Genomic DNA, 72,089 nt, shown 5'->3' on the forward strand with positions numbered 1-72,089 from the left:
CAAACGTCACCCTTAAAGTAGAAAGGGGATAACACCCGCTAAAAGGACAAAGGTAAAGCCCGACGACAACAACAATTGAAGGTGACAACGGAGACAACTACGTCAGTGGTTGTTACTGCAGTGAAGCGAAAAGAGAAATCTGATATCGCTGTAAAAGAAGAACAGACAACGTGGATAAAAATGAAACCGAAAAAGCAGACCAACAAAACTCGACCCAAACCAGATGCGTTGATCATATATGCAACAACAAATATTTCATATGCAGACATACTAAAGAAAATAAAAGGTTACGAAGCACTGAAACCACTCGGTGAAAATGTAAAGGCGATACGTAGAATGGCAAAAAATAAGTTGATACTTGAATTCAAAAGTACACCCTAGAACAATGCTGCCCAGTACGCAATACACAATACAAGGTATACTACTGGAAACAGCTAAAGTGGCAACAAACACATACATGACCACAACACAAATTCGGGACATCGGAGAGGTCACAACCGCAATTCAAGTTTGCGAAGCCATACGAGCACAATGCGGTAACCAATGTCCTGCAAAAATAGCAAAATGTATGATCAAAGCTTACCAATGCACGCAAACTGCACACGCAAGCGTACCAGTAGCGGACGTTAACAAAATCTTTATCGTACGTAGGCTAAGAATAGGATGGGTGTCCTGCAGAATTCTGCATTGCATTTTACCAATACTATATTTCAAGTGCTGGGACTACAATCACTTAGTCAATAACTGCAAAGAACAAATTGATCGCAGAAATCTTTGTAGAAAATGCGGGCAGGAGGGGCATATTGCGCCAAACTGCATTAATAATCACTGCAGCGCCGCACAAGACATATTACAGCAAACGGTGATGGAACAGAATTTCGAACTTGCAATAATAAGTGAGTAATATAGCAATCTAAATAGAAATGAATAGATTTCTGACACAAATGGTAAAATTGATATCTGGAGCATATGTGGTAATAGTCTACAACGGAGACTCATGACGGTAAAATACAGTTTCACCTGGGCCAAGAAATATAGAATGTACACTTTTTCTTGCTATGCACCCCCTAGCTTGGAGCTAAGAGAATTCGAAGCCATAATTTCAGAAATTGAAACAGAACTATGTGATAAAACTTCCGCAATTGTGGCAGGAGACTTAAACGCATGGAACACTGCATGGGGAAGCAAAAGAACAAATCAAAGAGAAATCATCCTACAACAATGCTTTGATATGTTAAGCCTCGTATTGCGGAATATTGGGAATACGATATGGACAAAATCGGAAAAAGGGAGATGGTCATTAACACTGATAAATGACATCGATCTTTGGGTGTACCGTAAACACGGAGTTGACTATTTCATTACCCAAATACTTAGTGGTCACGGTTGCTTTAAGTATTACCTTCATCGTTTTAAAAATGAGAATGATTCCAATGTCCAAACGACATAGGAGATGCTGCAGAAATGTTTTTCAAATGCCCGCGTTTTAATGAAGAACAACAAAGCATACAGACTGTTTTTGAAGAAACTGATGGGAAATCTCATCAGACAAATGTACAGTTCAAGTCAAAAATAGGAGATAGTAAAAACTGCGACAGTGAGCATAATGACACCACTGTGATGTAGTGAACGCATAAAAGTAGCAGAAAGAGCAAATTTACATAACGCAAACGAGTTAAGACGCACTGACACGAAGAGAAACGACCAAGTAATGGTGTAAGCAGAAATGCTTAGAGGTAAGACGGACTGGCACGAACAGAAACAACCAAGTAACGGTGTGAGCAGAAATACTTAGACGAAATACTTTACGGTAGCGCCAGGAGGACCTTTTCGTTCGGACGAAGCGAGTTTTTAGGGCGGTTAAAATCCTCCACTGACTAGGCTTTTGAGCTTTTCTCGCAAGTAAAAAAAAACCCGTGCAACTCTAATATGGGCCCTGTAACTCTGCCAGACGCAATGGACTAAAATCGAATGTCGCATATTGACCACCAAAATCGAAAATGCTGCATGCTCTTGTAAAAGAGCGTAATCAACTGCTGTCCAAGCAATACCTCCTTGTGTGGCATATAGATGGTCATCTTAATGGCACTATGTCCAGTTGAGCTCCCTCCTAGATGTATTCGTTGATTCTTTTTTTCTTATCACACATATATCGACACTTATTGCAATGGAGCTAACATTAGTGCGATAGAATACAAACGTAAACTCATAGCACTCCACACAGATGCAGTATCCTCTTCAAGTCCTCGGTTGACTCACAACAAGGTTCTTAAAAGGCCTCCGCCCATCATTTTCCAAGAAATAAGGAGTCTCCTTCGTGCAGTAAGTACTGTTCTAGTTCAATTCAGGACACAGTCAAGTGCTAAATAGTTATTTATCTTTCCATTAATACATCTATTCTTAATGTGTGCCCAAACTGTAGCTCTACTCCTCATGACGACGCTTATCTTTTCTTTTGCTGCTCTTCGCACACAAACCTTCGTCCAATTGACATTTGGACGCACCCTATTGAAGTGGCCGGATTACTCCGTCTGATCCTAAATTGAGTTCATTTGATATCCCCACACACCCTATATCCACTCCTCCTACTTCATTCCTCTTCCTGCAACCACCACCCATCCACAACCCTACCCATATATTCATCTTGTGAACCTTTCATTTTATTTGCTTTGCGAGTCCCAGCGGGCTACAACCGCAGTCCCAACTACGACGTTAAAATTGTTCTCAGGGATTTTAACGCAAAGGTCGAAGGGGAAGAAATGTTTGGTCCAATAGTCGAAAAATTCAGTCTCAATAAAACCACGTCCAATAACGGTTTGAGAACGTACGTTCCCGTTTACAGAAAAATTTGACGTCGATAAGCTGCGGTCATGAGAGACAGCCGTAGTCTTCGCCGTTTATTTCTCTAACCAATTAAATAATTAACTCTTCCGTTCCGAAAATGCCAATAGACATTGGAGACATATCTTTCACTCCCTAAGCACAATTGCGGAAGATGACGTTCCTAACGACAAAATCATTAGTACGATGAGTGTCATCAAACTACTGCTGTAAACAACGCCATTGACCAAATATTCATACTGCGATAACTCTTGGAAAAAGCTCACAAACACAACATCGACTCCCACCACCTTTTTGTTGATTATAAAGCAGCTTTAGATAGCCTCTTAAGGGATCTCTTTTACTCCGTAATTTCCAGTTTTTGAGGCACCTGGAGAAATATGCTGTGTCAGACCGCTACCCGGTAACGGGTTATGGCAAAATAAGTTAATAAGTATCATCTTCAATTTCCCATAACCTCTTGCTCACAATTTTAAGACCGAATGCTTGTGGCTACTTCTAGCTTTTTGTCCCCACTTAATATTTGTAGAGTTGTTTTTTTGCTAACACGATTGATGACAGTGCTAATGAAGAAGTTTGGGCTTATATATGAAGTCGATGTCGTTTTTTTGGTAAGACACACAGTGTCACCAAGAAAAGTTGACCTTAATATCATGATCATACGAAATGAATACTACGAAATTGTGTCTATATCTTCTATATCGGAGAAGAGAGTAGGATTGCTGTAGTCGCATTTAGAGACGTCGTCAAAAAAGTTCCAATTATACGTTTTAAAACTCCTATATATTTTATTGCCAGTCCCGTTTCGAGTTCGACAGATATAGTGATGGAAATGGGACTGTGATCTGAGCTGAGTGATATATCAACACTAATTCGAAATGACGAGAAATTGAAGTTCTCTAAAATGAGAAATAAAGTTTTTTATTATAATCTGTTAACATACGTGTAGCAATAAACAAAATGTACAGTTTAATGAAATTTACAAAACATGTAGCAGTTTGGAAAGAATTGCTATGTAAGTCCTGGAATTGTAATCTTTGAGATCTTATAGGGTACGCCTATGTAAATGACTGAATCCGATTAGGTTATCCATTATTTGGCGATCTCGATGGAAAGTTTTGACTGTCTCCTTATAAGACTATATATACAATATAGTTTAATGCCCAATACTTTGCATTTTGTAAATATATTCCTAAAGCATTAACTCATCGCTCTCACAAAATATTAGAATTAATCAAGGAGCAGCTGTATAAAATGGAAGTAAATGGTTGACCATATAACATCTCAATTGAAAGGCTAAAGCCAACTGAATCAAGCAAAACCAAATTAAGCAGACCAACAGAAGAAAGAAAGTCAGTATCATTCCAAAACACCAATAGTCAGTTAGTAAGAGTTCACAGTGCAAAAACTTATCCATTCCACTCAATAATCAACTAAAAAAAAACGTGAGCGTTAGCACGGCTGGTTAGGACAGACACTGAGAAAAAGTTACAACGAAGTACAACATGCAGTACTAAAATGGAACCCACAAGGTGTTAAAGGCAAGTCGAAGGTAATTTTGCGGAGAACAGTGACCCAGGAAACAGGGAAGTCGATTGGTGAACTTCGCATAATTGCGCTCAACAGAGATAATTGGAGGAGTGAATCTACTTTGTGAATAGACAATGTTTACAACTATGTAAATTGTAAATAATAATACTTAGTAAAAGTAATGGTTATATAGAATTTGTATATCGGATTATATTACTTGAATTAACATAACTAAATAAGTTTTTGCATACATCCGTCTGTCCATCCTTCTCCTATGCACAATTGTTTAAAAATACAATTCAAATTTAAATGGTTGCAAAATATTTTACTTATTTATATAAAAAATATTCTCTATAACTCTTTACATTTTGTAAATTATTATTGATGAATATATTGTTGAGGGTACAAACCAGTTGAGTTCACAAGATTCAATGAAGCAAACCTTACATTCAAACGATATATTAATATTTGAACTAAAACTGCAACCAACTAGAAGCATTTTAAATAGAATTTGAATAATATATATCTTGAAGAGTTTCTGCAACAATCTATTTAATTAAAAAAAGAAACTAAATTATATATATGAATAAAATTTAAAAAAAATTATAATAATGTCGAATCTTAATTGTTTTTTTTCCAAACGTATTTTATTTAGTTTTTGCCATTTAAAATGTTGTTGGACTACTTGTACTTCCAAGCAAAAAATTATTAATGTAATTTACTAGTAATTTTGTGTCAAAATAGCTCATTTTTTTATAATTGGCTGCAATAAAAATAAATAAATTCGAAATATTTTAAAGTGATAATCACTTTTGCAAGTGTTAACAAAAATAAACAAAAAATGTAATGGCGAATTACATATTTTAAAGAAAATGAAATAAATAATGTTTAGATATAATTATAAAATAAATTTAATACATTTTCGAGAGCTAATTTAACTTTACGTCACATATAATATAAATTTAATCATATTTTTTCTACAAATAGTGGTGTCGAAATGAATTTATATACTTATAGTTTATAACATACGTTAGTTTTAATTAATAACAAAGGAGATTCAATAATTAAAACTCTAGATTTGAATAATACTGTATTTATTAATTACTAATTAATTACTTAAGTTTCAACAATTAAGTTTAATTTATTTCAGTTGAAAATTAACTAAATGTATGACCAAACAGACGCGATATGTAGTTCATGTAACCATTACGGCATATGGGATGAATAAAATAGATGCGATTCGGATCTTCAGTAGTTTACGACTTGTACCACCATGATATTACATCCAAAACAATAGACTGCATGGTACATGATAGATATTTGTATTAAAACGAATTGACAATAAAAAATTGAATATAAAAAAATTATTAAATATAAAAGGAATAGCTAAAATTGCCTCTAAAAAAAAAACCAAGATTTTATTTTAAATTTAATCCATAAAGTATATTATTTTAATAAATTACTATTAGGCCTTTTCTTTTGTAAGCATGTCGCAAGAGGGCAAATAAAATAAGTACTACTTTCGATGGCAACTGTGGACAAAATGGAGATTTTTTTCGGCTTATATAAGAAAAAAACACGTAATAAAATTTAATGTTGAAATTTTGATAATGAATAATAATTCTTTGTAATTATTGATGAGAATATTTTTTTTACATGATTCTAAATAAAATATAATTTTTCGTGCCTTTTAACAGTAAAATAATAAATAGAAAAAATAACATATATGTTACGAACAATGACGACACGAAATACGAATAATTAACGAAATCATTCATTGACAGATAACGTATGTACTTCCAAAAATCGTTCACAATATGTTATTTCTGAAATAAGCAGTTGTTCTTTTTTGATATATTTATAAAAGAAAAGGCCTATTAATATTTAATTATTATTAAAATATATTTTAAATGTGCGTGGATAATTAATATTTTACTAATATAACTAATTCTGTAAAAATTTTTTTAAGCATATACATTTTATATAAAAAAATTTCTAATTATTAAACAAATATAATAAAAGACATTTGTTTATTTCAACATATTTATTTTAAATAATGCTAATGCCGTATATTGTTCAGCTCTGCATTACCGACATAATTTAGTATTTCCCTCAATCTGCGTCAATTCAACCAAATTCGCTTACCTTTTGTTTTTTCTTTTTTCTAAATGACTGTAAAGTTAACACTTAATATTAACTGTATAAATACGATCAATAAGATAACGAAAAAAAATCAATGTGCGATTCCAAAATATGGTTTGTAATAGTTCCGATCACAAACAAACTTCTAAGTGGAGTTCTACAAATATGGAGGCCATGTGTAACTGAACAACCAAATATACTTTGTTGCACTACACACTAAAAACGCTTCTCATTTTATAATGGATTCACACGATAATTTTGTTTCTAATTTCAGCTGCCAAAAATGTTCATTTTACATTGAAAGCAACAACAATTAATAACTAGAATTACAAACAAAATTCTTGTGCGAATCCAGTATTACACTTAGATGAAAACTTTAACGTTTCATGAACCACAAATTATTAAAAATAATATGAAGAACGATCAGTAAAGAAACAATATATATCATATAATAAACTGAGAGAAAATGCACCCAACAGGAATATGTAGATATCTTATACTAAAAACAGATAAGCCTTTAGATACAGTATAAAAAATCTTACATCATAATTTTTTTTTTTTTTGTATTATTATTAAGGACGTGTGCGAGTTAGGCTAAGTTGATGCTAAACCAAATGGGAGATTTTTTGAGATTTTTTGCACTGCACACATTTTGCCATTCATCAACACGTATCGACACATCAATACATTATCGACACAACTTAGAATTTCCCTCATTTAGAACGCAACTTAGGTCGTGTGCGAGTTAGGCTAAGTTGCGTTCTAAATGAGGGAAATTCTAAGTTGTGCCGATAATGTAGTGATGTGTCGGTACGTGTTGATAAATGGCTAAATGTGTCCAGTGCAAAAAATCCCAAAAAATATCCCATTTGGTTTAGCATCAACTTAGCCTAACTCGCACACGACCTTAGCCTAATTCGCACACGACCTAAAATTGCACCTAGTCTACTTAATTAGCAATATTAATATGGAGGACACTCGTATATGAAAGTGTAGAACATATCAATAAAATTTGATGTTTGTAAAGCATAAGCATAAATTTATTTTTAATATTTGATAATATCATAACTATTAGTGTTAATTAACGTGATATATATCACATTGTACAATGGATATCATTGATTGCATTTTGTATATAACAAATATACACCTCCAAATATTTGAATGATTATTTGGGTCGTTTGAATTCAAGTAAATTGAGGTAAAGAATATTGAAGTTTACTAGGCATTTTTTTCACAACACTTATGTAAATATTTATTTATTTATATATTGCTCTTACTTATTATTTTTGGTTAAAAGTCTTCAAATTTATTTATTAAACATCTTATAAAATTTTAACAAAGGTAACACCTAATTTTTATCTAATTTACTTGAAATTCTGGTAAATACCAACATTTGCTGCCGTACCGACATAATTTACTAGTTCCCTCAATTTACTCGAACTCGCACACGGTCTACAACTTAATTGTGCGACTGAATTTAATGAGCTAAATATTTACAAACGATAAATATTGTTATCGGTTTGACATGGCTGCCAACACTAATTGTACTCTGTTTGTTGCCGAGAGAAGAAACAGTGCGGCAAGCAAAACTAATGTCGTTTAATATTTCATTACAGTGTTGACACATGAAAGCAAAAATTTTTGATTGATTAAATTTATTCTCTGAACATACAACGAAGTTCAAACAAAAATTAAATAACTTTATAAAAAAATTTAATAAAATTTTTTTTTTTTTTATAAAATTGTGTCATACATACAAAAATTATTTATATGTTTTTTAAACCAATCAGTTCTACAGTACATCATCCATGCAAGTAGATTGATAAATTTGTTTTTGCCGGCTTAGTGGTTAAACCGCAACTAACTTTACTCAATTAGATGCATTTTTTGTAAAGTCGCGTTTGATGTTTAATTTGTAATCGGCTGTGTATATAGTAATATAAATATTTACTTTGTTTAGGATTAAGTAAACTGTGTTTGCCGTTAGAATGGCATTTCGCGATAATAATTACCGGAATGGTGATGCACAAAATTCTAGTGCTCAGCTTGACACTAGCCTTGAAATGCAAACATTTCCAGTTATGGTGGTTCAGCCCAGGAAATTGTGCTTTGCTACTCCTGAAAAAGATCCATCAAAACATTTAAAGGAGAACGTGGAAGGACTTGCATCACCGCCATATCGTAAGGTGCGTGCATTACGTTTGTTCGACACACCTGCAACACCTAAAACAATTTTGCAAAAGTCGGCGGTTAACAACTTGAATTCTGATAATGTTAAAGTGCCTGCAAATAAAATGACTGAACGTCCACTCTGTCTGCCTGTGCATCGTCGCACAATCCAGCATGTTCGTCCAAGCGCAAACATTAATCCGTTTACTCCCGATGGCAAGTACTTTTTGTTTTTTATTGTTATATATTTAAACGTCATAATTTTTATAGGGTTAATGGCATGTAAAAAGAAACGTTGTCGAACTCAGTCTGGTTTAAATAACTCGGTAAATACGTTCCTTAATTCAGAAGCAGTATGTGATAATGATGATGAGTCAATGGACATTGTGCAAGCACCAAAGCGATTGGCGTTGCAAGACACAAATATTAGTCGCTATCAAAAGGAGTTTAATGAAATATCCGTTATTGGTATGTACAAAAAACTCGTACAAAAAACTCAAAAACAATTTTGATTTTTATTTAATTACATTGAATCCACCTGTTTGTACTCACAGACATGACGGCGACAGCCTATGCAAATCTTTGTGTGTGTTAGTGTTATATCAATATTAACGTATATGAATGTTTTGAAAAATTTATATATACAAGTGAATTTTTCTATTGATTACTTTGAGGGAATTTTGTTTTAAAAATGTGTTCGCTATTTAAAGGCTTTTTAATAAAAACAGAGTTATCGTTTTTATAAGTACATATATACGCAGTTTTGTCCTATTAAAAAATTGCCAATGTTTCGAAGATTATCGTTTGTTTATATATTTATTTTTAAGTACTGTTGTACAATAAACGGGTCCGGATTCAATAACTGTAATATTAATTATTGTGACATCCCGCTGTGATGAAAAAGTCAAAAAATTTCAGAACGATGGTGATTTTTTTTAGATATACAATAATCATAGATACAAATTTACTATTTACCAAATTTAAAACTGTTTTATAATAAAATATGTTTTAGGTGTTGGCGAGTTTGGTTTAGTTTATCAGTGCCTTAATCGTTTAGATGGATGCGTTTATGCTATTAAAAAGAGTATTAAACCCATTGCGGGCAGCTTCTTTGAGTAAGTATAGTAAAATGCCTATTCTACAATTTGTTAATAAATAATTTTCCTTAACAGAAAACGAGCATTAAATGAAGTTTGGGCTCACGCTGTGTTAGGAAAGCACGATAATGTAGTTCGTTATTATTCAGCATGGGCAGAAGATAACCATATGCTTATTCAGAATGAATACTGCAATGGTGGTAGTCTGCAATCATTGATACAAAAACGTTCACTTGTTGAATCAGAGCTCAAAATTTTACTCCTTCACGTTGCAGAAGGCTTACGTTATATACATTCACATGATTTAGTGCACATGGATTTAAAGGCTGGTAACATATTTCTTGCAAAGGAACCAGTTTTGCATAAAACGACTTTACCATTACTGACTGAAGAATGTTATGAAAATGGAATGGATGGTGTTTATGCTGAATTAAGTAATACTGAATGCATTATTACTTACAAAATAGGAGACCTCGGCCATGTCACATCAATTAAAGAGGCTAATGTTGAAGAAGGCGATTGCCGCTATTTGCCCAACGAGATTTTGCAAGAAAATTTCACCAACCTTTTTAAAGCAGATATGTTTTCGTTAGGGATAACCCTATATGAGGCTGCGGGAGGGGGTCCTCTGCCAATGAATGGACCAGAATGGCACAATTTACGTAATGGAAATGTTCCATATATATCAACAATAAGTAAAGAATTTAATGACCTCATCAAATTATTGACTCATCCTGATCCGGAGCAGCGTCCTTCGTCCACATCTATTTTTAATAACCCGTAAGTAATTACATAAAACATAAAAGAAATTACAATACGAATACATGGGTTAGGTTGTGATTCTGTGACATGGAGATAAATCAATTTCATGTATATTATAAACACAATATAAAAAGTGTTATTATTGCTTTTGACAAAAAATAAGTAGGGCTTTTAATAAGGTCATTAAGTTTCATCAAAGATGAAATTCGATTTGGGGAAGTGGAAAACATTTTCGTTTCTTAATAGTCTAGAGTTAAATGATCGGGTAGTTATTAAAAAATCAAAAATCCTCTAATGCAAAAAGTTGCGACGTGAATGGATACTTTTAGAAAGTTTTGAAAAAATAACAAACACCTAACTAGTTAGTGCACAGTACAATATAATCAATGTTTCTTAAGTGTGTGAGAAATTATTAGTTGTCTCTTATAGTGAAATTCAATCACATAAAAAAAAAATAAATTCGTCTTTTAGTTTTCTGTCTTTGAACGTATTTTAAGTAATTATTTAACAATAAAAAAAAAAATTAAGTATAGAGTAAAGCAATACGTTAAAGAAAAACGACATTGACAAAGCGGACAGTAAAAAACATTTTATAGAATAGTATGTGTCGAAAAGTAAAAAAAGCTAAGAAAGGTTTAGAACTATTGAGAGGGGCACTATTTATATCGATATATATAATATATGTATATAGTCAATTTATATTTCGGATGATGTAATTTCAACATGTATTAGTAATACACAAAAAATCTATTTATTTAACTTTCAGTCTATGCACTTTATTTTTTATTTAATAAATTTTTTCATTAAAAAACTAAGTTTAATTCCTTTTTTTTTTCTTTTATAGAATACTCAACTCATTGGAATCAAAAACAAAGGTTCAGCTTAGACAGGAACTATTCATTGAGAGGCAAAAATATGAAATCTTGCTCAGAAAACTTCGAGAAGCTAAGAAGCAACTTAAAATAACTGAGAACAAATGTAAGTTTTATTCGGAAGTATTTTAGTTAATTTTATAAAAATTTTAAATATTAATATTATTAATTCTTATAGTGAAAAGCATGAACCAAAGTTACCCTGCAGTATTAGGAGAACAACGTTGCCTACGTTCTTTTTCTCAAAAGAAGCGATCTCTTGGTTTAACCACTAGAACTGAACGTCTTCGTGATCGAAACAAAAACCTGATTAGTAATAATAACAATAACAATATTAAATGTTAAAAAAATTATTGAATATATCCTTAGTTTTCATGTTAGTTTGTTATATCTTTTATATCAATTTTTATGTCTCACGTAACACAAAAAAAAATAGTACAATAATCTATAAAATACTCAATTTATAGCATAGATAAACAAAGTTAAACAAACATATCGAATATTTTTATATTTGTATTCTACTCATATTAAAACAATTTTTAACACTGCGTTTCTATTGTATTGTTATATGTATATAAATTATTAATAAGACGTAACATAAGTTTTTATTATAAGTACCACCTGTAGCATTAAATAAAAGAAGCCTGTGAACATTTTTCTGGGTAACCATAAGAATAAGTTCGGAAGTTTCTTCAACTTTTTATACCCATTTTTTAAAAGTAAATAAAAAATACTCTACGTACTATAAACAGATTATTTTATTTTATAATAATTTGGAATGGAGTATTCGGTGTACTTTAGAATGCTTAACTATATTCCAAAACATCTAAGCAGTTTAAAATATATGCAAATGTATCTTTTTCTTTTTAACATGGATTTAAAGTTTTAAAGATTAAAATATGGCTGCTTATAAATAGTGTATATATCTGATTGTTGTCAACCAAATTTTTAAATATTTTAAAACTATAAGTTTAATATTTTTAATAAGTAATAAAGAAAAAATGTTTATTTTTATCAGTCACACGTCAGCTGCATTATATTTCTTATAACTATTGATGCATTTATAATTATTTAATTTCAAAAAAAAAAATAAGTCTCATTGTATATATTCAATATATTAGGATAGACGAACTTATAAAGCACTTCAGATAATATTGATTCTATTTTCATTTGTCTTTTAATAACCAAATACCATATGACTTTCGACAAGTTTCATAAAATAGTTATTTTTTCATCCAGTAGATATTTGTACTAAAATAACACGAGTCCTTAACACACACAGACTAGGTCCTTTATATGTGATATATTGCAATTGTAAACTTGTCTGCATGGAAGCAATTGAAATTGCGTGATTTAAGTACGTCTCATTGCCTGGTGACTGGTACACCTTAACTAGTTGAAAGATAGCCATATGTATCAGTTCTTGGAATGTCTTTTCTTAAGAAAAAAAATTGTTTTGGTAGATGTAAACAATTTACTTATTTAAAAAACTAAAAGAAGTAGAGATAAATTATAACTGTAGAGTACTGATACAAAGGGAATATAATTGGCGAAAGATGAAGGCTGAATTGAATTTGTTGTAGACGTAATAAACATAGAAAACGTTAACTTTAGGATACAGAAAAAGTGAATAATTGTAACAAAACACAACATTAGATACATATTAAATAGTTAACTTTCAACACCTTTTATTATGCCTCAACAACTCTTGGAATAGTCGGAGCTACGTCCTGAAGCCATTCGGCGAGTTCAACAAGGAAGTACCGTTCGCCACATTTAAAAGGGACTACACAAGCAGATCCATGTAACAACAACATACCTCAATGAAATTATTTTTGTTGTATTGTCAGATGCTCTGAGTTCAGATATTTTGGACTAACAGTACAGTTTTTCCAAGCCGTTTTTGATATTAGCATTAAGAGACTAAACTGTAATGATTTGAGCTAGAAGTAATTATATCTCGATAATACAGTATATGCTATTTTTACAGTACATAGAATAAGTTTAATACACTCGAAAGAAAGCACTTGTTTTTATAAAGTAAATAAATATTATTACTGATAAGTGCAACAATAAATATTGCGTTTAAAATTAAACTTATTCGGATATTATTATAATAATTTTAACTTCATATTTAGATATATGGGGCTATCAAAAATAAAATATAAAAGCTAACCATATCGGTCATGCTTCAATCGTTTTTGTTGTTAAAATTTAAGTGAGAATACAAAATCTATAGCCCGTTTTATAAATTGTATTTGATTTGTCACCGGTGCAAAGGCATTGATTTTCTCTTCAATCGGCTAGTTTAACTAATTGATCGCATACTCGCTTTAAACAGATATCAATTCTTGGTTTCAATTTTAAGGTATGATGATGTACGATATTTGGTTGCCTATACAGACGACAGTATACCATGCGTGTCCAAGTCTGTTGTCAACATATCTTCCATCCTTCCGATCAAAATTTATTATTGCAGAAGTAAAATTTTTATTCAAACTTGTGCTGCTTGTAGAACAAATACCTTTTAGAGGCTTAAGCTCTACGATAGTTGAAGTTTCTGAATTTCGTTTACAATTCCATTTTAATTTTTCATTTCAACACCTACCCACTTATTCAACTAGATAATTATAAGCCATTAATTGAAAACGAATTTTTTTAATTATATTTATTATATATACATATATATATAAATATATATATATATATATGTTCATACATATATAATTTCGTGTATATATATCCTTTTTAATCGTGTTATAGTCTTTTTACAGATTTATCATTTTTATTAAAAATAAAAAAATATAACCAGATAATTTAACATTCAAAACTCTACAAATTGGCATGATTATTTTAAACTTTTTTATGTATTTATATATATTACAAATGTAAGTGTAAAATCTATTTCGATTTTATGTTCATTTTTTGTTGCATACTTTCTTAAATTTTTTTGTTCTTTTTCATTTTTGTTCTTTTTTTGCGCTTTTTTATATATATTTTTTTCTATTTATTTGCATTAAAAACGATATTAGTCAAAATAATCTTTATCCAGATCATCATTATCTTCATAGCATAATGATTCATACTGTCAGTCAGAGTCATTTATTTTTTTACGTTTCTTTGCTTGTGGTGCCTTCTGTTTAGACCAATCTTCCTATAATTGTAATATTCCATAATAGTAAAAAAAATTTCAAAACCAAAATATAAATAAAAATTTAACTGACCTCACTCGATTCCTCATCTGTTGAGTACATTGTTTTAACAGGATCTGAATTTTTCTTATTGGCAGCGGTATGGTTATTCGTTTCTTTTTTATTAACAGGCTGTTTGCGTCCTCGCCCACCTGCACCTCGTCGACCTACTGCAGTAGTGTCATCCTCTGCAGCTAAGGCAAATAAGTCACTGTATTGCTTCTATATACAAAAAAAATTTTTAAATTATAATAAAATACAGTTATTCAATACATAACATGTAATTTTTTTACTTTTGTGCTCTCATTACTGTGGGTGTATGCTGCTTGTAGGGCACGCTGCATTGTGTCATATATATAAAGACCTGTACCAGTACCATGCCTGCAACTGCGGCGATAATGTTCCAAGTGACTTAATACCTTCAAAGACAAAACAATTAATTGAATATAATTTTTCAGTTATTCTAATTTTATAGATGCATAGATGCATTTTATAGATGTTCCATGAAAAGGTGAAAGATGATTGTGCTTGTGGTTCCAGAAGCAGCCGAGTCTATCCAAGCGCCGCTCATCACACTCAAGCGGACTACAACAGCAGCATGGAATTTAATTTTTTGGGTCTAATGTTATTTTTGATTGGTAAATCTAGACTTGCTCTTGATCTTTCATTTCTTGCTGGAAACACATTTTAATTGTCAAATAACATAAAACAGCTGTTAATTTATGTAGGTACTTTTATAAATCTGACAAAATATCTAGACTGTTATAAAATAATCTCGGGCGTTATACAATTTGCTTGAGATTAACTAATCGAAAATGAAAACTGTACTAAAAGTAATTTTCAGGTATAAAAGTTACTATAGTTCAAAGAGTAACCAAGGGGTTTGTCAATTAGGAACGGCATAAGATAAACGACATAATATTAAGATAATCACAAATTTTTTCCATTTCAAATGAAATTAAGTATGAAGAATCTTTAAAATCTTCATACTTTAAAAAGTTATAAAGTAATTAAATCAGACATTGAAAATCGCTTCATATTTCAATAAAGTATCAAATTTGATAATACCATATATAAACAGAATTAAAGATGATCAATTAATTAACGGTAAAATTCTGCATTTACACTTTTGTTGCAATTTTTCAAATTTTTGCTATGGGGACCATCGAATTAAATATTAAAAATTCATTTTTTGATAGATTAAATATTTACTAACATTCACACTTAGACATAAACACTCATATATAAACAAAACGCAAACAAAATCATAATGACAAAAACAGCAGAGAAAATGAAGAAGCAAAAAGGTTCTAGCAGATCCGTAGTCCGACATTTATTTCGAAGGGGTTATTAGGTATTTGCAGTAATTTAAAAAAAAATTTTAACTTATTAAACAGTCATGATAGATCAATAGTGACTATATATATCAGTGACGACTGCTCTAAGGTGCGAAGGTGTGCGACGCACTCCTTAACATAATTTGCAAAATGTCAAATAGAATATATATATTCATTAAAATATCTTTACATCAAGAATTAATATTATTTATTACATTTACATATATATATTTTTAATGATTAAAGTATCAGCAAAAACAATTAAATATAATGGTCTATGAAAACTCAATCAATTTGTTCTCTTAGCTGCTATAGTTGTTAGTTGTGCTGACAACTTTGCACCTCAAATCGCAGAACATTTCTATTATATTTCGTCTCTCCCCTTTAAGCATTCAAAAATTGCATTCAAAAATTTCTGTCGTTAGAATAGAAATAGAGAAATAGTTAGAAATAGAGATTTATATAGTGGGAAATGTATGAGAATAATTATTCTATTCTACTCGCATATCAACTGAATGCATATGAATCCAACATGTTGATTTTCCGAAGCACTTAGTTGTGCGCTAAAATTTGCAGCACACATCTCAGTACATTTCTATTACATTTCGTTTCTCGCCATTTAATAGTAGCACCCGCTAATTACTTTCACTAGGTGTGCGGAAAAGTTGGCCGCACATTTATACGTTGTAAGTGTGTTCGATTTTGTTTGATCACAGCATAAACATATATGGTTTTAAGTACAGATTCTTTTGTTTGAAAAAAGTTGGTTTATTCCATATTGATATATTATTAAATTTTATGTAATATAGTTGTTGTTAATAAAATATCTGATCTATTTCAATTTATTTTATGCAAAAATTATGTAAAAACAACCGCATATCCTTGCAGATAGGAATATACTTATATATATATAAGGTTCTTGATTTATTTTGGGAAGCTTCAGCTCCTTTTACCACCCCCATTCTCACGACTCCTCCTGGCTACGTGGCTAGGTTTTAGGAGAGTTACTTGTCTTTTCAGACGAACAAGTGTTGCTAATCCGTCTCAATTCGAAATAAAACTGCGGGGCGGGCATCAACCCGGCGTATTACAATTATATAGAGAAAAAACGATGAAGTTTAATTAAAGTGGTATTAAAATTGTGGTTTATAAAATTAAATATTTCCTGTTTGAATAAATAATTTTTAATATTAAAAAATAATAAAATATTCATTAAAGCTTTGTAAATATCAACGTAATAAAAAGTAAGTAAAATATTCCACATTTATTGGATCATTAGAATGCCTTATTATAGAACTGGTAATATTTAAAAGATTTTTTTCATTTATAATTATATAATAATATTAATATTATTGTTTAATATTATTTATTTTTTAATTAATATTTAATATGAATATTATTAATATTAAAAAATAAAAGAAATAAAAAATATTATTTTAAATGCTACCAGTCCCCTGACTTGTCATCCTTGCATTCTAAGGATCCAATGAATCTTACCTACAAAAAAAAAACATCGCCAATTCTTATGATACATTTTTTTGGGATGCACAATACCAAAAGTCGCTGTAATATGAGACGTCATCGCAATCATACTACTTCTAAGACTGGACTGCTAATTTATGCGAAACTGAATGTTGTGATGAAAATTTTTTTATCCTAAATATTATTACTAAAATTTGTTATTAAAATAAATTTTAATATAGTACAAATTAATTAAATTACACAAATAATGCAAACTTATATATAAAGTGATACTACTTTTACTTTCACACAACAGAAACATTCCGAATGTTTTGAAATCTTATTTTAAGTGTGATGCTTATACAGAATATATGAAATTGCACCCGCTTTTATCGAATCTAGTATTTTTTGTGTATTGGTTTTACAGTCAATAACGTACTTGTCAGGTATCAGGTAGTTGCGATGCTTAGTTTCCCGAGTTAATACGAAAATCGTTCATTAATATGTTCGAAATGCTTTTCATTTTGCCGAACTGTTGGATCAGACATGACTTATGACATAGTCCTAAGAGATTATGAATAGTAAAACACTTTCAAGAAGATCTACAAGACACAGAAGATGACGTATCCTAAAACTTCAAGCAATTATGTTATATAAACTGGATATCCACATGGAATCAGTGACAGTGAACTTCGTTTCTAAACTACATTTTCTACTATTGATGAACAATTGTTTAATGTCGTCGTTGACTGTACACCAAATTTTCGTAAACGTATAATGACTAATGATGAAAGGTAGGTATATGGTCGCGATATCAAAATATAAAACTAATCGTCAAAACTGAAAGTTCCTAAAAGGCCAAGCATGTCAACAAGTAGACAGTTTTAACCCTCTTCTTTGATTGAATTGAAATAATTGATTGAAATCATAAATTTTTTTCGGCTGGTCGTACAATTAAAAAGGAAAATGTCCCACAAGTATTGTAAAATTTTTGGAAGACAATCCGGAAAAAACGATACGAACATCACCCATCTATTTTTTTGCTTAAATACGCACACAGGTGTAAGTCTTATTGATTTATAGTTTATTTCGTTGACGTCGCAAAATTTATTCATTTGGATATAATAATAGCAATAATAATAACAAGAAGTTTGGGAATAACTTGGACATTTTACACCACGTCCACGCATACAATTTGTTAATCAAACAATTTATGGAGAAAAATAATACACTGTAATGCCACAACTATTTTATTACCTAGACAAAGCACCCTGTTAAGTTTTTCTATTTCCCCAAATTCGAAAAAACACAAAGAACAATTTTTTATTAGATCTAATGACAAAATTTACCACGTTTAAGGGCAACAAAAGGTAGAATAAACATAGAATAAACACAAGAAGTTAGAATTAATACAAGAAGAAGATATGTTAAACACAAAAAAAAGATAGAGTAATAATCTTTTTAGATTGAATAAATACTGTTTGATCACATTTATAATCTACAATTAGATACTTTATATAAAAGTAACACCGAACATGCGATGAGACACATACAGTAAAAACAATTGGTTAGGTTAGTATACAAAGCAAATCAGATATTTATGAGGTCTAAAAACAATTTTCACTACTTTATTTCTAGTATAATATTGAGTTAATAAATTATTAAAAACAATTTATTAACATTATTCTAACATTATGAAAAGTTAATTCCGACTTCATACAAATAATATTTACATAGATTTCCAACTGATGACAAACGAAAAGAATAATGTTGATGATTGTATGTTTCGAATTTGTAATACTATATCAACACTAAAACCTCTATAAATAATAATTACATGAGGACTCACTTGATCGGCGGAAGGAGCACTTGTTAAAGCTGCTGCAGTGTTTTTAAGTGGCCGTTTTCTTTTATTAGGTGATGAACTGGGATATTTTGACGTCAATAGTGATGCTATAATTTCAGACAATTTTTCCTCTCCACGTTGGCACCAAAATCTGTTACTCGTTAAAAAGTAAAATGATTTAGTTTTTATTTAGTAAATTTTGAAATTGAAAATACTTTACCTAAGGGCAGACGTTACAAATGGATCACCTCTGGATTTTGTTTCTCTGCTTAGTAACAATCTAATTAATTCAGTTGAGGGTTCTTCATTCTTCAACAGCAACAACATGTAACTTAGTGCTTCTGGGTGGCTTGAAGATTCTAATTCAGGTAAAATAGCCTGAATTGTACAAAAAGTAAGATATAAATTAAAAACAATATGTATATATATGTGTGTCTAATCGTCTTTACGCTTACCTGTAAATAGCTCAGTGGCACGTCATGAGCCTGTATCAATTGCCATAAGCAAACCTGTTCAAAAGTTTCATATGAGAGGCTATCTCGTATACAATCTATTAATCCCTCTTGCTTGAATAACGTAAGTTTACCTTGGGCAATATAATACATAAGATCGCGTAAATTCTTGGCATCAATGCATCGTAGTGTGATGAGAAGCAATTCACTATTATTAATTGCACATGATTTAAATTCCCGATATATGTCTGGCAGTAACCAAAGAAATATGTTTGTATTTTCTTTTTCTAATAGATCTAGATCACGGGTAAGGCATATTTCGATCTTTTGTCCTGTTGCATCACTCAATTGTCTGTATACGCTCGTCTTAAACTGATACGTAAGTTGAACATTTTTACGAGTTTGTAATTTCACATACACTTTCATAAAGTATAAAAGCAGGTACCCAGTTTCCGACATTCGATCACATATTTCTGCCAAAAATGTTTGAAACGGTTTTTTACTCTTTTCTTCGCTCTCATATAAAAAACGAAAAAGGCCAAAAAGTGGATAGCTTATACTTTTGGCAAGATTTTTTTCTTCGGTCTTACTTTCAGAAAAGAGATTTTGCTGCGGTAATGTATCACGTAATATAAAATGCGTATTCGAGATCACATAATTTAATTGAACTTCATCCAGCGCAGAGGCTAGTAATGGGTGAAAATCCTCTAAAAATCTCTCAAACATATAAGAGCTTTTCTTTGCGACAAATCCTTCAAATGATTCACTTATCGATGAAGGAAGTTCAACCTTTTCTGGTGCTGGTTTTTCCTTTAATCGTACCTAAAAACATATTTATAAATTATATAAAATACATATAATAACAGTTATTTATATATGAGAAAAAATTTATCAATCATATTATTTTGTGTTATAAAAGTTATATATATATTTCTCAGAAATATATAATATATATATATTAAAATAGCACAATTAAACAAAATGACTTTCAAACAAAAATGGGACATCATATTATAAATATGCTATTAATGTTTCACTTCAGTTCTCAAAAACTCGAATAGAATTCTTTGAATGTAGCAGTATTGCGGGTCTGAACTTTGTCTTTAATATGAGGTGAACTATCTCGTAAAATACACAACACTTAAGCAATGTGTACTGTCACTAACTATGCCTACGGACCTACCAGATCTATACGTCGTCTCGATCAGTCAGCACCATCTACCCACCCACCTTCCTGTAAGTCTAATTTGTAAAAGGTTATTCTAAATGTGTTATTCTAAGTCATCGATATATACTAGGGTGATCCTAAAAAAACTTTTTTTTCTGATTAAATTGCTTATATTATTCCCTAGCACCTTACTGGAAAGGAAAAAATGTGTTTTCTTTCAGATTTCAGTACCACGCCTTTTTTACGTTAGATCAACGTATTTCTATTTTTGAATATAATTTTATACTATTTTGGTATAATTGTTTGAGAATATGAAAAGATTTAAAAAAGATTAAGATTTGTAAAATTTTTTGAATAAACGTACAAAATATATAAAAAATGGTTATTTTTATATCTCTGTAAATATATCTCTCTGTAAAATAATCTCTCTGTAAATTATATCTCTGTTTCTATATCTCTGAAACTTTACAAGCCTCTGCAAATGGAAAATAAATACTCTACATTATATATTTAAGCGATTTTATCATTTTAGGTAAGTTATCAGCACGTATTTATAAAATCTTTTTATACTAAACAATGAAACCCCAGATTATTTATGTACTTCACACATAACTTACAAGAAATTTATGAGGAGCTGATACCTACATATACTATATTAGAAACTTATTATAATTCAAATTATTTTATACTAGAGATAATGATATATAGAATTGATATTTGAGGAACTTCTTCATCTACATACATAGAAAAATTTACTAGTTTAGTTATAGAAACGGACCAACATATTTTCAATCACAAATAAGTTACTTAATATGATCATTTAAATACAATAGTTTAATTGAATTGAAAAATTATACTTGAATCTATTAGAAAAAGCAAATTTTTGTATTACCTTCGATAAAGGTAAGTCATCATCTTCGTCTGTGATCTCTCCACCTTTGCCCTCTTTCGTAACTTCCTCATCATCACTGAATGCTGCTTCAATTTCCGTATCATTACATTCTGCTGGTATTGTTGAAATCTTACTGTCGTCATCAACTATTGAATTTGCACCACCCCCACTTATGCCTACAATATTATTACTACTGTTATTAATGTTATTGCTATTATTGGTGTTGTTATTATATGTAATATTATTATTGGCATTATTATTGATAGTACTGGTGCCACCACCTGCATCAACGGCTGTACTTTCGCTTTCACTTAAATTTGTATTGGACAGCACGTGGTTTTGTACGTGTACATCCGAGAATTGCTGTGGTGGTACAGTATTATTATTGTTATTATTGTTACTGTTATTATTATTATGGAACACATTGCTCTGGTGTATAAAGGCATGCACAGTGTTATCCTTTTTCAAAGGCGGCATTGTGTAAACTGACTGTTGATTAACATTCAAAGCGTTGGGAGTAACGAATTCCCGAAAGTTCTCACGAATTAAATTACGTAGTTCACGATCGATTTTTGGTGACTCAAAAAGAGGTTGAAGATTTGGAATGACCTAAAAATAGATTTTATTATTTTAAAATGCAATAAATATGATATGCAACATCATAGAACACTTCAGTGTATTATTGTATATTCAATGGCTTTATTTTATTTTATATATTTGAAACCTAATTTTGAATATAGATTTCTGTTTACGATTGAAAAAAACAAACCATTGCTATATTTACAATATACACTAAAAAGTGTTCAATATTCCGTTACAATTGTAACAATGAGTTTAACTAGTACCTGTTTTTCAAGTATTTTGTGTAGTGAGTTATATACACCTGTACGAATTTTGTCTTCATGTTTAATAAAAAAATTTTTCGTTATACGGCATAAAAAATCTAATAATGTGGTACTAACAAATGGATGATTTCGTATTGAGTGGTACATCACAAGTATGCCAGGCTCAATATTCATAATATTATCTTTAGTCGGATCGAAAAAGAGCCAATCATAAAAAAGTGATAATTTAGCATTTGCTAATGCTACTGGATTCGTACACGAAGATATAAGCCAACCGATAATAGCCCAACGTGGAATTATGTCTGAGCATAACATATCATTTGAAGGATGAATTACATTAATTATAAAGCGGATTAAATCTGAACGAAGCGTATGTGATTCAGGTGTTGAAAAGTACTTTTCTTGAAACCAATCTTGATAACGTTTTTGATTCCCAAATTTAACATTAGATGCTAGAAAATGTAATTTACGCTCGATTTCCGGTGTAAGGCGACTTTGCAAGAAGCGACGACTTGTTCGGATCTGTAATAGATGCCAAATGCCATTAAACGACGGGTGTAAACGTTTTGGATTGTGGAGTATATCGCGCCATAACTGCTCGAATTCTGGCACACGTGCTACATTTTGCAATAATCTAAAAATAATTTGTCAATAAAATAATTTATGTAGAATAACATTTTTTTTTATTAACTTTACCTTACGAAATCTCTTCCCAATGGTATCACATCCTGAAACCGTTCACGTATTATGGACACAACAAATTTAACCTCTTTTTGACGAAGAACTATTAAGGCTTTCGTGCAATGATCTTCAATCAATCGCACATAAGTGTAGGCTACTGCTTGCACAAGAAACGGTTGACTTTCTAACCATGAACGATGATCAATAAAAATATCCAACAAGCCTTCCACCCACAATAAATTCTTTGGAGAATTATCACCACCACCAGCTTGACGCAAACAGTTCCATATGATATTTTCAATATTTAGTACTTGATGTTTGACTAGTTCACGAAGTAACCAAATCATTTGCCTCCTTGCAACTTCAGTTAATTTTGAATATTTTTCCGCAATCAACATTGTTAAGTGTGTGACTAACGCGTTCATTCCATCACGGGCTATTAGTGTCATATCACGATATGTTTTCTGTGCTTTAGGTGGATCAGTTAACATTATACCCAAAAATCCTATGGATATTTCCTCATGCTGCCTTTCCTTACATACCAATTGCGAGAGAATATCGTGCATTTCTTTGTCGCTAAGGCCATTTATTTGTTGCTGAATATTTGTGTGTGCCCGATCGAAGCGCTAAAAGTTTTAAAAATTTTCTTTAGTAAAGTAGTATTTAGGACAGTCGACCAAATCATTATTATACCATACACTCTAATTTAAGTGTATCTTACTATCGCTTATTCAGCCAATTTTATTGGTTTTTTCTGAGTAAAAATAATAAATCTGTGTATTCGCTTTATTGAAAGCGTTTAAATTCTTTAGAAGTGATATGCAATTTGAAGAACTTATGGAAAAAGGCGGGAATGCGATACAAAACTCTTTCCGAGAGTTTGCTTTTTTAAAAAGCTAAAGGTTACTGGAAGTTAATATAATATCCATCAATTGCAGTGACTGCATTTATTTACAAGAATTCTTATACAGTTGTATATTTAAATATTTTTAAAAAGTGTACGTTATTTTGGAGGAGATATTAGAATGAAAGGAAACAATAACCCCAACACGTATTGGTTTAGAATTTATATTTTTGCTAAAGTTTTTGGATTAACACTTATCTACAGATTTTATACGTAGCGGCTTTTTATTCCCATTTCGTGAAATAAAACTACACTTTTTATTTGTAAAACATGTTAACATAAATTAAGAATAAGTCGTATGCACAAAACAGATTTGGTGCACTGACCCTCTTCGAAATGCTCAATATAAATGCAGTTGCTCAAATAATAATAACATAAATTTACAGAATTTTAATTATGCAACATTAAATAAGTAATATAAACAAATTATATATTTAGTAATTATACGTTGCTACAAGGAGATAACTATTTTATTTATTAAAAAACAAACAAATGCGCGACATTACCTCTTCTAAATCATCTTTACCATCGATGGCAGTACAGACGAACAACTTCGAGATGAAACAACTTTTTTGTATTTGTTCCATTTGTATTGCTTCCTGTGATTACACGATGTTTGTTTACTGTCTATATCAGCTTATATGCATAATCTCAATGTTCAAATTTAATAAAATACGTTAAGCTTAGTACTAACAATATTACATTTAATTATATGTTATAAGTTAAAAGAACGATAATCTCATACGAAACACAAATCCACGAATCCAACTCAATATCACGTCAGTGTTGCGCGACTACTACTTGCAACTAATTTCAACTACAACGCACGGTGCTAACTAAAAAAGTGTTGCCTTCACTTCCAAAATGAATTTGACAACAAACAATGTGTACTAAAAGTGTTTCTGTTTTCTGCAATTATCTCTTATTCAAATGAACTCAGAGCATATCTTTATTTTTATAGATGACATTAATTATTTCATTAATTTTGATAAATACAATTCTATATAGTTAAAGTCACATCGTAATACAAAATTCATTGTTAATACAGTGTTGCGATGATTCATTAACAGCGGCATTTGATAATGAAAATGTTTTTAAATAATTTGTGTGGTGAGTACGAGTACCACATATGAGAAAAATATTTATACACGCTAATACTTGCTTTTTGTAACTGTACTTTACGTATTAAAATTATGACTTTCCAAAATACATCAAAACAACAATAAAAAACTGCAAGTCTCTTTTAAAAGTCTCTCGGCAATTTGTACTCAAAACCACAACACTACTTTCTTACTCTGACATACTAGTTTTACAAATTTGAAAATTGTGGTAAATAAATCTCTCTATTACAAAAAAGGAATATGTACTGTCGTATAATTATGAACTCATTACCTCCACACTGCAGTGTTTTCGTGCCTTTATACATTTATTTTTATCATTGAAGAGCAAAAAATAAATAATGTGTCATCGAATCTCAAACTTTTTCAAAAACTTCAAAACTAGCACAAAATTTGATTTTTCTTCTAGAGAATGTTAAAAGTACATACTTATTGTTGAACATGAAGGAGTACGTATCAATAGGTGCATTCGGTAGCTGGCAAGTGTGGAAGAAACAGCATACTGGCCTATAGGCGCTAAGTGAAATATTGGCACCGCTGTTGCAATCTGTCAAATGTTACGTTTTCGCAAACAGCAAATCTTGCATATGTGAATATAAATCAAGCAAACTACATTTTTATAAAAATAAATAATTAATATAAAATTAATAAAATGAATAATTAATTAAAAACAAAGTTAAGAAAATTTCTTTTGAAATTTTTTTTTAAAACCAAATTAATAATAGTTTAGAATATTTATGCAACTAATAAGTTAAAAAATTTAAAGCGCTTCTTAATTATATTCACTTCATGTACCCATATAAATTTTTGTATATAGTTATGCATTAATATTTTATTTAATATTTTAAAAATATGATTTCTCACAGTTTTGCATATTTTTAAAATATTCTATTTTCAAATTTGTGAAATATTTTAATTTTGTTCGAATTTTTGTTTACAAACTTTGACATACGATTAAAATATTTGTTGAAATTTCTAATGAAGATTGACAATAGTTCGCTTATTGCGTTGGTAACACTTTTTTTTGCTGGTCAAAATCTTTGGCCACTTCAATACAAGGTGCTTAGACAGAGAAAGTAGTGTTGTTGTTTTGCGTACATTTAACCATACTTGCCATACTTGCAAATCACCAAAGCCCCCTTTTATTTTGAAAAAATACAAAATTTTTTATGAATATATAAAAAAAAATAAAAATAAAAACTACACCTAAATTTTTGAATTTGTTAGTTGCTAACAAGTTTATTCTTATTAAAGCATGAATATTTTTAACTAGTCTGTTAGAGTACTAGAGTATTTACTTTTGTAGTTTTGCGTGCAATATAGTGGCTTTAGCAGGAGAGTTATTGTTTGTTATAGCACTTCGAAGCGACAGAATACATATATAATTAATTATATTATGGAGCGGTCTTATAATTATGTTTGTTGTAAAAGAAAATTTCAGAATTTTTCACTATTGTTGTTAATTCGTAATTAATTTTGGTTTTTACAAAATTTAGTTTGCTTTGAAGTGTACGTAAATACGTAATACTGCGAAAGAGATTAAGTTAATCTGTATTTTTAATCTCCACCTCAATGTTCAAATTGACATTATACATTGAAGATTAATTTTGACGTTTCACTTGTTATGTTTTGTTTCGTGTGTTTGATAAATTTCCGTAAATAAAACATTTAATTACAATTTTATAAAAAATAAATTGTAATATAAATTTAATATGTAGTTTTATAACAATAATTTAATAAATTTTAGTTATGTATAAAACTATTATTAAATAAATTTATTAAAAATTTTATTACTTCGGAATTTTCAAATTTTCAATGTTTTTTTTGTTTCGACTAGATTTTGACATTTCTTTTCTAATTATTCTAAGATCGTAAACAATCTACGATATTAAGCCATTTGCAGAGTTAATCTCGATCAAAAGGAGATTAACTTTTGTATAGGAAATCTGAGATTAAACAACGAGGTTAGTACTTTAATCTCGATTTTTGTTTTGATCGACTTTTATTCACATAAGGTAAACGCTGTATAAGACACGATTTTTAAATACGCTTAATGTTTAATTTTGAGTACAATTTTCATTTTTTATGCAAGATTACTTTAATGTAAAACGTACATAAGTATGAAAACAGCACCATATTGTTTTATATATTAAAAATATTTCAAGAAATTGAAATAAATTACTTAAAAAATATAAATAGAAATAAAAATGAAAATAAAAAATTGATTTCACATTAATTATTTTTAAACTCATTTTTCCAATTAACGTCTGAAAATTATATTAATACTAATATCATAATAAAACATATAAATATTAGTCATCAAAACAAATTTTAAGTTTTATTAAGAAGAGAATAACGAAAATATATGAAAAATATTTAATTGGATAATAACAGTAAGTTTAAACTTTTGTTTATCTTACGCAAATCAGTAATTTTTGTTCAAGAAAAGTATATGTACTTACATCCTTCTACCAGGGTTTGAATTGCTGTGATTATTTTCAAGCAATTATTTTAAGCAACTATGAAAATAAAATAAGCAAAATGCAAATGCAACAACAAAAACGCAAATATTTTCATTAACTATGCTTACGACTCTACAGGATTTTATGCAGCTGCGTGCACATATATACGAATTGTGTGTGGTTTTGCTGTTGCATTTGCATTTTGTTTATATTATTTTCGCAGTCGATATATACGTATATAAGCAATTATATAAATATAAATAATATATTTATATATATAGTTTATTGTTTTCAAAATTTTATTATTTACTAATTTATTAAATTTTTGGGTGATCATACAGCTGTTTCTATTGCTATTGTTTGATTTTTATTTTTTCCTCATATTTACTTATTTTATTTAATTCTTGGGCTCTAAAGTTGCTGAATCTTCTGACTCCAACATCAGTAATGTGATGTCACATAAGTCCAGTTAAATTAACAGAGAAGGAAAGACTCTCATTAACCTGCTGCAATGGCGTAACGAAGAATTGATCCATTGACCAATTGTGTCTCAAAGCTTCAGCCATTCCCGGATACCACACTTAAAGTGTGGCAGGGCGGAAAAAATATGTATGCATCACAGTGTCAACGTGTGCCCTATCTGGAAGAGTGATTGACTCTTCTGCTAAAATCAAAAATGATAAATTGAAATAGATGAGATGTTTTAATATAACAATAACTATATTATATTACCATATTATAATGTTGTATTTACCATATAATACGGCATTTACACTGGCCGAAAATACCTCATTTTGGTCAAAAATCGAAAATGAGAAACGAATGGCTCATTCTTGCATACAAAATTTCAAGTGCGAATGCGATCCATTTTATCACATGAATGTATGAATGCGTCCCAAGGATTTTCGAATGCATTCCAAATATGTTCCAAATGCAAAGAAATACATTGTACATACCCTAAATAAAAGCTCTTCATAGTATTTTGACAGTTTGAGAAAGTTGTTTTTGAGATATTTACAAAAAAAGGTAAACAAATGTTTGGTGGTTGCATTTTCTTCAAAACGATGCACCCCTTTTTAGAACTTCTACTTCCCAAAAAGTAATTAATCGAAGTTAAAAATTTGTTTTAAGTTTATATTGTAAGGTTTGAAGACATATTTAACTTTCATGCAACATTTTTTTGGTACAGGTCACAAATCAAATCAGCTGTTTGAAATTAGAACAAATGAAATACAATGAAAGTAAACACTTTCAAATGGCTCATTCAAAATAAGCCATTTTCGGCCAGTGTAAACGCCATATAATATTTAACAATACATTAACAAAAAAAACTTATTAAATAAATTATATTAAATTATTAATTTATATACATATATATAAGTTTAATATTATACCAATATAAATCAAAGCATCAAAGCAACTTTTTTCGAACAAAAAAGTCTGTACTCAAAACCATAGGTAGTCATGCAGTGATAAATGTGCGATACACTATTGCGCATATAGATTTTTCAGAAACCTACTATTAAAAAGGAAGAGAAGTAATGTAATAGAAATGTAGAATTTGTGATTGCAATTGCTTAAAGAGAAAAGATGAGGTATAATAGAAATTTTAGGATTTGAGCTGCAAACATAGAAGCACATCCAACAACTATAGCAGCTAAGAGAAGCAAATTGATTGAGTTTTAATAGACCATTATATTTAATTGTTTTTGTTAAAACTTCAATCATTATATGTAAATGTAATAAATAATATTAATTTTCGATATTAAGTTATTTTAATGTTTTTATATAGTTTATTTGACGTTAATCAAATTATGTTAATGTGTGCGCCACATACCTCCACACCGTAGAGCAGTCATCACTGGTGCATCACCTTTATTCCCCCCTCCGCTGTGCTACCACTGGACATTTTGCTGCCTTGTTGGAGAAATGACATGGCACATGCATGTCATCGTGGGGGATTCTCAGAACTATGGAGGACAAGAGTGGTGGAAAAGCTATCATGCTCTCGGTAGTCAGGCAGGGAAGCCGTACCTGAATTTCACTCAAATTTACGTACGTATTAAAGGAAAGCCTAGTGCACCTAAACGACTAACGACAAAAAGGTCTCCAACGACAGAGAGTCCCAGTGACTCCAACTCATAGGTACCTTATCCCAAGAGATCGTATTCAAATGAGAGAATCTAGCACCTCGAAAGCACAGGCAGACAAGCCAAGTGACACAGTCTACACGGAATAGCATCCGGACCGATGTTGGACTCAACATGCCCAAACAGAATGGCAGTACACCGGTCTCTAGGGTGAAAGATCAGAAGCAAGGATTAAAGAAACCAGTTTCCTCGAAATTTCTTCCACAGAAAGCATCCACTTATGGGATAAAATTGTCTAAGTGGATGCGGAGTGGCAAGAAAAGGCAAAAGTAACAATGATGAGGTGCCTGCAGGTCAATCTTCAACATGCTCAAGCTGCTGCGGGAGCAGTGATGCAACACCTCATATCTGAAAAGATTGACCTAGCCCTTATATAGGAGTCATATCGTCAAATCTTTATCAAAGGCTGGGATGTTTAAGCAGATACATCCATGTCTGATCATCGTCATATATAATAAGGATATGAGAAGAGCTAAAAAGAATCATGTAAAGACCCGATGGTCTTTACACCAATGACTGCAGAGAGTCACTTTAACTTCTAACAGAAAGAGGTTTAGTAGAGGTAAATATAAGGACGCGATCTCATATTGACTCCAATCCTACCAATCCTAAAAAAACAAGTCCCGTTGTCTAAGAAAAGGAAAACTTCTCCATTTCTAAATGGAGAAGAACTATTAACCAGGCTAAGTTTCAGGGAATGATTCTAGATGAGAAATTGACGTAGAATTCTCATGCAGACAACGTTATCCGACGAGCCAGAGCAGCATTATGAACCAGCATTGATAAATACTGGGACTGGCACACTCAGCCTCTGGATGTTCACCTCTATTGCTATGTCAATTGTTACATATGGATCATCCATCTGGTATAAGAAAGTTCAGCAAAAGACTGTGATAGACTAACCTGCATAATGATAAGTAGAGCAATGAGAACCACCCCGACAGCAGTCCTTGAGGTTGCATTAGGGTTTCCACACTTTATCTACTTGTCAAAAAGAAAGCAATGACCTTTATAACTAAGCTACAGTTGACTAGTAATAGATCAACAAGATCACTCGAAGAAGGGCTAAATATCACCATATCTGACATTTGCTGACATGAATTTAACTTCTGAAAAAACTTTATTACGAAAAAAACAGCAGCACACATTCTATGTCACTATGATAGTCCTGCCGGACTTAGACTTCGGTAATTGCCAACTGTCTATCCACTTATAACGAAATTGGGCAACATCTCTTCAAGTGAAATAATAGCGTTGTTAACTGCTATTCGTCTGTGGAAAAATAATAAATCACAATAATCCTTAAAGGCTGCAGTGACATAGTACCCAACCCTTTCAAAATTTAATCAAAATTTAATTTGGGTCTTGCAGTGTATTTCACCAGGTATGTTACCTTTTTGCATCTTTTACTACACTCATGTTGACATCGTTGAGTAATAAGAGACAGTGGTCTTAAGTTATTTGGTTCAATAAAATAAAGTAAACTTCTAATTGATATTGCCTTCAGACAAGTATGATATAAGCGATACTGTTTTGAGTAATATGAGTTATCCAACTATTTTATATTGTAACTGTTTATTGCCCATTTCAAAATCTGGATTATGCTATTAGCTTTGTTTGGGCAAAAATATTGTAGTTCACAGTTTATCCGTTTCAGATAATTTAATATCGAAAGCCCCAAAAATATTCTAATTAATGCTCGAAAATTTTTGTTGACTTAGTGGAAAGAACAACTAACTGAACAGAAATAACTTTGAGAAAAATGATGTTAGATCGGGGCTAAAGTTTCACTCTATCCACAGGAAGCTGCATTAGAATCAGAGGAAACCAGTGCGTAAAAACTCACATCCTCTGATAGGGATAGATGCTTTTACAAGTATTCTCTACTTACTTTCGTACAAAAACGATTAGTTTAGGATTAGTCCTCGTCGATCTTGAACTAGATTTTGATTAATCTATAGGGTTGCCACTATTTAACCATGGTTTCGATTTTGCTTACTTTACTTTTAATATAGATTGGAACGATAGTTTCAAAAATAAATAATAGCAGGTTTAAGTTGAAAAAAATGATGTATGTGAAGCAATTGTGAACGTGATGAGTCATATGTTTCAAAAATTACATCCTTATATGCATGCTTTACCAGCCGTCTTTTAGACAGACAGATATTCTATGTAATTAGATTATAAAGAACAGAAAATTGCATAACCATAATAATTTCAGCTAATATTAAAATCCTTTGCGCCTATATACCATATATGTACACATACCATACATACTTTGAACTGCAGAGAATCACTACATTATAATTCTGATAACATCAATATTATGATAATACACTAATGCCCCGATTTGTGTTGATTCGAATTGCAAACAAAAAAAGATTTGGCTTCGATTTGCGTCTATAGTATTTCGATTTGCGTCGTTTTTTAATACATGCGTACAACGGGGATTTCCATTTTAATTGTTGTAGATCATATTTTTCAAAAGTGGGTTAACATATATTAAGTTTATAGTTAAAAGATGTTAGTTTACATTTGTGTGGTGAACTGGAATGTCAAATTTCTGCTGTATAAAGTATAAAAAGAAGTCAAAAGCGAAAACAAATTTCCTTGGAACGAAAGTTAGAAATTTTAAATCTTTCAAAATAGGAGAAAAACTTGTTGAATTTAGAATTCTGGGCTTAGCTCCAACTACTGTAGGATCAATTTGTAATCATGTTACTTGATGAAGGACTATGAAAAAATTGTTACACATTTGCAGGTCAAACAAGTTACAAAAAATAGAAGTCCATTAATTCTCTTCTATCCATTTGGAGAGAAAATCAGAATCAAAGAAAAATGCTATTGAGCCAAATGTTGATTCAGAATTAGGCTCTGTCGGTATTCAATGAGTTAAAAGGTTATTCTCCATTAACAAGTGGTCAAAAATCAGAATATTTTCGAAAATTAAATATGTGGATAAATGTGAGTCGATTTGCGGTGTTTAGATTTGCAAATCAATATTAGTGTAATATTATTATTATTATTGTGAATATATTGTAAAAATGGTTATAGTGTTTTTAATGTTTTATATATAAAACCAAATGGGGGTAGCCAGAAACTAATGGGACCGTGGCCCCTGTCAAATATCTGATCATTATTATATGTTTTTGTTTGAACAAATGTTAATATATTTGTGAATATGTAAATGTTTTATTCTTTTTTTCATTTTTGAAGTAGAGTTATTACAATCGCTAATATTATAAATAATTTTTTGGGATTTTTTAAATTTAATAAAACGGACATCAATCTTGGCATAATAATACATGAGCTGGAAGTAAAGGAAAATAGGGAAAAATAAAATGAAACAATTTGTTGTTTTTCATAGCATATATGAAAATAGTTTATAAGTTGCAAAGACGTTTTTCATAACGTCCTCATTAGTCCCACTCTTAGTAATGATCATGCTACCAAGGTAGTTGAAGGTGTTAACATATACGATGGTTAGTTGGTTTAAATTTAAATTCAAGCCCGGTGTAGGGTTGGTGCGTTAGACACCGAGCATGACTTTAGTTTTCTTTATGCTGATTTTTAGTCTCGCTTTTAAAGACTTGATGTAAATGCGTCGAACACTTTCCTGAATAAATCAGTGTTGACTTCTGTGGCCATCTTTTAAAGCCAGGTTTGGTATACCATCCACGCCGGGTGCTTTTTTTAATTTCAACCCTTTGTATACCGCTTCCAATTCTTGGTGACCTCATTTATTTTATTCTGTGGCCCACTATCTTGAACTGTATAGGCTATATCAGCACTCTGCGGAAAGAGGCCTTCAACTATTGCTTGCAGCTTAGCTGCGGCTGTTGTAACTGGTGGGCGGTAGTTATATAATTTTTTCATAACCACCTTGTAGCCTAGTCCCCAAGGATTATTCTCGACCTCATCACATATCACCTTGTAGCATCTTATCTTGCTATTCGCTACCGAATTTTTTATGTCAAATCTTGATGTTTTATAGGCTTTTTGGTGCACTCTGAAATTTTCATGACCACTTGCTCTTTGACATAGGCGTCGCGCATATTTGCATTTCTTTCTTAACTCAGAAATTTGGTCAGTCCACCAATACATATGCTGTCTACCATTCCGTCGGCCTCTCTTTGCCATAGATGCGTTATATGCATTTGTTATGCAGCGCATGAGATTTATTGCTTTATCATTCGCACTGCCGGTTAGGTGGATGTCGTCTATTGGGAGCTTAAAGACTTCTTTGTTCAAAGTTAACTCTTTCCGTAGTGGATTTGGGGTGGCTGCCACAGGAATGGCCTTTGCTGAGCGTTCATATATTTCGAAGATAATAGCTTGGTGCTCACTATGCGTGTAGATATCTGGCACTTGCCAATCCGTTGAGTTAGCTAGTGGATTCCTGATAAATATCAAGTCAATTTTAGAGCTCCTACCGTTACTTGAGAACGTGTTCTTTTGGCCGCAGTTCAGTAACACCATATCCAGTGTGGCCAATGCTCTCCCCTGGGGTTTGTCAATGTTGAGCCCCATTCAACGTCCCAGGCATTGAAGTCGCTGGCAATCACTGTCGGCTTTGTGTTTTTAGCGTCGTTAACAATATCGTCAAGTGGTTGCTTGTATTCTTCGATTGATAGCCTGGAGGGTAAATAACAGCTGAAAAACGTTATTCCGTTGATTGTAATTTTTACGTATGCTTCTCCTCTGTCGTAAACCTTCTCCAGTGGAAATTTACCACACGTCCATATCGATACCTTGTTGCACCTGCTGGTTGCCTACACTTGTAGCAGTGTTAGATCAATCTTTGAAATTTTGGCAGTTCCTTGCCACATGTCCAAAATCGAAGCATTTACATCTATTTGAGTACATCTATCGTTGGTTCTAACGTCTTTTGTTTGGCTTGATTTCTCTCTAGCAGCTTGTTGTACGCATAGCTTGTTGGATGGACCTTCTTCCCCCAGCCATCATTTCATTGAGTCCGGATATTTTATCTCCGAGTTTGTTAAATGTTTCCTTTTTCTCTTCTCTGTCACGATTAAGCTCCGGTGAAAATGAGCGGGATCTCTAGTTGCTTTGCATCTCATGTGATATCATAGGTAAGCGGGTCAGTCTTGGTGTCCTGATGAAGGGGTTTTACATAGGATTTACTATCAATAACTCCTTTACACTTTCGGTGCCGGCTGGAGTAGTAGTGTCAGTGTGTGCGGGTGTGAGTGTTTTCTTTGTCATTTTCTTTGCAATTGGGTCCCAACTTAAAGCCGTTATCTTAGTTCCGTTGTGTAGTTACACTTATTGTGGTTCTATGATTATCTTTGCAATGCAGGGAGGTCATGCGAGGGTTGACACATAGCCTTATGATCGCATGTGTTTAGAACCGAACCGGGAGCTAAGCAGAAGATATCCTTAACTGCCCATACACCCTAACTTTACAGGACGAATCCAAGATTGTTCTTTAAGGTTTGCCAGGTTTTAACGATACGGAGACAGATGACGCATTAGCCTGAAAGCTGTCTAGACCAGATTTCACTCTAGGCCATATTGGTAGCAGAATACTTCATCCACCAGCCCATGTCATTAATCGTTTGCTGTTGTCCAGCATGCCATAATCAGAATCTAACTGGTGTCGATCCTGATGCCTTTTCTTATAGGCTTCCTCCGTTATCATCTTCTGTGTGTGGTTTGTGTTGGAACAGCCGCCCCTAACGTGGGATACAGACGCTGAACATTTTCTTCTTCCTACTGAAATTTGGGGTTGTCGCTTTATACAATTTGTTATGAATAATAACATTCCTGTTTTTTAGTAATATTTGTAAAATAAGAAGTCATTAGTGAATAATTTTATTTATTTTATTAATTAAATTTAATTAATTAGAATTTAGTCGTTAAGATTTAACGAATAATTTCTCCACACTCTTTTGGTATTATCTTTATTTACATCAAAATGCCCATTGAGTTAAGTTAATTTTTATCGCTCAAATCAAAACAGCTGACTAAAGGCTGAGTTAAGTCTCAGTTAGACGATAGTTAACGTAAGAAATTAATTCTGCGTATTTGATAGAAACGAAATAAACAAAACCGGTGTACTTTGTTTATTTCGTTCCTATCAAACACACAAGTTTGGTTGGTTGTGCATTTCGTTTTGAATTAGTTTTTTACGTTACCCACCGTCTAATTGAGCCTTAACTCAGCTTTTAGTCAGCTGTTTTGATTTGAGCGATAATAATTTAAGCAAGGCACTTACGAAATTTGCTAATTGAAATTAAAACAAGTTTGAATTGCCTATATTTAAAAGGTTTCATAAATAATATTATTATGAAGTTTGGGCAAATCAAAATACAATATACATACACTAAATTTTCAATGGCGAAATACGTTCACATTTCATTTTGCACTAAGGGAATAAGCGTTTTTACTTAAGTGAAATGAAATGAAAATGAAGAACTTGGCACATATGTATGTATGTATCAAACTGCTGATAAGCAATTGTTGTTAGTTGATTTGATAAGTGATGTTTTGTAGTTTTTTAAATATATTTGAACCTGTCATTGCAAAATTAAATTTAAACTTAATTAGTTTCTCTATTTCAACATTCGCGCAGAAAATAATTTAAGTTTTTATACGATTATTATTTTCATTAACAAAAATTAAAGGAGACGTGTTACAAAACTAATTTATGTGTGTACTTTATAAGTTCATAAAATAATTAAATATAATTAAAAATTAGATAATAGGTTCATAATATATTATCGTAATAAGTATATGTAAACAATTACGTATAAATATATAAAAGAAACACGCTCAGCAAGTAGCAAAATTTCATCAAATAAGAACTAATCATTAATTGTAATTACGTACATATATTTATGTAAATATATATATTTTTGCAGTTTTGCAGTATTCTTGGAGTTCTCAATATGGCAAATGTACATTCTGATTACATTGAAAATGTTTTGTTGCCGGAGATTGTAAATAATTTAAACGAAAAATACATATCGAGTAAAATTGAACACTCCAGTGGGCTGGATGGGTTCATGTCCGCCTTATATAGTGTAAATTTACAAACAAAGTCAGATAACGGGTAAATGAAAATAAGTATTACAACCATATGTTCTAATTTTTAATTAAAAAAATTTAGTTTAAGAGATCGTCAACTAATGGTAAAGGTTATGAAAGGAGACACAGATTTTCGAGAATCAAGTAAATCTTACATACAATTCGCAAATGAGATTTATATTTACGCTAAAGTTCTACCCGAATTCAACAAAATTTTAAAAAGTGTTGATATTAATATATCTGTAGAAGATTGGGTTGCTCATGCTTATGCTGCAAAATTTGGTTTTATTGAAGGTGAAATAAAGTCAATAGATTGAATAATTTTTTATATAAACTGAAACTTTTCCATTTACATAGGTCTCAGTAGTAATACTTCAGCAAATGAATCTGTTTTAGTTCTAGAGAATCTGAAGCCTGAAGGATATGTGTTAGGACCTCGGGTTTATCTCAGCCGAAATCAGTTAATAAGTATGGCTCGGCCCTTAGGCCAGTATCATGCAATAAGCTATGCTATGAAACTAACCGAAAATGCGTTATGGAAAAAATTGGTAAACGGCATTGTTCCATTACCTTTTATAAATAAATCTGATCCGAATGATGCTAAAACTAATTTGTACCGCCCCTTGTACCGTGTTGCATTTGATAGATTTTATGAGTTTTATGACAGAAAATATAATGAATTATTTGTTCAAGACAGTAAAAGCAATGAAAAACTTTCTAAAGATTTAGAAAATTTGCGCGAAAAGTATTTTACCGAACCCACACTTCTATTAGAACGATTACGCACTCTAGCAGTTGAACGACCTGAAGATGAAATATTTGCCGCTATATTACATGGAGACTTCAATCGCAATAATGTACTTTTTCAATACGGTCATAGTGATAACGCAGATGCGCAAGATCACGCAAAACCTGTTCAAAATGTTAAATTAATAGATTTCCAGGTGAGAAATGCAATATGTTCATAAAAATTATTTTGATGAATTTTCAAATTATGGTGCAGGAGTTGCGGTATTCAACACCAGTTATCGATTTGAGTTTTTTCATGTTTATAAATACTTTAGAAGATATACGGTATGAGGTGTGGTTTGATATTCTGATTGAGTATCATACTCACATGTTGAAGACATTATCAAGAGTTTTAAAGACCAATTTGGCAGGTAAAATGTCTCCCGAAAATATTGATAAAGAACTGGAAAAATATAGGTAAATTATTTATTTGTACTCCTTATTTTGATTCTTTCATAAAACATTATTTTTAAAGCTTCCAAAATTTTTATACGCATTTTCGTCGCTATGCTATATATGGAGCACTGATTTGTATGCATTTCCTGCCGTGGCTTCTTTGCAGTGAGAAAGAATGTGCTCTTTTATCCAATTTATTCGAAACTGATATGCATAGCAGCGAATTCCATAAAATTTCCTTAGAAGCTGGTGGAGATGAAGTGAATATGCGAATTTTTGAAATTTTAAAACTTGCCAGCAAGTTTGGTTATTTAAATTATTTATAATTAATTACATATAATCAATTATAATCAAAGGCAATATTTAAACTGTTTGATAATTGCAATGATTAAAAAATGATGCTACGGATAAATAAAATAATTTCATATGTTTACACTTCAGCTTATCTTACATGATACAGCAATTTTTATGTAAGATGTGTTTACATTTTGATTTCAAAATTAAACGAGCAATGATAAAAAAAATGATTTGTTAAATTTAAAATTTTCTTTTGAATATAGTTCACCGTCATATGTTTTCTTTGTTAAGAGTTAAAATTTTTTAGTGTAAATAATAGAAAAAATTTTGTTTGAATTTAGATTAGCGAATATAACTGAATTCTACATTCTTATCGAGATTAATCTGAACATGAGTTAAGTAAAATAGTCTAAACATACTAAATAATTAATATAATATATTTTTGTAATAATTTTACAATTTTATGCTTTTATTAAAGTATAATTAAATATAAATACATTAAATATAAAAAACATTTTCAACGAATTGTACATTTTTAAATTTATATATTGTGATATGTACAGGAGATAATTATTAATTATTAAAGATAACAATTTACGAATAAACTCACAATTGACATCACCGAAAGTATTGATGTAGTATTATTATTCTTGAAGCTATATACACAAGTTTATTTACTTTATTAATAGTTATAATTTTCAATTAAAAATATGTCTCTTATTTATAAAACGATATTTATATATACATATACCAAAATTTTAAAAAAAATTTATCGATTTCGTTTTTAATTTTTATTTGGATTTTTGAATTCACATTACAGGTCGTGTGTTTTATTTATATATTTTTTTCTATGCCTTGTTCAATACCAATACCAGCCACCGTTGTATATGTAATTATCTCCATGTTACCTCTAAATAGGAAAGCATCAAATTTTGTATTTGTACATCTTATGTTTGTATTAGGTGTGTTAACTAATGGCGTTTTCGATTCGTAAATCTGGATTCAATCTAGATTTACTCCAGATCTGTCAAATTGTGTTGCCCAACCAAACATTTTTACAGTAGTCTAAAATTTTAGAATTGTGTTAGTAGATATTTATGTTTTTCATAAATACATAAATCGAATCAAATCACAATTTCTTTGTCATCATATAAAACAGCTGTTCATTTTAGAGTAATCTGGCAAAATATTTGGTGTTATAATTTAATCTCCAGTACTATATAGATTTATCAATCGAAAATGTAAGTTGCAGTAAAAGTGAATAAATCTCGATTAAAAAAGTTACCATAGATTTACCAATCGAAAACGCCACAAAATTAATTAAATTTACAATACATGTGAACTATTCTGTTTACGAGATAAAGATTAATGAAACAATAAATAATAAATTCAAATGATGAAAGATTTAGTTAGAATCATTACTTTAATGCCAACATAAACCATAGCATTGAATTATATAAAAATGTATATAAAAAAATATGTTTTCATTGCAGCAATTAATTTTTTCGTTTTAAGTTTTTTTAATTATATCAAAAAAATGTGGAACATAATTTTTTGTTTTAGATGCATTAAAGCGCATGTAATAGTATGAGTAAATATTTAATAAATATTTCAGTTATTTTCTTTTGAATAAGACGTATGTGTTACTACAATAATGATACTTCCATCTGCTACTAAAAGATGTTTCTAATTTCATAGCATTATAAAGTTTTATAGAAAAATATATAAACAAATTTTCCTGCTGGGCGCTGTTTCAATTCTATTGTGGTCTTGATAAATCTGTCTAGGGATGTTCAATAAAAATTTATACAAATAAGTAATCGTTAATTTCGGTTCGATACCGGGTACTCTTCTACAACTTTTTCGATATATAGTTATACATATTCCATAAATACATTTAATATTGATTTTGTTGTTGATAATTCAATACTTATTCTGTACCTAGACTTTGGTAAGATTTTTACAAATAGTTTTACTTTTCATTACTACATACAAACTTTACAATACAAATATAAAATTATAGCCAGTCAAGTTACATATTTATAGTTGGCCTTTATTTTACGGTTTAGTTGGCATTTTGTAATTCCATAGTACTAACTTTCAGGCTATCTTCATATCTCTCAAAATTGGTATGTAAAAATTGTTAAATAATATATATTTAAAAACAAATAAAATATATTAAAAAATTTACTATTAAAAATTACTATTGTTTTATTTTATATATAATAACAAATTTATATTGTAAGCAATATAATTATTCTGTTTTTTTTTATATGTGAACTATAAATATCCATCGTTTATATATGATTATATATTTTATACCTGTTTTAAATTAACCTTACGTTTACACTGGCTTGATTTTGTCAAGAATTTTACATACACGTTCATTTTCTTATTAAAACACAAATTTTTTTGGAGCAAAAAGATCTTACTAATGTATAGCCCGTGTAGATGCTCAGCAAATGTTCAATTTCCAAGCGCTTATGTTGAAGTAAATGTTCTATTTTCAAATCATTCATTTAAGCCTGGTTAACGATTTACTGCTTCTATTTGCCTTAGTTAATTTGTATGCTTTGTTTTTGTAGGTTGTGTTCCTGGGTGTGGCAAAGCAATATTATATTTTTGAATATTATATTTTTAAAAACAAATAATTTGAATTTTTTAAATATATACCAATGTATAGAACATTCGTCTTCACCGCTGTATTTAATATCGTGTTAGTGGTAATACAAGGTAAATGTGGTTATTATGTGTTAATATCCGATGACTTAAGGTGTTGGTTTTAGTTGTGGATCAGAAAACACTTTGAAACAGGTGTAAAATAAATAAAAGTGTTACGAATTGAGGGCTGTATTTTAAATCCACTATTCGATGATAATAATATACATATCATAAAGTAATTGTTTACGTTCCAAGCATTTACGCTGAATTAAGTGCTCCGTTTTCAAATCATTCATTTAAGCCTGGTTGGCGTTTAACTGCTTCTAAGTGCCTTAGTTAATTTATATGGTTTGTTTTTGTAGGTTGTGTTCCTGGGTGTGGCAAAGCAATATTATATTTTTGAATATTATATTTTTAAAAATAAATAATTTGTATTTTATAAATATATGCCAATGTGTAGAAAATTCGTCTTCACCGCTGTATTTAATATCGTGTTAGTGGTAATACAAGGTAAATGTGGTTATTATGTCTTAATATACGATGATTCAAGGTCTTGGTTTTAGTTGTGTATCAAAAAAACACTTTGAAACAAGTGCAAAATAAATAATATTGTTACCTGTTAAGGATTGTAGTGTCACCAGTTAGGGATTGCATTTTATTTCACTATTCGATAGAAGTAATATATGTATGTACGTATCATGAAGTAATTGTTTATGTTCCAAGCATTTACACCGAATTAAGTGTTCCGTTTTCAAATTGTTCATTTAAGCCTGGTTGGTGATGCATTGCTGTTAGTTTCCTTAGTTAATTTCTATGGTTTGTTTTCGTAGGTTGGCTTTTTGGGTGTGGCGAAGTTATTTCTTAAACTTTAAAAAATAATTGACTTGAATTTTGTAAACATTTACCAATGTGTAAAATATTCGTCTTAACTACTATATTTCATATAGTGACAGTGCTAGTGCTAGGTAAATATTTATATTCTTTAATATCCAACAGCTTTGGGTGTTGGTTTAAGTTGTGAGTCAAAAGTATATTCTACATAATTTGAAACATTGTGGAATTATTAGGTCATTAATAAATAATAATAACTAGTAACAAACATTTAAAGTACATAATGTAATAAATCACATTTGTTACATTTTAATTTAACTGTTTAAATATATTTTAATAGTAGCTTGTTTTTGTGATCAACAGGTGGAAAAGTGACGAAAGCCACAGGATTGAATGTAAACATATTAATTTATTGTTATAAATATAATTGTAAACTTTTAAAAATAGCACAGTTTAAAATTAGTAGTAGTTTTATGGTTTCAATTAGATAAGTAATTAATCTATTTAAATTTTTATCCTTTTAGCACAATATGACTTCAGTGAGCACAAAGTCAGTGATATGATATGGTGTACAAAAAGCCAAGAAGAGCAATATAAATGTCAAAATTTAACAGTTGCCATTGAGCGAGATCGTGCTCTTTTTGACGACTCATTATTAAAACTGACATGTTTTATGGCTTACAGTGCGGATGAATGTATACATCATATTGATCGAGAAAAGGCCCATATTACTACATTGGATGCAGGTGATGTGTTTACCGCAGGCCGATTCAATTCGCTTATACCAATTATGCAGGAAAAATTTGAAGGTGGATTCACAAAATATCATGCTGTGGCTGTTATAAATAAAGGGACACTTACCGATTTAACAAGTTTAAGAGACTTAAGGAACAAACGAGCTTGTTTTCCTTGGGTTGGGAGTTTAGCAGGATGGATTTTACCAATTTATACGGTTTGATATACTCAATTGCTTTTTTTGATATATAAAAAAAATCATGTATTTCTCTTCATTTACAGTTGCAACGAGAAGGTGGGATGGAAGTTGTAGATTGTAATAATCAAGTTAAAACTGCAGCAAATTATTTCAACAATTCTTGTGCAGTATACTCATTGATTGATAAATACAATCCAATCGGAGACAATTCGGACAAGTAAGTTCTATATAAATAAATATTAAATAATTATATCTTGTAATCCTTCACATTATTGTAAAAAAATAATATTCAACGCTTTTGCCATTAAAGTAACTTTTAATCCACTGAACAATAAAATAATTTACAGAAATATTTTTGAAAATTTAAATGGTAAATGTTAATAACTTACCGAACTAGAATCCAAAACTTATTGAAGAACAAAAACGGTACTATTGAAAGTATTAAAAAATAAAGTATAAAATACATTTTGCTTAATTTAAGCCTATTTAAATTCCGTTAAAGTGCATTGAATTAGTCACGGCATTTGACATTGGAGACTATTAAAATTATATACAAACATATATATTAGAGCTGTCCAGAGCATATAAGATCGCGGGCCAATTCAAATCACTGAATAGGTTGGAGGGCGATAATATTAAATTTAGTTTTATTAATTCATTAATTTATTTTTTACAATTCTATCAATATCAATATTATTAATATTATTTTTGTCATACGAAAAATATATTATTTTTAACGTAATGACTTACGGCATTGGATACGAGTTTTTTGAACCAGTTCTACAAAGAAATATATACTAAAGTTTTTGTCAATTAAGTAAATTAACGTGAAGTGTAATAAATTATTTAAATAATTTTAATTCATTTATGTCGGATACCATAAAAATGAAATAGAATAGTTACCAATATATAGAATCGTTACCAATATATATCAAATAAAAATTAGCCTAATTGTGATAGATTAGAACATGTCGCGGGCTGCGCAAGAATTAGTTGCGGGTAGCATGTGGCCCGTGCTTTGAACAGCCTTGATATATATGATCAGTATGATAAGCAGCATTTGTTTGATCATACCAGTCAGTACGTCAGACATTCTGTCTGTCCGTCCGCCTCAGTATCTGTTCAATAGCTTGTTTGATTTAAAGGCTCAATTAGTTGGTACGTACCTTAAAAACTATGTATACCTGTGTATATGATAGGAACGAAATAGACAAAGTTCACCGCTTTTATTTTCTTTCTTTCTATCAAATACACAGGTTCGGTTGGTTGTGCACGTATTAACTAACCGACTAACGGTTGGTTGTGCACTTACGGTATGTACCGACTAACTGAGCCTTAAGGCAGTTCATGTCGAAAATTAACCAAATTGATTGTCTTAATTATATAGTAGTCCCCATTCAAATTAACTACAAAAATGATATATATGTTTTTATTACATGAAAATAAATATTATTTGTAAATAATTAAAATGCAAAATTATCCTTTTGGTTCTATTAAGGTTTTATTGTTTTTTTTTAGATTATGTACTCTTTGTACGGGTAAAGTTCCAGCTGGACGCTGCTCAGCCAATGATCCTTACTATGGTTATGATGGTGCATTTCGTTGTCTACTGGAAGCTGGTGAAGTTGCTTTTTTAAGAGATTCTACCATCAATGAAATGTTGCAATATGATGAATTTAGTAAGCAATTTTTATTTATAACTAGTTTTATTATTCGAGACAAAAGTAACACTAATTTCATGTAGAGAGTTTATCAAGTGATCGCTTTGAACTTTTATGCCGTGATGGACGACGGGTGCCTATAAGTGAATATCGTCAGTGTTATTGGGGACTCATACCATCAGATGCCATTGTTACATCATCCGCGCGAACATTAACCGAACGTAAAAAATACCAAGCATTTCTTAAGCGCATGGTTGAACTTTACTCGGACGCAATTAGGGAAGATCCCAATAAACAATATAGCAGCAACGTTAACAATAATGGTTTTAATAGGAATTACAACGATGAAAGAAATGATCGTTTTGATGTATATAATAATAATAATAATAATAATAACAGTCCTTTTAACAACTTTGGGCGCAATCAAGATTCATATAATCGATTTGATAATACAGGTTTCCGTAATGAACGCCTAGATAGTAGCTTCAATACAGATTACAATTTCCAAAATGGTACAAACAATACTGTATCTTACGAAAAATTCAACTTATTTGAATCGAAACGTTATGGTAGAGTAAATTTATTATTTCAAGTAAGAATCAACTGAACATAATGTACATTTCAAATTTACTATTTTGTGTCTATTTTCTTCCAAAGGACGCAGCCCGTTCATTGACTGCTATACATGAAGACGACCAGTCCTTTAAAAAATATTTGCAGGATGCAATTGATTATATATATGGACTGAGAGAATGTCCGATTCCTAGCATGACATTGTGTGTGACATCCGAGCCAGAATTAGAGAAATGTGTTAAAATGAAAGTAAGTCAATAATATTTAGTAATTAATATATTGCAAATGAATATTTTTTTAAAATTAGCTTATGTTTTTCACATTGATAAAACTTCTTATTAATAATTTTAGATTGCTCTTAAAGCTCATTTATTGAAACCAGAACTAATATGTAAAAAAATGCATTCACATATGGATTGCATGCGCGGAATACAATCCGGTGATGCTGATATTGCAGTTTTTGACGCTGGTGACGTGTATACTGGTGGTTTAAACAATAATTTAATACCGTTTATGTCTGAGGTTTACAATTTGGGTGAACCGGAGTATTACGTTGTAGCTGTAGCAAAAGAGGAAGATCCAGATACAGAGTTAACATACCTTAAGGGTAAATACACTTGTCATACAGGCATTAATACAGCTGCTGGTTGGACTTATCCAATGGCATACTTGATATCTAATGGTTGGATAAGACCTTACGGATGTGATTCTATTCGAGCAGCTGCTGAGTATTTTACCAAGTCTTGTGTACCCGGAGCTATAAGTAATGAATATAATACTGGTGTTCCTTATGACAGCATGTGTGATCTTTGTCATGGCACTAGCTATCGCTATTGTCGTCGTGACGCTTCTGAAGACTACTATGGGCATACAGGATCATTTCGTTGCCTCGTTGAAGGTGGTGGGCATGTTGCTTTTATGAAACACACAACAGTTATGGAAAGTACTGGCGGAAAACGAAAAGAGTGGTGGGCTAGGAACGCTCTTAACGATGATTTCGAATTATTATGCACAGATGGTAATTATAGATAAAAATTAATTAAAGTGTCAAAGAAAATTTAATAATTTTAATAACATATTAGGTACACGTGCGGAATTACATGAGTATAAAAAATGCAATTTAGGAATAGTTAAGGCCAATGCCATTGTAACTCGCGGTGGTGATGGTTATAATGAAACACAACTGAATGCTTACATCAATTTGCTTACATATGCACAGCAACTTTACGGTCGAAAAGATGTTGACACTTTTAGTTTTAGCATGTTTGAATCGCCGATTAATTTTTACGATTTAATTTTCCAAGATGCCACACGTCAGCTACAAGTTATACCTCCAAACAAGCGACGTTACGATCTCTATTTAGGAAGTAATTTTATGCGTGCACGACGTATAACTGATTGCTATGCTGGTGCTAGTCAAGTTCAAATATCTATATCACTACTCTTTACATTGTGTTTTATAGTATACAAAGTAATCGTGTGATATATAAATGAAAACCATATCATAAGCTAAAGTATATATTAATGCTTTAAATTTTAAAAATGAGCCTAAAATTCTTTATATCACATATCTGCACAAATATTAATACTATTAGTTAACGTACAAATATTGTAGACATTAGAAATAAAAAATTGTAATAACATTTGACTGTATCAGTTAAGAAAAATGTAAGCACAATTATAGTTATGGTATTTATTTTTATACTAGTTTAAGATGTATTATTATAATGTTTAGAACTGAACGTACACACTCCGTCCAAGTAGTATATAATTTTTTATTAAATATGTATTTGATATATGTTTATATGTAATGTATATATTTGTACACATTTACAATATTTTTATATAAGTACACATAGATAAGTGCAATATATAAACATATATATAAATATTTATATATAATTATATGTATAAATACAAAATTATTTACGTATCTCTTTGTTTAATTTTATTAAAATATGTTTAATATTTTATTTTAAAATAAAATTTTGATTAAATATGCACTTTATGTAAAATAAATATATAGAATATGCTGCACTATGACACTGGTGCATATTATTTTTTCCTCTCTATGCGCAGTGACAGTCAGTTAATTTGATTTTTAATTGTATTGTTAACCGAACATACTATATAAAACTAGTTTTCAGTTAATAGTATAATTACACTAATACCATGTAATATAAAGTAGTATTCAAAAGATCATTACTGTTTTCATTCGAATTTTAAAATCTGTTTACTCTGGTAACTGAACTTCCTTCATATGTAATTGACACTCCGTCTGTTGTATCTTTTTCGCTATTTATCATAAGTAAAATAAATGCATAATTTAGCTAAAGACTTGCACACGATCAGTAAAGTAGAAACAGTTCTTGAAAATGATTTAATAACATAAAGCTAAGGACATACAAAAATTATACTTTTTGTACTGGTTTTTTTTCTTACATACTTATTATCCATTATTCATTCTGGTTTTTTTTATTTGTACATAGTTATGATCTATTCAGACCAATGCTTTTCGACCTTTTTTGTACTATTTACCTACTTGATGATTTAAAATATTCTAATGCCCCTCTACGTAACACACACAAGGAGCTTTCGTAAACATTAGCAGATTTGTTAAATATTATTCACTTCTGAATGAAGAATTGCATCCCTCACTCTTTCTATCAACAATATGTTTCTTATGATCGTGCACTAATTTCTTAGTTCGTAAATGGCGAGGCTTCCTGGTCACCATTATTCCAGAATTAACAAGTATCAAAGGAACGACATTCATCCAACATCACACAACGCACTAAGATACACCTGTACAATACAAATGTAAAATCAACTTTACTATATGGTAGTGAGAGTTGGAACCTAACGGCAAGAGACGCACAACAGCTACAAGCCTTTGTCAATCGCTGTCTACGACGCATCCTTCATGTATTCTGGCCAGCAACCATAACCAATAATGAGCTCTGGTTTAGAACAAATCAGCCTCTTATAACTGATGAAATAATGATGCGCAAATACAAATGGCTTGGCCATACGTTAAGAAAACCCGCTGATGATATCGCAAGAAATGTCTTAGATTTCAACCCTCAAGGCAGTAGAAGACCAGGGCGTCCGCGCAACACTTGGAAACGACAAACTGAAGCTGAATTAAGAAATGCTGGAAAGAGCTGGAGTGAAACAAAACGTCTTGCATTAGATAGAGTTCAATGGAAACTATTTGTTACGGCCCTCTGTCCCACCTAGGAATAAAAGGATTAAATAAAGGAACGACATTTACATTATTTTACAGATTGATTGTTAAATCATAATTTAGTGAAAAAATTGAACTTTCACCCAATGTGTGTGTGTGTGTGTGTGTGTGTGTGTGTGTGTGTGTGTGTGTATTGTTTACAGATAAATAAGCGTATCCAGTGGGATATATGAAGAAATCGTCTGTAGCAATTGAAACCAGAATCTCAATTCGATGATCTATTTTTTTGTTTGGGAAATGATATAATTATATTAAATAAGGTTATCGTGCCAATTTTTTCGTTAGTCACCCAGGTTAGGTTTCCTAGCAACCCATAAAATTGGTACCGATACATTCACAAAAAAAAGAAGCTCTAGATTTTGTTGATAAGGCGGCTACGCCGAGAAAAATTTTTTATATTTAAATCAAAAACAATATTTAAAAATCGCTTATATAGTATGTACTTGTGTTGCATATCTAAGAGTCAGTAATAGAAGTTATATCCATTTGTCGATTTGAAGGTGCTATGGTAAATGTCATATGTAAGACACACATGTTCCAATGTTATCCAAAAACGAAATGATCTAAATTGGACATATAAAATTAAATAAAAACGAACGTTGCAATATAGAAAAAAATATTTTATTAAATTTGTGTATATTAGTATAATATAAAGTGTGATTCATTTTATATCGCTAAAAATATTTCTGTCTTCTAAAAATAAAGAAACAAACAATGTTAAAAAAAAGTATAATGATCGGTGTAAATAACTGGTATAAGTCGTGGTGCTTAATATTTCTCATTTAATTAATAATAATAATTATTTATAGAAATTATTTTATTATTATTTACAAAAATTTCAGAAAATAATTAAAATCAATATATACATATTTGGATTTATCTTAAAAAATGCAGGAAACCTGGCACCATTATCAGTCAAATTGACCTAGTTATAAAGATTTGATATGTCAAGATAACGAACACCTCAGTAATAATGATCGATTCCAATAAATGACAATTAATGGTTTAGCTTCAAGTGTTAATAAACCACCACATTTACCAACAACAAATTTTATAGACGTGATTATATATTTTTGTCCATTTGGGTTTTTCAAATTTATTTTCGGCCAAATGTTATTTGAAAACAAACTTGCACTAAAACTATTTTCTTTAGTTTCAAATATATTATTAATATTATCTTATAGCATAATTAAAATCTAGAGAATATTGAACAAATATTTATATAGTCGGAATATTCGTTTATATTAAAATATTTAATTGACACAGTAACTCATTCTCTTCTTACACAAGAATTTGTTTTAACCAAATGAGAATTATAACTAAACAAAAATTTTAATTGCATAAAAATTAGAATATAGTCAGTAAAAGTAAATGAAATATTATTACGGTATTTCTAATAACTTTTTAGCTTCTTTTAAATGTTTCTATTTCACATATTAAATTTTTTTTACTGATAAGTTATTAAAGTTAACTTATCGGCGGAGGGCACGCCGTAAGAAATTATAAGGATCAAAAATGTCTTATAAAACCATCAAAAGTTATTAATAACTTTAATATTAAGTTATTAAATCTTAAAATTATTTACACATTCAAATTATATATCTTGTAAGTAATTATAACTGATAAAGAAGTAATTCTTATACTATGGATCTTACTGAATAGATCAGAGCCATTTGAGAATTCAGGAAGATTAGATAAACTGTTTTTAAAATTGAGTTCGAATAGCTAATAACTTACGGCTGGTAGGTTCGATTTATTCAGACAACAGTGTCTCGTCGTAATGGTAATGGTTTCTGGTTTATGAGTTTAAGTATGAATATTTTTATTTATGTGATATATCAAGATGCTCCTGTGATTATTAGATAATTAATTGAGTAGTGTTTGTTATTTGCTTGAATTTTTATTTTATATTTTTTCTGTCTAACTGCTTATGAGGTTAGTTTTCTACACAAATCAATGTTCAGTTAAGTAACATTATCTGCTTGAGTCATCGTTGTGCTATTTAGAGTGATTACCAGGTAAGTGCCTCTTTTAAGGAAGAAAGTGACATGGCAACATTGTCGTTCTTTAATTTTAATGCGTCATCAGGGTTGGTACTTCTCTAATTAAAGTAAGTGAGCTTTAAATTGTCGTTATTTTTATTGTATATTTCAATATAATTTATTGACATCATTAATAATTATTTTATTATAGCTACTATAGCTATATCAACAAACGTAAAAAATTATTCAATCTTCTTTTTGTTTTTTGTTTCCGTAAAATGTATTTATACGTAATGTTCCACAATATTGCGCCATGTACGTGTCCTTGTGATATGCCCCCGTTATTACATACGCTTGAGGCCGTTCTCTGTGTCATGTATAAATATTCTTTTTGACAATTTACTTCTATTAATTTTTAGTAAATTTTTAGAGCGTTCCACTAGCTTGTCAGGTTTTAATAGATTTGCCTGCATATGTGTAGATTCACAATTTGGGTACATGGTTTCGTATGTGACGCTTCTGACCTTATATCTCGAGAACATTTTTTAAATTACTTTTTTAGGGGATACAGATCTTTGAGAAGTTATCATATCTCAGTCTCCTTAAATGATAGAATTTCAAATTAATTGCTTTTAAACAAATAAAATTGTTCATATTAAAGTATTAATCTTGACCGTTTTTATTATTATTGATATGGGATATGGCACTGCGACCATCGGGTCTATTGTGTCGCTTTCTGGGCTTAGAGTATGTCACCTGTTGCTAAGATACAAAGTAGTATAGAACCACTTTACAGAGTTTAGTTGTCTTTTCCGTTAGGGTATACATTCCCAATTATTTCAAATTGTGTATAGAAAATTTAATTTGTTCTTGTTGATTTGGTTTTAAAATTAATGATGAAATCAAATTTCATAAAATTTTTTTTTCAATTCTAGTCTCGATTATTTACTAATGTTATGATGTTATTATTCAGAAATACCAATTAAGATTTGATATTTTATTTTAATAAAACGCTCAATCAATTATTTTTTATATGTAAAAAATCTTAAATCTCTATCTTGAGAAGTTTCTGAGATATGACCATTTAAGAATTAGTTTAAAATTAAAATTCTCAGAACTCCGATGGGTCCGTATTTTTAGTTTTTTTCCTGAGATTTGAATCTTTTTGTTGTATTAGAGAAACACATAAAAATATTTAGCTAACTTGGAGGTGATTTTGTCAAAATATTTTGTATGATTAAAAATTCATGGGTGAATTTTTCAAGTCGGGATATAGGATTAAGCCAACTCGCAAATGTGGTAAAAATTTGTTCAACTTCCCGAGATTCCTGAGATTTGGCTTTTTTTGTTGTATTAGAGGAACACATAAAAAAATTTAGCTAAACTGGAGGTGATTTTGTCAAAATATTTTGTGTGATTATAAACTCGTGGGTGAATTTTTCAAGTCGGGATATAGGATTAAGCCAATTCCTTAATGTAGTAAAAATTTTGTTCAACTTAGTGCCAAATTTATATTATGAACTGTGTTTCTCTAAATCCTGTTAAAAAATGATTATAAATTAGTATAGTATAACTTACCCAATTGGATTTTCATAAATTTAAAATAAAAAAAATCGAATTTATTCTGTATTTTCATTTATTATAAAATATAAATAAAACAGTAATATATTAAATAATATTATAATATTATCATTTCATTAGAGTTACATGTTTAATTTTTCATTAGATAATATAATTATAATAATAATATAAATAATATTATAATAAATACAATTTTGAAATTTCCAAATTAACAAATTTATATTAATCATCGTATTAAATTTTGGTAAGTGTATATGGTATATGTATGGTTATAAGAATTATAATAAAATTTTATAATGATATTATGAACAAATTATGCCAAAAATTTAGAAATTAAGTACATTATACACGTTGCATACTAAAGATGCCGCGATCCTAGAATATTCCCAGAAATTATACTTACACGAAGTAATTTCCTTCGCATAAAGATCCCGCTATATCCATGGATGATTTCCACCAAATGTGGAACAGGTGTCTACATTAAGCTTTGAAGTTTGAAAGAAACCGTGAAGAACAGCCAAAAATAGAAAAATACAAACCAAATTATGTCTATTATTATATTTTCCTAAATCACTCATAGTATTTAAAGATAATTGGAAATGACAAGAGGTCTCTTGTCCAGATACCCTCCCAGTAGACCTTGTTCTAGCTTTACGTTTTAAACCTTCACAGTACCTTCTCCACTATTTTGATGAGCTGGGCCAAAATCCTCTCGCTATTCCTCTCTTTAACCGCGGCTTTCGTGACCCTGGTCACAAAGTTTATCACTAGCCTCACTCCCGCTAACTAGCCGTAACCCCACTACCTTCATTATCATCCTTTCTTCTTAATTCATGCCCTTGCTTTCTGACTTAGATGAACCTAGTTCACCTAGGTATTAAGTCTATCTACTTTCTCTCTCCCCTGATTACTGGAATGAAGTTCCCACATTGCTGTGTGAATCTTCTCCATTCATTCCTAAGAGGTGGTTTTAGTGGGTTCAAGTCTCACACTGTGGCTTTCGATGCTTTCCACCTACTGCAAAAAAAAAAAAAAAAAAAAAAACAAGAGGTCATGCTTGGGAGAAACTAATTGAGATTAATCGCGATAAGGAATTTGTACAATTAATAAAGGAGAATGTAATAGATAACAGGTTAACGAAAATAGAAAATTATTGAAGAGTTATCGGATGCGAAGAGGGGTCTAGAACATGATTGTTAGCTACTAAGCATTAACATCTGAAAAGTCAGAAGCATTAACATCATTATTACAGGACGCAGAGGAACAGATTTCGATTTTAGAGAACGTCAAGGAGTCAAGGAAAAACAAAAAGGGACATAATTGTAATTTTGGAGACTGAGAGCATAGAACATATTCGAGAAAAGACAATTATTAAAAAACTAACAGCATAAATTATTAACTTAAAAAGAGAACTAGCAGAGTGTAGAGAAACTAAACAAATACAAGAAATAAAAGTGGATACACACCACAAAAATATAAAAAAAAGACATCAATTATAGAAATTATGGAAACGAAAATCAAAATAGTACAGTGTTTCACAAGAACAGAAGGACCTGAGTTGCGAGGAGAGGTGCACAAGTTCATTGCGGGATGCGAACTGGTACAACACGCATTACCAAAAGAAGGAGATAAAGTTGATCAAATTTATAATGTTTCTCGTTCTTCTGATGACTCCGAAGACGAGGAGTTAAACACGAAGATTACTACTTGGATGGAAAAACTATTTCGTCGACCTATTGAAAAAATGGTTAGTTCTACTAGCACATAAAAATAGGAAAAAAGTCAGTAAGACAAATTGTCGAAGAGAAATGCTGAAATATTTATTATCTGGGTCAATTGTAAATGACTTTGAGAGAAAGAAATGGTGACAAGGTAAAGACTGTAAAATATGTAGAACTAATACAAATTTACAAAATTACAAAATTAATTTCAATTTTTAATTAATTTTTAAATTTTTCTGGGTTATTGGGGTATGTCTAATATAAAGGTCATATCAGAGAAAGTTTTAAACGTAGGTAAAATAGGGAAGTCGAGTATTTGACAAGTAAAAAAGATGCAGTTAAATTTTAGCAGAGTGAAAAAGATGTGAGATTAGAAAAGAGATCAGTCAAGAAAGTCAGTGAAACGAATTAAGAAAAGATGCAGTGAATTAAACATTGAAGTATATCTAAGAATTAATAATCCAAGATAAATCTGAACCTCGAATAGACTTTGATTTCTAAAATCAAGGAATATAAAAATGTTCTAGTGATATAAGTCAATAAGAGTTCCTGTACGAACTGAATAGTGCAATATATTAGAATATCTACACATGAAACAATGCACTAATGACATATGATGTGTAATAAAGTTTTGAACTAAGTGTAACAACTAAAAGATGATATATTTTAAAATAATCGAAGAATTAAAGTTTAAAATATATTAATAAGAGTTTGTAACTAATCGATAAATAAATAAATAATACAAACATTTTGAAACAAAGAAAAAGGATTTAATTGATTGTCTTTCAATAAAAACGATGTGGGTAATAAGAGATTAGCAGAATTTGGCAGTGTTAAGTGTGGAGTAACCACAAGATTTTGGGACTCCATATATACAAAGACTAACTTTAAAAATTACAACACAACATTAGCTATACAACACACTGGATAAACAATATATAGTTTTTAATATATACAACAATTAGGATATACAACATTGGCGCAGCCGGTACCTGAAAAGGAACCTTTTTCAACAACCTACGTGGGAAACATAATAGAATTTATTTTACATCACTCTACGTGGGATACATTCAAGATGAACGCGATCACAGTAAATTCGGTAGAAAGTCTATGAAACTTACTTTTCTTCGGTACCTGAAAAGGAAACTTTTCGTCAACATACGTGGGAAACTTGCTAAGAAGGAGACAAAAGTAGAACAAAAATTCAAACAGAAGAAAAATGGTCAGTGCTAGAAATAAATAAATAATGATTAAGTAATATTTTTTATTAAAAAAATTTATTTAATTTGTAAATTAGTTTTAAATATTTATTACATTATTACATTTTTAGCATTCTTTTGTTCTATTTTTATAAGGTATTTCTTGTGAGTTGAAGAAACTAAATTTTAAGCTACTTCCAATAGAAGAAAAGTTGAAAAATAAGTTTTGAAGTTTTTGGAAGAGTTGTTAGGGTACGTATAGGTTTATGTAAAAAATAATAGCAATATGGGTTTGATAATAATCAACGCAAATTTAATATCAACTATTATCTGTATAGGGTTATATAGAGAATTAGTAGATAAAAAGGTGAGGAATAGTTTTAATAATAGTTTACACGATAAACTACGTTTTAACACTATTAGGAACAAATATAAGAAACATCAGGTCAAGGGGCAGTCCAAGCTCAATGTAAGAAAGAAATACGTATATTTAGGAAGTATGGATAAAATGTACTTAAAATTGTGCCATTGCCGTAAGAGAAGTTCAATAGATTAAATAGTTTCAAAGATAAAGATAAATATAGTAATTAGTTATTTTTTGCTGAATTTAATATAAAAATACTTCCTTATGAACAAGGAGATGGCCACCAAGACGCTAATGAACAAGAAGGTAGCTATAACATCGTCATTGATGAAATACTCTACCCCTTGTCTAATCAATTTGCAAAATCAATTTAGAGGAGTAAGGAATGTTGTGAGTTAATTAATTATTTTTCTATTTGATAATTTTTAATTTTAATATTCTAAAATTTTTGGATATTCTAAAAACGTGTATCTAAAAAAGATATAATTTTTATTTGTGTACGATCCCTGGCAAATATTAGCTGAAGCCCAAACATCAGTCCGTTAGTTCGACGATAAGAAATGCTGATTTTTGATACTTGGCTAATTAATTGTGTCTTGGTGTAAATAACTTCGAAAAAATTGAATATGGCAGGAAGAATTGCTAAAATATGTAGAACATTTTTAATAAATGATAATTTTACGAATTTCTATTACTAGGCAAACATAATATTCAGGTAGGTTAGTGTTTAAGTTAGAATAAGTATAAATACTGTACAAATTTAATAAAGAAATTCAGATTTAAACAGAACATTGAGTCGCGCTAATTATTTTATTCCAGTTGCCTAGTTGCAACCTAGTTTTATTTGCCTCGTTGCGAACAAGAAAGGCGCCTCGCTGCGCTAGGGAAATGCCTACTCAACTCTATCCTTCTAAACTCATTACATGGCGATACTGCCAATAAAGATCCTGAGATCTTTAAAAAATTAAAAGGAACGGAATTCAGATTTCAATAGACGTTAAAAGTAAAACCTTCCAGCATATTTTGAAATTTTGATGTTATGATTTCTTCAAATTTTTAATACTAATTGAAGAATTATGCTTCAGAAATGTACCCTTAGTCGGTCATTAGGATTTTTTTGATTCAAGTCTTTTTCAAAAATTCAAAAATTCAAAATTCAAAAAATTCAAGAAGAATATACGCCATATAGAAACATATTTAGATAATTACCATAGAGGAAAATGAACGATTTCCACCGTATGTGGAATAAGTGCTTGCAGCAAGTAATTAATTTTCAAAGAACCAGTCAACCTGAGCAGCCCGAAGTCGAAGAGTTTAAACCAAAAGGTACAGATAACGACACACCAGCATATGTCCCATTCATAAAAACAATTGGGCCAAAACCACTGTCTATAGAGGAATATAGAAAGCGAAACAAAAAAACAACACCTCCAAAACCTAAAAAAAAAGTCACAAAGAGAGGAGGAGCAAAGAAGGCATTTAAGGCGAAGATTAGAGAACTACACCGGCTAATACACATAAGCAGGAATCAGGAAGCACAAGATCAATACCTAGATCAATTGAAAAAACTTAAAGAGAATTGGTTCCAGCAGTTCAAAGTAGCAAGTAATCAATAACAATACGACGGCACTCGTGGTAACTGAGACATCCCTTCTTATTATCGGTGTAATAGCCTTAGGAATATTCTTATTATATAAAGTAAATATTTATTACAAATCATATGTAAACAGAAAGATAAGCAGAGCCATTACTACATCTGCATAATTGAATTATAAATGAATTATAAAATACTTTAAAAAAAAATATATGTTTAAAAATAAAAATTTCATTTTATCAATTACAAATAATTATCATGAATAAATTTACTTGTTTTATATGCGGCAAAAGTTACCAAACGAATAGAAACTTGAATAAACATTTAGATGATAAACATAGCAAATTAATTAATTATGTAAAGCAACTAATTAAAAATCTATATAAAAAAACACTTTTAAATTGTTATATTTCAAAAATCAAATGTATAGTAGATCTAACATATCTATACTCTTAAAAGAGTATCATAAATATATAACAATTTCAGCAATAGCTGTATTAATTATAGGACTTATTATATTGTATTTATTAATAAGGATAGACAATCGTAAAAAAAGTAAATGGATGATGTACTCCAATTATTGCATAATTTAAGTAAAATAAAGATTAACTTTAAGAAAACGCCAAATAGGGTTTATGCTAGTAAGTTTCTATTAGAAAAACTTGAGGAGTTAGAAGTATTTAGATTAAAATTTGAGGATTTGAAAAACAAACTTCAAGATAAGAAATCTTTCAAAGATATAAAATTCAGGTTTAATGAAACGCATGACTATCTCATCTTATAATTACATTAAAAATTAAAAATGTCGGCGTTAAATATAGAAACCGTTTTAAAAACAGTTCCAGAAATTACTGGAAAATATTCTGAAATAGCACATTTTATGGCAATTATAGAATGTCTTGCTGAATCTATCAACGAGATAGATGAGATCCCAAAACTAGTAAAAATAGCATACTCGGTGAAAATTTCACCAAAAATAAAACATTTATTGAGTGCGGTAGTTTGTCCCAAGACCATAACAGAATTAAAAGAGATTTTGAATAACAATTTTGGCAACAAGCAAACTGTTGCACAAATACAGACCTCACTCAATTCCGTCACACAAAAGAACAGTTCAATAACAGGTTATAAAGACCGTATAACAAACTTAATATACGAATTGTCAGCCTTACAAATTAAACAACTAGGCTCAGAGCCTACACAATCCGAAAAAGCGTTAGTACATAAACTAAACGACAAGTATGGCTTGACAGTGTACACAGACGGATTAAGAGAAGACATTCAGAATGTGGTCTCAGCTGTACAACCTAAAACACTTTTAGAAGCCATTAATTTATCACTAAGAGTCGAACAGACTCACGGGAATACGAACAGAGTTTAAAAAGTATAAAAAGTACCGAACCAACCCGTTGACTATCGTAGAAACCAAAGAGGACGAGATAGGTACAATAACAGCTACACACCACAAAACAGGTATAATAACAACAACTTCAGGAACTCTACACATTCATAACCACAACGTGATTACCAAGTGAGAAATCGTGGAGGCTTTAACCTCCATACTTATACATTTGCTTCTTCGGAAAACTTCAGAGGCCCACAGAATACCGATTCTGTAACAGGGCTTAGTCAATAAGAAAATATTATATAGATGATAACACTACAAACTACATAATATTAAAATTTATAGAAAATATTAAAAGTTGCAAACTTCTAGTTGATACAGGTGCAGACATATCCATAATAAAATACAATTTTCTGCACGAAAATATTTTAATAAATAAAAACAAAAAATGTTCACTTAGAGGAATTAACGAGAATCACACAGAGAGTGTAGGTACAACAAAATTAAATATCATATTAAACAATCAGGCGATAGTATCTCACAACTTTAATGTTGTAGAAGAAAATTTCCCAATCCTAACCGATGGTATCATTGGAAGGGATTTATTAATTACGAGACTTTTACAGTCCACTTGTTCTTCGGAACAATAAATTATGAATTTCCTTTGTATACTGAACTACCACAAAATAAACAAATCACAATATTAGCAAGAACAGAACAGGTGATACCACTTAATATAAAACGAACTTTTCGTACTAAATAGAGAAATAACCACTGGAGTATTCATAGCGAATACTATAATACCAGCAAAGGGGATAGCTCACATAAAAATACTAAATACAAACGACTACGATGTCGATTTAGTAGATAGACAATGTGAAATAGAACCACTAAGTAACTACAATGTTGTACAATGTACCTCTAAAGTTATGATATGGTTAAAAGTTAGGCGATGCATCAAGTTTAGGTATTTAGGTATAATGTACTCTCTTTTTATTCCTTCAATTTTTTCTATCTGTTCTTTTATATATTCTAACTCGTCTATTTTTGGCAATCTATTATGTCTTATGTAATCTTTAGCTAGTTCAAGAAATTCTTTATCTGGATTTAATTCTATTAGTTTGTCCCACGCTTGATTTAACGTACTTTCTAAATATTTCTTTAGTTTAAATAATTCTTGTTCTAAAGATTTTATTCTCTCCTCCATCTATGAATTTATTATAAGAAGTTTGAATAAAATTTTTCTTTGTATTTTGAACAAAATTTTATCAAATCAATAGAATTAAAATTCAAAATCTTATTTATAATCTTTAACAAAATTTTGAACCATAAACACCAAAAAATAAATTATAAAAAATAAATTAAATTAAATTTCTTTATAATAGTCCTCTAGTATTTTTTGTTGTCACTTCCTAATGGCTTCTTTTCCTAAATGTTTTACTTTGTTAAATTCTAGATTATAAAGAAACTCTCCGCCTTTGTTTTTTAAAATATCCTCCAATGTGATTCAATCTTTTCCTTTCTAACTCTCTCCTCGCATATGAAACAATATGAATACTTCATAATACCCCTAAGAGATAGTCAATAGTAGTCCAATATGTTGTGAGTTAAATATTTATTTTATTTAATTTCACGGGTTTTGGCAGTTTTTCCGTAAGGTAGTGTGTACGATCTTAGGTGATCGTACATTTTCCCTAAAAATAGGCAAGGTTATTTGCATCTGGGCAGTTATTGGCTAGAACCAAAGCATCAGACCGTCAGTTCGACGATAAGAAATGCTGAGTTTTGGTATTTGGTTAGTAATTGGTGTCGTGATGTAAGTGACTTTGAAAATATTAAATACGGAAGAATTGCAAAAATATGTAGAGCATTCTTATAATAATAAAAACTTTGCGAATTTAGCAAAGTAAATTATGAAACTATGGAAAAGCCCAATAAGGTAACTAGGGTAATTTGAAGGTCATATATTGGATTTTTGCATCAAGTTTAGGTATATAAGATGGGTTCAAAATTTGAACTCGGGTTGTTAGAAATAAAAAGTGGTTAAGCGAAGTAGCGCTTTAAAGTATAATGTACATTTAGAGAAACATAAAGTGGTCAAGCGTAGTAGCGCTGACGGATAAATTGAAAACAAATAAGTTGTGTGTTTCTAAAAATTAAACAAAAAAATATATTTGTAAAAATTTAAAGAAAGTAAATAATTTAAATAAAATAATTGTTAAGTTTAACAAACCTAACATATTTTAGCTCGCTTGTAGTTACACTTATGCAGCAAATAAATATTGTAGATATTAAATACATTGTTTACGTTTATAAGTTCAATAGCTTCACATATTGTATTTATGCTTATGCAGCAATATGTGAAATTTAAATTATTATTTTAGTTATCAATAATTGTAAATATTATTATGCTTAGTAAGTAATTCTATACTATATAAGGTAACAATATTGATAATAAAACTCGAGAGCGAAAACAATCGTCTTTCCTTCAAAAACAAAATTTGGTTATTGGTAGATGTGCCTTTTAACCACTATAGCAAGTAAATAAAAATTATTTACTTACTTGGCTAGCGGTTTATGTGCTTGCAAGCCTTTCGTCATAAATACCTGATTATTGGTTTATGTGCCTAATAGTCAGTGTAACGAAGTAAGAAAATACATTATTTGATACCACCTCAGATTACGTGGTATTACAATATGGAAAACCGTAAAACCGCAATAATATTATATGTGTAAATTCCATTAAAATTTAAGACATTAAGTTTATATATTATAGACAATAAATAAATAAAATGAACAAACATTACAAAGAAATTACTTGTTGAATTTTATTATCGAGAGTATGAAAGTGTTTTGAATAATTTGGAAATACAACATTGATTGGAATTCGAAGTAAAGAAAATTCGAATATATGATTTTGGTCTCCTCACAATATACAAAATATTGGATTGAATAAATACGTTATCATATTTATTAATCCTCACTCTACGTGGGATATTTCAAGATGACATCAAACATTAGTGAATTCTATAAAATTCATTTATGTTTATGTTACAATAATATCGAATGCAACTGAAGTTATTGACGTTTTTGCGAATTACACAAAAACTATTAAATAATAATTGAAGTAAGGTAATTTGGGTACCTAGAGATTACCGTATCTAGCATAGGTAAGACCCTTAGACATTTTTGTTTAAAAGACGGTAAACAGTAGTTGTTAAGACTGACGCCTTAATATTCTGCAGAGTTTGGATTTTCATATTATTTATATTTAGTAGTTATATTTTTTATTTGTATTTTGCATATGTTTTTAATTATCATTGCTTGGGCAATTTAAGTGCTACTTGTTGTTTATATGCCAACGCTTTGCAATGTTGCATTATCAGCTTTTTCGTGGTTAATGCACTGAGCACTGACGAAAGTGTTTGGCCTCATTAAATAAATATTCTTTAAATTAATATGTTAATTATTTAGTTTTTCTTTCTTTTATATTGCAAATTAATGCATAATTTTAATATTTGTATTCTGATGATTTATCAAACTTATATATTGTAATTTTGTATATAAATAGAAACTTTAATAATAAAAGTTCAGATTAAAATCAATAATCCCGCATTTTATTTCGCTCGGCAACAGCTTAAGTGCTAGTCTGCCAAATTAAAATATTCAAAAAGCAACAGCTCAAGTGCTAGTCTGCTTGAGACACCAAATATAAAACTACTAGTTCATGTACTAGACAGTCTAAACTTTTAAAAGGATAGCCTTTAAGAGTTTTCATTTTTGGTGACTCTTCGTCATTATCCTGACGAAGAACACTTTGAAGGAGTCAACCGTGTACAAAAAAGACATAATAAGGTATACTTCACTCAACAAACAGCTGAAGTACTTACTCATTGGAATTTTCGGACCGAAATCCCAAACATCGCCATAAACATGAATGCATTACTAAGTAAACAATCAGACCTCGGTGCAGATATAGAGCGGCTGATAACTAATTTTAAAAAGGACTCTAGTATCCGGAAGCAGGATTCTACATACTACGAAGACCGATTAAAGAACCTAAATTCCTTATGAAATAATTTTGAAATGAATGATGTTGAAATCAAAGTATTGCCACATCCTGAACTCGAACACGAGTATTTCAGTGCAGGTTAATTTGAAAAAATCTCCAATCTAGTAGTCAAATATGATGAACGATTCAAGTTGAAGAAATCAAGGGTAATCCCAAAACCACAGGACGGGAAGCCAGTACTAAGCCCAAGAGGGCCCAACAAAGCTACAACGCTCATGCGAAACATTCAAAAGCAATTTTCATTAATGCATGCACTACGTGCAAGTATAGACGAAATATATGAGGAAATTACTATAAAACACCATCCTAGCTATTATGAATTAAAATGTTCTCTGATAGAAAAATATCAGAAAGATCTTAGGTGCAATAATGATGAAATATGGTCGTCAGCCGACGCAGAAGATATCACCGAATATGCTTGAGATCAATACTATTCAATGGATAAAGATGCCCAAAGTGCTTTAATTTATTTAAAACGACACAGTCAACCAAATGAAGCCTTGACGTTAGAGCGGCCTGCAGCAACTCAGCTAATTAGACTTCCAAAAATAGTTCTGCCAACATTTGATGGAGATTATTTGAAATGGATTGAGTTTAGAGATTCACCATCTGTCAACAAATCTGGCAAGTGAACCGAAAGCTCTCATACGGCATCTGCCAATTTCTGAGCAAAATTACAGTATAGCTTAGAATATTATATTAAACCGGTATGACAACAAACAACTAATTTTGTAGGAACTAATAATAAGCTTAATGAGTTATTATCGTCATTACATGCGGCTGAGTCACAAGAAAAAATCATAACGACATGTGCAAATGTTGGGATCCAGTTTAATTTCATTCCTCCAAGGGCACTTCATTTCGGAGGACTTTGGGAAGCTGCTGTAAAATCAGCGAATTATCTATTAATGAGAAGTGTGGTAACAGCATCGTTAACATATGAGGAGCTTGAGATAGTTGTAATTGAAATAGAAGCAATTCTCAACTCTCGTCCATTGACACCTCTGTCAAGTAACGCAAATGACTATACCGCACTGATACCAGGGCATTTTCTGATTGGTGAACCACTGACATCGACAGTAGATGTGACATCAAATCAACTTCAAGCAGGATTACTCACAAGATGGAAGTTGGTGTCTCACCTAAAACATCAATTTTGAAACTGATGGAGTCAAGAATACTTGACTGAGTTACCACAAAGAAATAAATGGAGAACCCGTTGTGAAAATGTTCAGCCAGGAACAATGGTGATCAAAAAGGAAGACAACGTTCCCGTGTTACATTGGCCGCTGGGAAGAATTATAAAAACATACAAGGGAAATGATGGCGCCGTTCGGGTTGCAGATGTGAAAACATCCAGATGAATTTGTAAAAGGTCAATTCACAAATTAGCACCTCTATTGTCGGTGGATGTACTAATCTGTCATGATAAACAAACAAGCCATCAGCAAAGAATAGACACACCAAACCTGGCAACACCTAACAAAATTAGAAGAGTAACACATGGAGTCAACTTTGTCACAACCATAATGTTGACATTATTGTTTTTACCCTTAATATTGACCACACCTGTTCAAATCAAATCATACAATAACCTTAAAAAAATGAACTTCGAACAAATAGGACATGACACAATCATCAAGGTTCACAATGATGAAAATCATTTACTAGAACTTTTAAAAAATCAAACGTCGATTTTTGATTCTTACATTTTACATAAATTATTAATATTTTACACCTTGAACAATTCAGTTGTTTTTATTTTTTTTTGGCAAATCTCGTTGTTAGGAACATAATTCACAAGAAAACAAAAGCGTCAAATTTCATTGTTTGGCACTCATGGTCAAGGTTATTTTAGTTAATTTATTTGTTTTAAATTAATTATTAATTTTTAAATAAAAGGCACAATTGAATTTTTGACAATTCAATTGATGCGAAGCCACATTCAATATTGATTCGCTTTTCTGATTCATTAGCTTTGTAGATTTGGTTCAAGTACCAAATTTACATCACATAAGCGCCTAATCACTGGATTTAAGTGTTCAGTGTTTAGGATTTTTGAATACAATTACAATCGTCGAAATCACTGGATTCAAGTACTCAGTGGCTTTTTATTTGATAGAATCAACATAAGTCTGGATTGAAGTGTTTAGTACTTGCGAACAGTTGATTCCAACATTTGATCAAACATTTTTGGTGACCCCGTGAAAAGGACAGCAGCACTGGACTGGCCTGACGCAGCAGCGATCAACAGTCAACATTCAACATTTGAAGTACATTTAGCAAGGACTCAAGATCAAACATTTTTCAACGATGGCAACATTTAATGAAATCCTAGACACCCAAAAGTAGACGGGCGAAGAATTTCGGCGAATTGTTACGAATTTAAAGAAAGATTCGGCTGAACGTAAACAATCAGCCGCATACTACAACTAAAGGTTACGATGGCTTAATGTTGCTTGGAATCGATTTGAACACAAAGATACAACGTTAAGAACTCTCATCGAACAACCAACAGATAATGAGTATTTCGCAGCTGGTTACTATGATAAAATAAAAGAAGTAACAAATGAATATATTGAAATATTCAAGATAAAAGCCCTTCGAATCAAAGCAACAGATGAAGGTGCCAGCAAACAAATGGCGTCACAGCCGCAACTTGTGGGTATGACCAATAGTTTAATAAGGAAAATATCTGCTTGAATGGCAGCTCTAAAAAGATTAATAGAGAGTTTGTCGGAGATCTAATGCATACAGCCAATGTAATATTCCGAAGTTAAATCAAATACGATCATGCAACAATGGAACCAAGTGGGATGTTTGCACGATGAACTGTGGGAAAACTTGGGAAATCCACTGGCGTCAGGATTTAACCAAGAGGAATATTACCAAATTGAAAATTTAGTGCAACAATGCTTGATAGAGCTTTCCATAAAATTGGAACAACAACAAAACAAGCAAGCACCAGTAGCAGAAACAAATATGCGTTCCTCACTGCCATTGCCAAAGGTAACAATCCCAAGTTTTAATTACTTGAAATGGAGACAATTTTTTGACCTGTTCACGCAAATGGTAGACAAACAGCTGTTACCAGATACTCAAAAAATGTGGTATTTGAAATCACATGTGACAGGTGAAGTAGAAAAATTGATCAGCCCTTTCAGCATAACGGAGGAAAACTATTCAGCAGCCTGGACATTATTGCAAGACCGCTATAACAATAAAAGGGTCTTGGCGTTGACCTTAATTGATGAACTATTAAATCAGCCATCAGGCACTTCAACCGTGGCAGCAGTTAAAAATTTACAGGATACAACAAAAGAATGCCTATTAGCACTGAACAATCTTGGCGTTCAAACTTCTTTTTGGGATCCAATTTTGCTCCAGGTTCTAATAAAAAAACTCGATCGGGCGATGCTTATTAGATATGAGCAATCAAAACCAAAAGAAACACAATATATTTAGGAGTTTTTAGCCTTCTTATATAGTCTCTGAGAGTCTTGTCAAAAGGCTCAATATATCAAAAACAAAATCATTATTGTGTATTGAAGGTATAGAAAAAGTGCAGAAAAATTCAACGCAGCGAGTTAACGTCAAACTGCAATCCCTAAACTCGAAGTTTACAACAAATGTCGATGCGTTTGTTCTTCCAAATATAGTTTCATCTCAACCTAGTTCCAACTACGATATATCCAAATGGAAAGTCCCGAACAGCATTCAGTTAGCAAATCCAACATTTTTCCAACAAGGAAAAATTGATATTTTACTCTATGCAGAGTTTTATTTCAGTCTGTTAAAAAGGGTAAAATCACGCTTTTTTTTGGCCTTCCAGTCTTGCAAAATTCTACACTTGGATAGATTGTCAGTGGCAGACAGACAGAAACGTGTTATGTGCAGTTTTTGGCGGTGGAGTGGAGGCTGGTGACAATAATTCATCGTTAGAAGATGCAATTGAGCGATTGTTACGAATAGATGAGGTAAACACAGCAGAGAGGACATTATCCAAAGAAGAAAAACTATGCGAGTCTCATTTTGTTCACAACGTTCATACTAATAAAGAAGGACGTTTTGTAGTAAGTCTGCCGTTTCTGGAAAACACATTGACGTTAGGGGAATCTCAAGAAATAGCTTGGAGAAGGTTCGTCAGTCTTAAACAACGACTAGCAAAAAATGATGTAATGCGGAAACAATATGTGCAGTTTATGAAAGAGTATGAGCGATTGGGTCATATGACTGAGGTAAATCTGGACTCTATTTTAACTCAAAGATATTTCATTCCTCATCAATGTGTACTAAAACCAGTTAGTACCACTACCAAACTTCGAGTGGTGTTTGATGCATCAGCTAAAACTACATCTGGACACTCACTAAATGATATAAGGTGTAACGGACCGACAGTTCAAAGCGAACTCTTTTCAATTTTGCTCCGTTTTAGACGATCACGATTCGTTTTTACCATAGATATCGAGAAAATGTATCGTCAAGTTTTGATAAATCCTGAAAGTCGGCACTATCAACTTATCATTTGGAGAAGCAATCCAAATTCAACAATTCGTTATTATCAGCTCAACACAATTACACATGGGACTCGAGCAGCTCCTAATCTGGCAACAAGATGATTGCAAAAGATAGCATTAGAAAACAAGGTGAACTATCCATTAGGAGCTCAAATCCTGTGTGACAATTTCTACGTTGACTATGGGCTTAGTGGGTCAGATAGTTTAATTACGGCATTTGAAGCTTAAAAACAACTAATCCATATTTTGAAGCAGCATCATTTTTATCTACGGAAATGGAGCGCAAACCATCTTAAGAATTACATTATTATAGAAACACATTAAACGCAATAGAGGGTATATCAGTGGAAACAGTTATAATGTTACCGTTACTATTATATGTACTATATACAAAGTTGAAAATTCAAAATAAAATTCAACAAGAAGAATCTGCTTTACAAAGAACTTCAAGTCTACAATTAGTAATAAGAAACTATCATCCATCATCACCACCTGTACAAGCACCAACTGTATAGTATATAAATACAAGTTCTTATGTACCACACCCAGGCATACGGGTGGCTGGGGTATAGAATGTTTTAGAATAAGATAGATCAAGCAAAAGCTGTTTTTTGACGAATCAACAAAAAACTAAGAACTAGGTCCTGAGTTAATCGCTCACACCTGTTGCTTAATTTTTCGGTTGACGAATCAACAAAATATTATGAATTAGGTCATAGGTTAAGCGCTCGCATAAGTTGCTTAGTAAGCAATTTGTGCGAATTAAATAATAAATTAATTTAAGTAAATATTGTACATCTTGCAATTATTATTGCATTTTATTTTGTATAAAAGACAAAACAATTTTAAATAAAAAGAGTTATTGACTTACAATCAATGTCTCATCAATTGTATATTGTTTCCCCCCACCAGTGGTAAGGAACATATAGATTGTTACTGAACATCATTGTTCACTGTTTGAATAGATAATATATAAGAAACATAAGCAATTAATGACCTTAAGTATATTAGATTTAACATTTTCGTGCTTCAATGTTCTTCAAGGGGCGGAGGAATGTTGTGAGTTAAAAATAATGATAGATTAAATAAAATTTTTGATTAGTAAAGTAAATTCAAAAGTTTTTAAATTCGAATCTCTAGATAATAATTTCATAGCAGTCTTTACGGTTACATACAGTGTAAGAACACCTAAAACTAGGCAGAACTAAAACTTCCAGTTTTCATCAACCTACGTGGAATACGAAATCAAGTTAATCATCACTCTACGTGGGATACATAACTTATCATCACTCTACGAGAGAGGGATACGTAATATTATTTATTTTTCATTACTCTACGTGGGATTTCTCCAAGATGACATCCGTTCCATGTTTAGATTTTAAACTTGGAAATGTTAAGTGATATAAGTTAACATATTTGAATTTGTTAATAATTTATTCAATTAATAATAAAGTATTAAGTGGATATTTAAATATACAAAGAAATATTTTAAAACACTTAATGATTGACATTTGTAAATTTTAGTAAGTTTGTTTTGTTAGTAAATTTGACTATATACTTGACTATCTATATTGAAGATATTATGAAGTTTTCATATTGTTTTGTATGCGAAGATAGAGTGAGGGAAGAAAAGATTGAATCACATTGGAGGATTCATGATAAATCTGATTTAATAGATAGAATTACGGTAGAATCAATTTTAAAAAACAAGGGCGGATAAGTTCTTTATAATTTAGTAATAAATAAAGTAAAACATTTAGGAAAAGAAGCCATTAGCCATTAGTTTTTATTAAACAAGTTAATAACCACAGTGTTTTATTGTAAATTATATTTATGGGTAAACCCATAACATCATAGGTCATCATTAAAACCAGAACATGAATTAACATCCTATTTAAGTTAAAATCAACATAAATTGATGCAGCCGGTTTCTTCTTCCACAAATATCACAAACATCTTGGTTTTACCGTATTCATAAGAAATCACATAAAATAACATCCTCCCTTCTCCTTTATATACACAACATTTTTGGCGCAGCCAGTAGGATACCGGAACTATACATAACATTTTTTGGCGCAGCCGGTAGGATTATTTATAAGCTAGACAAATATAATCAAAACGCAGATGCATTAAGCAGAATTCTGAAAGAAGTGGCGGTAGTAACACGGTCAAAAGCATTACAAGGAACAATAGACAAAAAGAAACTATTAAATAGTACACCAGAAGGGAATAATGAGCTACCTGAAGAAAGCAACGGGAATACAGGGAGCGACATGGCGGAGTTTCTCACAGAGAAGGATGACATAAAAAGGATCTTAAAACAATTCCATGACTCACCTATTGGGGGACACCAAGGTGCAGGGAAAACATGTCTTAGAATATGAAGACAATACAAGTGGGCTGGAATGCAAAGACAAATTTTGAATTACGTAAAGTCCTGCGTATTATGTCAGAAAAACAAGGCTTCAAGAGTGGATAAAGTGCCTTTGGTTTTAACAGATATTCCGCACAGACCGTTTGATGAAGTTTTTATGGACATGGTAGGACCTCTACCAGAAACGCGTAGGGGAAATAAGTGGATCTTAACTTTTCAAGACGATTTTTCCAAATATATTTCGTGCGCACCCCCTTCCAAATGGAGAGGCGGCCACTGTAGCAAGAGCATATTTCAATGAAGTAATAACAAGATTTCAGATTCCCCGACGGCTAATAACGGATAATGGATCAAATTTTAATTCTAAATTGTTTAAAGAAATGTGTAAATTGTTAGGGATAAGAAAAATAAATACCACACCTTACCATCCGCAAGCGAACGGATCGTTGGAAAGAAGTTATCGACCACTTGGTGAGTTCTTAAGGAATTTTGTAAACGTTGACGCAACCAATTGGGATGAGTGGATCATCATGCGATGCACGTTTACAATAATTCAGTACATTCAGCGACAAACAAACACCGTCGCGTACACTTTTTGGATTTTGACGTACTAGTAAGTTTCAAAAGGAAACCTACACCTCTGGATAATATAGATGATTATGCCAAAGTTTTGAAGTACCAAATACAGAGATCATATGAGGTAGTAAGAAAAAACCAAAAAAAGGCAAGGGAAAAGGCAAAAGTATACTACGACAAACACACTAGAAATCGGCTATTCAATATTGGAGATAAGATGTGTTTAAAGAATTAAGGTAGAAAACATAAGTTATCCTCTTTGTGGGTGGGACCTTTCGAAGTCACAGCAATACCGAGTCCAGTGCATGTAAAGATTTTAATAAGAGGACGGGAAAAAGTATTTCATTCTAATTTAGTAAAGCTATACAATTATTAGATAACTTAAAAACTAGGATAAGTAGTAGATGTAAAAGACAAGGTAGGATTAAAACATAAACGATATTATAAAATTGGGAGTAAGTAAACTCACAAAATAATTTTTTCAACAGTTACTATTGGTTCCTCTACTTATGGGATCAGTAATTGATTACGGAAAAGGTGAATTATACATAGAAAAAATTGAAACGGAAACTGGTTATACGGAAATCAACGTAGGGAAAGTGGATATTGTAAGTAAATACAATTGTATTTTACATATAGTCAACCCATACGAAATAGAGAAACTGCTGCAACAATTTTATAAATTATTAAACAAAACTGTGAAAAATAAGAATTATAGAGCACTGATAGAAACAGAAATTATCTTAACCGAAAATATGCTGCATACGTTAATGCCTCTACTACTTATAGGTTAAAAAGAGGACTTCTTAATGCAGGAGGTCGGCTACTCAGGTGGGCATTTGGAACTTTGGATGATGAGGATAAAACTACCATCGAAGGGCAATTGGTAGCATTGGAACAGAATAATCACGATCTAATCGCAGCTAAAAATCAACAGGTTAGCATAAATAATAGCTTTAACAAAACTATGGAGTAAATAAAGGAAGTAATACAGAATGATCAAGAAATTATAAAAAATAACGCTAAGGCGCTAGGAGATATTCGTAGAGATTTACTGGACGAAAACATGGCAATTGCCCAGTTGTTTACCATCACGAGTCTCCGTAGACAAGTTAAACGAATACAAAAAAATGTTGGTTCAGCAAAATCTGGAATGATACAACCAAACATTTTGAGCCGAGAGGAAATACAATGATTCGATATTGGGTTTGAAAAATTGAGACAAATTATATTAGGAACGGCTACGTTTAAGGAAAAGTCAATTGTATTCGTAATAAAAGTACCAGCGCAGACATTGACGATAGAAAAGCGGTGATAGTTCCTATACCAAATACTAAAGGAAACCAAATAAACACAGTTTTGAAAACAACCGTGTAAATAGCTGAGAAGAGATGTCGTTATGAAAGTGACAAATCGGTTTTTGAACTAAAGCTTAGCGCTACCTGTGAAAAGGTTATTGAAATAGAAATTGATATGATAATTCTGATAAATGTACAAAAACGCAAATTAAACAGTACTTGTGATCAGAGAAAACTAATATTGAACGGGAATTACTTTTTAACTTTTAGTAATTACTCCATACAAGTTAAGAGTTTAATTTTACAGAACCAAGTAAAGAAGACACATCAAGTATTTGTGCTGCCTCCAAAGAAAAAAAATCAATCATTAACGTTCGAAGATATTGTCTGGAGACAACAGGATAACCTGAAGAGGATAAAGGAATTACATTTACATGGGAAAACTGTAACAACTGCGATGACGATCTCGGTAGTAGCAGTTATTATTTTTTCAACGATTATATATGCACTATACGTAAAATTGAATAAACGTACTTTGAACGAAGCAGAAGCACCACCTCTTCACAGGACACCGAGTCGACAGTCAGTAATAAGGAATTATTCCCCTCCTCTTACAGTGCAAAGTACGCCTACACAATATACTAATTCATACGTGGCACAAGCAGCATCAATTCCTCCACCACCTCCTTCACAGAATACAGTTCAGTTCGCGAATGCATATAGTGCACACTCTACACCAGCACCACCGCTGCCAGTACAGTCAAGCAACAGTTTTTCAGCATCATTAACAACTTTCTAAGAAAAAACATCAATACCATAAAAACCAGTTGTCGTAAAATAAAATAATAATAATAAATAATAACACATAAAATAATCTCAAATTTTTCTTTTATTAGTTACAAGCGTATTCTTTTACATTTTCTGTTTGAGGACGGTATTGTCCGATTTATTTTTTTCGGGGATACTGTTTTCCGTTTAGTTGGGGAATACAGGATTTCATCGATATCCGTATTATAGCTAATATTGGGATAGTCAGTTCCTATTCCTTCAATAGCTGTTACTTCCTCTGTGGTTGCCTGAGCAAAGTCTTCCTCAGTAGGTTAA

The 72,089-nt window shown here is 30.9% G+C and overlaps 4 protein-coding genes across 8 annotated transcripts; 3 read left to right on the plus strand and 1 right to left on the minus strand.

The window, feature by feature from the left end:
• The first annotated feature begins 8,267 nt into the window (after window positions 1–8,267).
• Window positions 8,268–11,956, plus strand: LOC119687553 (wee1-like protein kinase). The gene is made up of 6 exons (XM_038101899.1): window positions 8,268–8,901; window positions 8,956–9,153; window positions 9,698–9,800; window positions 9,858–10,562; window positions 11,389–11,522; window positions 11,595–11,956. Exons 1-6 carry the CDS (start codon window positions 8,505–8,507, stop codon window positions 11,759–11,761), a joined length of 1,704 nt encoding a protein of 567 aa, XP_037957827.1. The 5' UTR covers window positions 8,268–8,504; the 3' UTR covers window positions 11,762–11,956.
• Window positions 11,957–14,372: 2,416 nt separating this feature from the next.
• Window positions 14,373–25,005, minus strand: LOC119687599 (integrator complex subunit 3 homolog). Of its 3 annotated transcripts, XM_038101965.1 has the most exons (10): window positions 24,700–25,005; window positions 23,305–23,915; window positions 22,609–23,242; window positions 21,764–22,372; window positions 19,707–20,525; window positions 19,472–19,629; window positions 19,255–19,402; window positions 14,901–15,026; window positions 14,641–14,829; window positions 14,373–14,570 (listed from the first exon to the last, which is right to left on the minus strand). In XM_038101965.1, the coding sequence occupies exons 1-10, from the start codon at window positions 24,778–24,780 to the stop codon at window positions 14,505–14,507; spliced, it is 3,441 nt and encodes a 1,146-aa protein (XP_037957893.1). In that variant the 5' UTR covers window positions 24,781–25,005; the 3' UTR covers window positions 14,373–14,504. The 3 variants fall into 3 exon arrangements, with proteins under 3 accessions (XP_037957893.1, XP_037957895.1, XP_037957894.1); XM_038101967.1 differs by lacking the exons at window positions 14,373–14,570; window positions 14,641–14,829; window positions 14,901–15,026 and adding an exon at window positions 15,044–15,281; XM_038101966.1 differs by lacking the exons at window positions 14,373–14,570; window positions 14,641–14,829; window positions 14,901–15,026 and adding an exon at window positions 17,404–17,600.
• An 11,431-nt stretch (window positions 25,006–36,436) lies between these two features.
• On the plus strand, window positions 36,437–38,849 carry LOC119690262. Its single transcript, XM_038105282.1, has 6 exons — window positions 36,437–36,595; window positions 36,808–36,998; window positions 37,056–37,267; window positions 37,331–37,917; window positions 37,977–38,179; window positions 38,238–38,849. The coding sequence occupies exons 2-6, from the start codon at window positions 36,835–36,837 to the stop codon at window positions 38,482–38,484; spliced, it is 1,413 nt and encodes a 470-aa protein (XP_037961210.1). The 5' UTR covers window positions 36,437–36,595; window positions 36,808–36,834; the 3' UTR covers window positions 38,485–38,849.
• A 2,123-nt stretch (window positions 38,850–40,972) lies between these two features.
• On the plus strand, window positions 40,973–46,866 carry LOC119689160 (melanotransferrin-like). Of its 3 annotated transcripts, none has more exons than XM_038103926.1 (8): window positions 40,973–41,188; window positions 42,472–42,899; window positions 42,965–43,098; window positions 44,400–44,560; window positions 44,626–45,134; window positions 45,200–45,364; window positions 45,467–46,133; window positions 46,198–46,866. In XM_038103926.1, the coding sequence occupies exons 1-8, from the start codon at window positions 41,131–41,133 to the stop codon at window positions 46,596–46,598; spliced, it is 2,523 nt and encodes an 840-aa protein (XP_037959854.1). In that variant the 5' UTR covers window positions 40,973–41,130; the 3' UTR covers window positions 46,599–46,866. The 3 variants fall into 3 exon arrangements, with proteins under 3 accessions (XP_037959854.1, XP_037959852.1, XP_037959853.1); XM_038103924.1 differs by lacking the exon at window positions 40,973–41,188 and adding an exon at window positions 41,223–41,626; XM_038103925.1 differs by lacking the exon at window positions 40,973–41,188 and adding an exon at window positions 41,691–42,081.
• The last annotated feature ends 25,223 nt before the right edge of the window (window positions 46,867–72,089 follow it).

The sequence above is a fragment of the Teleopsis dalmanni genome, chromosome X, assembly GCF_002237135.1.
Source record: "Teleopsis dalmanni isolate 2A chromosome X, ASM223713v2, whole genome shotgun sequence".
Lineage (NCBI taxonomy): Eukaryota > Metazoa > Arthropoda > Insecta > Diptera > Diopsidae > Teleopsis > Teleopsis dalmanni.

Excerpts from the sequence above, each read along its gene's own strand:
- LOC119687553 (XM_038101899.1), top strand. The coding sequence starts at position 8,505 with ATGGCATTTCGCGATAATAATTACCGGAATGGTGATGCACAAAATTCT. Across the intron at positions 8,902-8,955 it reads TAATCCGTTTACTCCCGATG|GGTTAATGGCATGTAAAAAG; the intron begins GCAAGTACTTTT and ends TAATTTTTATAG. Across the intron at positions 10,563-11,388 it reads ACATCTATTTTTAATAACCC|AATACTCAACTCATTGGAAT; the intron begins GTAAGTAATTAC and ends TTTCTTTTATAG.
- LOC119687599 (XM_038101965.1), bottom strand. The coding sequence starts at position 24,780 with ATGGAACAAATACAAAAAAGTTGTTTCATCTCGAAGTTGTTCGTCTGT. Across the intron at positions 19,630-19,706 it reads TGCCACTGAGCTATTTACAG|GCTATTTTACCTGAATTAGA; the intron begins GTAAGCGTAAAG and ends TGTACAATTCAG. Across the intron at positions 19,403-19,471 it reads TTTGTAACGTCTGCCCTTAG|ATTTTGGTGCCAACGTGGAG; the intron begins GTAAAGTATTTT and ends AACGAGTAACAG.
- LOC119690262 (XM_038105282.1), top strand. The coding sequence starts at position 36,835 with ATGGCAAATGTACATTCTGATTACATTGAAAATGTTTTGTTGCCGGAG. Across the intron at positions 36,999-37,055 it reads CAAACAAAGTCAGATAACGG|TTTAAGAGATCGTCAACTAA; the intron begins GTAAATGAAAAT and ends AAAAAAATTTAG. Across the intron at positions 37,268-37,330 it reads AAAATTTGGTTTTATTGAAG|GTCTCAGTAGTAATACTTCA; the intron begins GTGAAATAAAGT and ends CCATTTACATAG.
- LOC119689160 (XM_038103924.1), top strand. The coding sequence starts at position 41,563 with ATGCCAATGTGTAGAAAATTCGTCTTCACCGCTGTATTTAATATCGTG. Across the intron at positions 43,099-44,399 it reads ATCGGAGACAATTCGGACAA|ATTATGTACTCTTTGTACGG; the intron begins GTAAGTTCTATA and ends GTTTTTTTTTAG. Across the intron at positions 44,561-44,625 it reads GTTGCAATATGATGAATTTA|AGAGTTTATCAAGTGATCGC; the intron begins GTAAGCAATTTT and ends AATTTCATGTAG.